This window comes from Astatotilapia calliptera, chromosome 18 (genome assembly GCF_900246225.1).
Source record: "Astatotilapia calliptera chromosome 18, fAstCal1.2, whole genome shotgun sequence".
Lineage (NCBI taxonomy): Eukaryota > Metazoa > Chordata > Actinopteri > Cichliformes > Cichlidae > Astatotilapia > Astatotilapia calliptera.
Window position 1 is genome coordinate 29,622,924 of NC_039319.1, and position 72,089 is coordinate 29,695,012.

Genomic DNA, 72,089 nt, shown 5'->3' on the forward strand with positions numbered 1-72,089 from the left:
GCTTTTGAGGTATCCACAATGAACCTGTGAAAATCAGTACAACAAAGTGTAAGACATGACATTTCCTGTTCCCACTAGGTGGCGCTCTTCATATTCCTGACAATGGGCACATCAATTTGTTCAGGGCGGGTCTGATATCATGCCTGTAAAGTCTGGTACTAATCAGACTGGATTTCATGGAGTTATACTAATTTGTTTCTTCATGGCGAGATATCAAAGTTCGCCATGCTGCTGAGGTCACACCCTTTCGTGAAAAGTCACAGTTTTCACTGTACCCCAAGACCAACTCCTTACGCCTTTCCTGGAGAAATTTGAGGCTGCAGATGTCACCCATCACAATACTGTACCCCAAAGTGTAAAACATGACATTTCCTGTTCCCACTAGGTGGCGCTGTCACTGACGTCAAATATGGCAGTTGAAATATGTTCAGGGCTGGAGCCTTATCATATGTGTGCTCTTTGGTCCAGATCGGACAATGTATGACAGAATGAGAGGCAATAAGATTTTCATGGCGAGTCATCGAAATTCGCCGTGGCGCCACGGCCTCATAGTATTGTGAAAACTCAAAAGCTCCGCAATTTAACATGGCACAAGGGTGTAGTTGGCACTGACCAAATATGAAGCTTATACGACCAATTTCCAAGGAGGAGTTCGTTAAAGTTCGAGGCATGGAAACGACAAAATTAGAGCCAAAATGTCACCTTCACTTCTAAATTGCGGACTTCCTGTTGGGTTTGCATCAATGGGCCCACTGACTTTTTTGTTCGGCTCGTCATGATACACATGTGTGCCAAATTTCATACATGTAGCTCAAACGATGTGGTCGTAGGGCTGCATTTAACAAGGCATAGGTGGCGCTCTAGAGCCATTTCCCAGTGCTCATAAGTAAAACCATTAAAATACAAAATTTTTCACCAGACCTGGCATGTGTGCAAAATTTCATGAGTTTTTGAGCATGTTTAGGCCCTCAAAAAGGCCCTTGTTTGGGGTGAATAATAATAATAATAAGAAACGGAGCAGATACAATAGGGCCTTCGCACTCTCAGTGCTCGGGCCCTAATAATAATAATAAACAGAGCAATTACAATAGGGCCTTCGCACTGTCAGTGCTCGGGCCCTAATAATAATAATAATAATAATAATAATTAAAGCTGCAAGCAGCGTTATGAGGGCCCTCGCACCCCCGGCGCGTCGAGCCACGCCCAACACCTAAAACCAGCACGTCCGATCTGATGTCACATTGATGGAATTCATGCATTTAACCACCAGCTAACATTTCAACTCATTCATTCATGATTTGTTAGTCGTTCCACTAGGTGGCGCTCTAACCCTTATGCACAAATGGCATAACAAACATTTCCGAGCTCGAGTCTCATCACGCCTGCGACCTTTGGGAGAGATTGGACTTTGTGTCTTTGAGTGACAGCAGATTACTGCTTTTTGGCGAGTGATTGAAACTCCACGTGCCGCCATGACCACCCCGTTTCCTTGAACGTAAAAAGCTTCGCAATTTAACATCACAAAGGTCTTTAGATTCCACACACTGGAGAATGGTTCAATATGATGAAATCCCTTGGAGGAGTTCGTCAAAGTATGAAGCCTGAAAAGAGGGGAAAATGTCGCCAAAATTACACATTAATTTTAAAATGGCTGACTTCCTGTTGGATTTGGGATATTGCTCCAAGAGACTTTTTTGTACATCTTGATATCTCCTATAAGCTTACCAGGTTTCAGACTCATACATAAAACACAGAGCTGGGGCTGTGGTTTTGAAATTTTGTAGGGGGCGCTGTGGAGCCATTTCGCGCTATTCAATGAAAATGATCACATGACAACAAAGCCTTCATCCATTTGGAGGGGTGTGCTAAATTTAAAGCCTCTATATACTATCCAAGCCCCTCAAAAGCCACTTCATCTTTCATGTTGGACCGCGTTGCCACCAGGGTGCGCCGTTCAGTTTAAAGTCACAATTTTTGCACTGAAGCATCACGAGGGACTGATGTTGATATTCACCGCTTTTGAGGTGGCCACGATGAACCTGTGAAAATCAGTACAACAAAATTAAAGCCATGACATTTCCTGTTGCCACTAGGTGGCGCTGTACGTATTCCCGACAATGGGCACATCAATCTGTTCAGGGCGGGTCTGACATCATGCCTGTAAAGTCTGGTACTGAACAGACTGGATTTCATTGAGTTATACTAATTTGTTTCTTCATGGCGTGACATCAAAGTTCGCCATGCTGCTGGGGTCACACCCTTTTGCGAAAAGTCACAGTTTTCACTGTAACCCAAGACCAACTCCTTAAGGCTTTCCTGGAGAAATTTGAGGCTGCAGGTGTCACCCATCACTATACTGTACCCCAAAGTGTAAAACATGACATTTCCTGTTCCCACTAGGTGGCGCTGTCCCTGGTGTCAAATATGGCAGTTGAAATATGTTTAGGGGTGGAGCCTTATCATATGTGTTCACTTTGGTCAAGGTCAGAAAATGTATGACAAAATGAGAGGCAATAAGATTTTCATGGCGAGTCATCGAAATTCGCCATGGCGCCACGGCCTCATAGTATTGTGAAAACTCAAAAGCTCCGCAATTTAACATGGCCCAGGTGTGTAGTTGACACTGACCAAAGATGAAGCTTATACAACCAAATCCCAAGGAGGAGTTCGCAAAAGTTCGAGGCATGGAAATGGCAAAATTAGAGCCAAAATGTCACCTTCTCTTCCAAATGGCGGACTTCCTGTTGGGTTTGCATCAATGGGCCCACAGACTTTTTTGTTCGACTCGGCATGATACACATGTGTGCCAAATTTCATACATGTAGCTGAAACGATGTGGTCGTAGGGCTGCATTTAACAAGGCATAGGTGGCGCTGTAGAGCCATTTCCCAGTGCTCATATGTAAAACCATTAAAATACAAAATTTTTCACCAGACCTGGCATGTGTGCAAAATTTCATGAGTTTTTGAGCATGTTTAGGCCCTCAAAAAGGCCCTTGTTTCGCCTGAATAATAATAATAATAATAATAATAATAATAATAATAATAATAATTAAAGCTGCAAGCAGCGTTATGAGGGCCCTCGCACCCCCGGCGCGTCGAGCCACGCCCAACACCTAAAACCAGCACGTCCGATCTGATGTCACATTGATGGAATTCATGCATTTAACCACCAGCTAACATTTCAACTCATTCATTCATGATTAGCTAGTCGTTCCACTAGGTGGCACTCTAACCATTATGTACAAATGGCATAACAAACACTTCTGAACTCGAGTCTCATTATGCCTGCGACCTTTGGGTGAGATTGGACATTGTGTTTTTGAGTAACAGCAGATTACTGCGTTTTGGCGAGTGATTGAGAGCCTACGTGCCGCCATAACCACCCCGTTTCCCTGAACGTAAAAAGCCTCGCAATTTAACAACACAAAGGTCTTTGGATTCCACACACTGAAGAATAGTGCAATCTGATGAAATCCCTTGGAGGAGTTCGTCAAAGAACGATGCCTGAAAAGAGGGGAAAATGTTGCCAAAATTGCACATTAATTTTAAAATGGCTGACTTCCTGTTGGATTTGGGATATTGCTCCAAGAGACTTTTTTGTACATCTTGATATCTCCTATAAGCTTACCAGGTTTCAGACTCATACATAAAACACAGAGCAGGGGCTGTGATTTTGAAATTTTGTAGGGGGCGCTGTGGAGCCATTTTGGGATATTCAATGAAAATGATCACATAACAACAAAGCCTTAACCACATTGGAGGTGTGCGCCAAATTTCAAGCCTCTATAAACTTGCCAAGACCCTCAAAAGCCACTTCATCTTTCATGGTGAACAGCGTTGCCACCAGGGTGCGCCGTTCAGTTTAAAGTCACAATTTTTGCACTGAAGCATCACGAGGGACTGATGGTGATATTCACCGCTTTTGAGGTGGCCACGATGAACCTGTGAAAATCAGTACAACAAAATTAAAGCCATGACATTTCCTGTTGCCACTAGGTGGCGCTGTCCGTATTTCCGACAATGGGCACATCAATCTGTTCAGGGCGCGTCTGACATCATGCCTGTAAAGTCTGGTACTGATCAGACTGGATTTCATTGAGTTATACTAATTTGTTTCTTCATGGCGTGACATCAAAGTTCGCCATGCTGCTGGGGTCACACCCTTTCGCGAAAACTCACAGTTTTCACTGTAACCCAAGACCAACTCCTTAAGGCTTTCCTGGAGAAATTTGAGGCTGCAGATGTCACCCATCACTATACTGTACCCCAAAGTGTAAAACATGACATTTCCTGTTCCCACTAGGTGGCGCTGTCCTTGATGTCAAATATGGCAGTTGAAATATGTTCAGGGGTGGAGCCTTATCATATGTGTGCTCTTTGGTCCAGATTGGAACATGTATGACAGAATGAGAGGCAATAAGATTTTCATGGCGAGTCATCGAAATTCGCCATGGCGCCACGGCCTCATAGTATTGTGAAAACTCAAAAGCTCCGCAATTTAACATGGCACAAGGGTGTAGTTGACACTGTCCAAATTTGGAGCTTATAGGAACAAATGCCAAGGAGGAGTTCGTTAAAGTTCGAGGCATGGAAATGGCAAAATTAGAGACAAAATGTCACCTTCTCTTCCAAATGGCGGACTTCCTGTTGGGTTTGCGTCAATGGGCCCACTGACTTTTTTGTTCGTCTTGGCATGATACACATGTGTGCCAAATTTCATACATGTAGCTCAAACGATGTGGTCGTAGGGCTGCATTTAACAAGGCATAGGTGGCGCCGTAGAGCCATTTCCCAGTGCTCATATGTAAAACCATTAAAATACAAAATTTTTCACCAGACCTGGCATGTGTGCAAAATTTCATGAGTTTTTGAGCATGTTTAGGCCCTCAAAAAGGCCCTTGTTTGGGGTGAATAATAATAATAATAATAATAATTAAAGCTGCAAGCAGCGTTATGAGGGCCCTCGCACCCCCGGCACGTCGAGCCACTGCCAACACCTCAAACCGGCACGTCCGATGTGATGTCACATTGATGGATTTCATGCTTTTAATCACCAGCTAACATTTCATCTTATTCAACCAGGATTATAGTCATGCCACTAGGTGGCGCTCTAACCATTATTGACAAATAGCATAACAAACATTTCCAAGCTCGAGTCTCATCACACCTGCGACCTTTGGGAGAGATTGGACATTGTGTTTTTTAGTGACAGCAGATTACTGCTTTTTGCGAGTGATTGAAACTCTACGTGCCGCCATGACCACCCCGTTTCCCTGAACGGAAAAAGCTTCGCAATTTAACATCACAAAGGTCTTTAGATTCTACACACTGAAGAATGCTTCAATATGATGAAATCCCTTGGAGGAGTTCGTCAAAGTATGAAGCCTGAAAAGAGGGGAAAATGTCATCAAAATTACACATTAATTTTAAAATGGCTGACTTCCTGTTGGATTTGGGATATTGCTCCAAGAGACTTTTTTGTACATCTTGATATCTTACACAAGCTTACCAAGTGTCAGACTCATAGATGAAACACAGAGCAGGGGCTGATGTTTTGAAATATTGTAGGGGGCGCTGTGGAGCCATTTTGCGCTATTCAAGGAAAATGGTTACATAACAACAATGCTTTCATCCATTTGGAGGTGTGCGCCAAATTTCAAGCCTCTATAAACTTTCCAAGCCCCTCAAAAGCCACTTCATCTTTCATGATGAACTGCGTTGCCACCAGGGTGCGCCGTTCAGTTTAAAGTCACAATTTTTGCACTGAAGCATCACGAGGGACTGATGGTGATATTCACCGCTTTTGAGGTGGCCACAATCAACCTGTGAAAATCAGTACAACAAAGTTAAAGCCATGACATTTCCTGTTGCCACTAGGTGGCGCTGTCCGTATTTCCGACAATGGGCATATCAATTTGTTCAGGGCGGGTCTGACATCATGCCTGTAAAGTCTGGTACTGATCAGACTGGATTTCATTGAGTTATACTAATTTGTTTCTTCATGGCGTGACATCAAAGTTCGCCATGCTGCTGGGGTCACACCCTTTTGCGAAAAGTCACAGTTTTCACTGTAACCCAAGACCAACTCCTTAAGGCTTTCCTGGAGAAATTTGAGGCTGCAGATGTCACCCATCACAATACTGTACCCCAAAGTGTAAAACATGACATTTCCTGTTCCCACTAGGTGGCGCTGTCCCTGGTGTCAAATATGGCAGTTGAAATATGTTCAGGGGTGGAGCCTTATCATATGTGTTCACTTTGGTCAAGGTCAGAAAATGTATGACAAAATGAGAGGCAATAAGATTTTCATGGCGAGTCATCGAAATTCGCCATGGCGCCACGGCCTCACCGTATTGTGAAAACTCAAAAGCTCCGCAATTTAACATGGCACAAGGGTGTAGTTGACACTGTCCAAATATGAAGGTTATGAAATCAAACCCCAAGGAGGAGTTCGCAAAAGTTCGAGGCATGGAAATGGCAAAATTAGAGCCAAAATGTCACCTTCTCTTCCAAATGGCGGACTTCCTGTTGGGTTTGCGTCAATGGGCCCACTGACTTTTTTGTTCGTCTTGGCATGATACACATGTGTGCCAAATTTCATACATGTAGCTCAAACCATGTGGTCGTAGGGCTGCATTTAACAAGGCATAGGTGGCGCTCTAGAGCCATTTCCCAGTGCTCATATGTAAAACCATTAAAATACAAAATTTTTCACCAGACCTGGCATGTGTGCAAAATTTCATGAGTTTTTGAGCATGTTTAGGCCCTCAAAAAGGCCCTTGTTTCGCCTGAATAATAATAATAATAATAATAATAAGAAACGGAGCAGATACAATAGGGCCTTCGCACTCTCAGTGCTCGGGCCCTAATAATAATAATAATAATAATAATAATAATAAACAGAGCAATTACAATAGGGCCTTCGCACTGTCAGTGCTCGGGCCCTAATAATAAGAAACGGAGCAGATACAATAGGGCCTTCGCACTCTCAGTGCTCGGGCCCTAATAAGAAACGGAGCAGATACAATAGGGCCTTCGCACTCTCAGTGCTCGGGCCCTAATAATAATAATAATAATAATAATAATAATAATAATAATAATAATAATAAGAAACGGAGCAGATACAATAGGGCCTTCGCACTCTCGGTGCTCGGGCCCTAATAAGAAACGGAGCAGATACAATAGGGCCTTCGCACTATCAGTGCTCGGGCCCTAATAATAATAAACAGAGCAGATACAATAGGGCCTTCACACTGTTAGTGCTCGGGCCCTAATAAGAAGAAACAGAGCAGATACAATAGGGCCTTCGCACAGTCAGTGCTCGGGCCCTAATAATAATAATAATAAGAAACGGAGCAGATACAATAGGGCCTTCGCATGTGATCTCTGGTCTCCTCTTAGTTGGAGTTATTATAACTGACTGTAAAAAGTCAGCACAAGGAAAATAAACTCCACCTAAACTTGGTTCATATCTGACCCAGATAGACTGCAGGTCATAACTTCTTACCTGAAGTTCAGTTCACCTGACACTCGGACCGGCGGCTGCCTCGGGTCTCTGCTCCTCCTGCCTCCCCTTTCCCTCATCCACCTGCTGCCTCTGTGGAAGCTCCGCCATAGCCACCACCAAACAACTGACTCATTTTTACACATTGACCAGCATCCGGCAAATCCACCATCTTTCTTTTTTTTTTTTTTTTTTTTTTTTTTTTTTTTTTTTTCATTTTTTTTTTAAATTATATTTTTATTGAGAAAAAAGAAAAAGAAAGAAAAAACAAAAGACACAAACAACCAAGAAAAAAAAATAAAAATAAAAAAAAATAAAAAAATGATTTAACTCATTGGTTTGACAATGTGTTTCATAATGCAGCATGTTTAACTTATTTTCAAAAACTACATTAGGTACATAATATGAAGTTGAGACTCAACTTGACATGTACTGTACAGTTTCAGGGCTGGTCTTACCTAAATTCAGGGCGGGTAGGGGACACAAAACTAATCCATTTATTCCATATTTTGTAAAATTTGTCTTTCCGAATTTTTGAAAAATATGTCAATTTTTCCATTTTAAATATTTCGAGGACCACATTAAACCAATCCTCATGTGTTGGTGGAGTTGGGTTTAACCACTTTCTAGTTATTGATTTTTTGCTGGCCGCTAATAGCGCTTGTAGGAGTTTTGTGTCCCCTCCCCGGACCGAGCCAGCAACCAGGCCCAAATACAAATTCACAAAGTTAATGTCAAATTTTATCTTAAAAACCTCACACAAAGTTTTATGGATTCCCAGCCAGTAATTTTTTAAGTTAGGGCAATCCCAAAATATATGATAGTGATGTGCCTCTTCTGATCCACATCTTCTCCAACATTCTGCTGTTCCGTTTTTATATTTAGTTTGATGAGGGGTTTTGAAAAATCTAATAATATTCTTCCAACAGTGGTCTCTCCAAGATAAGGAACTTGTTGAGTACCAATTGAAATTACAAATCCTCTCCCAGTTCTCATTTGTTATACCCATCCCCGATTCCAATTCCCATTTAATCTTAACATTTTGAGTAGTATCCTTCCTTGCTTGAAGGAGCACATCATATAGTTTGGAGATTGCCTTTCTCAAAGAACTATCATATGCTAATTTAACTATCTTAAAAATTTCTGGCTCAACCGTATTTGGGTTTAAAATATTGCAGTGTTTATTAAAGTAATCCCTCATTTGAAGAAACCTGAAGAAATCTCCTTGTCTTAGGCCATTTCTTGTTTGTAAGGACTGGAAACTCTGTAGTGTCCCTTTATGTGTGAAGGAATAGAATGTTGATAATCCACTCTCTATCCAAGACTGAAATGTATTATCACTTTCATTTGGTTTAAAGTCTGTGTCATAAGCACACCATCTAAATACTTTTAATATTTGTTCACTACCACATATTTTAGAAACTTTATTCCATATTTTTAAAGTGTGACTAATCCATGGTCCTTTATCTTTTAAACGGTCTGCCAATTTTTTATCCGCAATTGAGGCTTGTAGTTGGAATTTAGGGGTCATATTAAATTCTATGGATTTCCACTTAGCTTTCCAATTTGAATTACACCATTGCAGCAGGGGGATAACCTGAGATGCATAATAGTAGTATTCAAAACATGGGAGCGATGCCCCCCCTTTTGCCTTACTTAACTGTAACGATCTAAATTTAATTCTTGTTTTTTTCCCATGCCAAATAAAGCGCGAAATCCATTTGTCCCATTCCCCAAACTGTGCTTGACTTACTTCAACAGGCAAAGTTCTAAATAAATAGAGGAGTCTTGGGAGTACATTCATTTTCACTGCTGATATCCTTGAGTTTAAGTTTAGGAAAGGCACCAGATTCCACCTATCTAAATCAAATTTTATGGCCTGTGATAAAGGGCCATAATTTACATGTGATAGATTAAGAATATTCTTAGTTAGAATTATTCCCAAGTATTTAAGTGTTTCAGCTTCCCAATTTATATTATAATTATCTCGTAAAGTGTTAGATGCTTTATAGTTAAGTGTCATTACTTGTGTTTTATTTAGGTTTAATTTATAACCTGACAGTTCCCCAAAAACTGATAGGGAGGACATCAACTCCTCAAATGATTCTTCAGGTTCCTTCAAAAAGACCAAGACATCATCTGCAAACATTGCAACTTTTTGTTCTTTCCCAACAACTACAATGCCTTTGATTTTGGTATTGTTTCTTATAAACTGGCCAAGAGGCTCAATATAAAGTGCAAATAAGAGTGGTGAGATTGGACAACCTTGCCTAGTCCCTCTTTCTAAAGTAAATGATTCAGATAAATCTCCATTGACTTTTACACAAGCCCTTGGTTTATCATAAAGGGATTGTATTATTAAAATGAATTTATTGTGAAAACCAAAAGTCTTCAGTACCCTATAAAGAAAAAGCCATCTGACTGAATCAAAAGCTTTCTCGGCATCCAGTCCCACCAACATAGCCTGGACCCCGTCTCTATTTATTTGTTCAATAACATGTAAGGAACGCCTTATATTGTCCAGTGCTTGCCTTTGTTGGATGAATCCACACTGATCCAGGTCTATTATGTCAGGTAAGATTTTTTCTAGTCTCCGTGCCAGGATTGCTGTAAATAGTTTATAGTCCAAGTTTAATACACTAATCGGTCAATAACTACTACATTCTGTCCTATCTTTACCCTCTTTGGGAATGATGGATATAACTGCATCCTTCCATGAAGGGGGTAATTTACCCTTTTGCATAATCCAGTTAAATGTATTCAATAGTATAGGGAGCAAGTCCTCTTTAAGGTTTTTATACCATTCTGCGGTGTACCCATCCGACCCCGGGGTCTTGCCTACTTTTAATTTAGATATTGCCAGATGAAGTTCTTTGATTGTTATGGGTTGGAGTAGACTTTCGTTTTGGGAATTCGTTAAAGTTGGTAGTTTTAATTTATTCAAAAAATTATCAATTTTTATTTCATCCATTGTTTGTGGTTGGGTATACAGTTCTTTATAGAACAACTCTAAGATCTCTTGAATTTTCTCTAATTGATTTTCCATTGTCTTTGTTTGAGGATTTTAAATTTTAAAAATTGTGTTTTCCAATCTCTGTTTACGCAGTTTATAGGCTAAGACTTTAGAGGACTTGCTTCCTATCTCATAATATTTCTGCTTTAAGAAGAGAATTTTCCATCTTTCAATGTTTATACCGTTACAAGAAAAAAAAAAAAACATCATCAGCCCATAAAAACGAAAAATCACCATCAGTATGCCCGATGGCCAGTCCAGCTATGGTTGTGCCATCAGTTAACCCTTTGCTTGCCAGCTGTGACACGCGTGCCCAGGGTTGCCGACCCCTGCTCTAAAGCATCTGATTTGGATTCCTGAGATCAAATATATTTTCCTTTGGCTTTGTTTTCTTCCCATTTGTGGCTTTAATGTAGTGTTACATCCTGTTTGTTTGCTTCCATCTGTATACATGTCCAGATTCACTGTTATGTTTCTATTCTTACATTGCTGTGTGATCACTGTTCCCTCTGCTAACTGATGTGACCTTTTGTATCTTACACTGATACTTGTCATATTTGTATCTGCGCCTAAAAGATAAAAAGTTTTCCATGCTAAAACACAGCTCCACCTCCTGCAGTTCTCCCTCTGAACCACTAGATGTCTCTGTTATCTAAATGAAGACGTGCAGCACAGAAACCACAGCAGCGCTCAGATCACACGTGTCCTGTTATTATGCATAAAAGCATGAAACAGGTGAGACAGGTGGGATCAATATTAATGTTGTGGAAATATATGAAAAAGCAACAGAAGAGTGAAAACATTTCGTGTTTCTAGAAAGATCTTTCAGCTCACAGCTGCTCACAGACTGTATTTACAAGTGACAAACTGCAACTCTACAGTACATCTACAGTATATATCAAATATATTCTGTATTCAAATCTATTGAGTGATGTTTGAAAGTCTTTCCAGGTGAGTTTGATCCAGGAGGGTCTGAAGCCAGAGACTGTGCAGAGACTGTAGAAGGACAGAGCAGCAGCAGAGCAGTCCAGATACACTGATGATCCTCTGTCAGATCCAGAGGGACACACAGGGATGATGCTGGACTCTACATTGTGTCTGACAGTGGAGCTGTTCTCAGAGCAGTTCACTCTGCAGCACTGACAGTCATCTGCACTTCTTCTCATTCCTCTGTCAGTCAATGCTGGATGAAGCTCTCCTCTCCACCTCCCAGTAACATGGCCCAGTCAGAGCGTCTCTACACACAAGCTGCTGCTGCTTCAACCTCTCTGGATCATCAGGACACAGCTCCTCCTCTCTCAGCACACACACCGTCCTGTTTACCATCATCAGCTCCACCTGCAGAGAGAAGAAGAAAGAGCAGAGGAGATAAACAAGTGTTTCCACAGACTCTTCATCAGCTGTCAGTCAGTGATGCAGCACATCCAGTATAAAGAGCAGCAGGGACTTCAGTGCTGGGACTGTACTAGGACTCATTGTTGCTTCACTTTTTCTAATCTTTGGATTTTTATTGAAGTTGATGAAAATGTTTTTCCCTCCTAGTTTGAGTTTGGACTTTCATTCATTAGAAGAACCTTGGTGTGTCCACTCTGAGCTCTGTAGGAACCCCAACAACAAGCCCAACAATCCAGATGGACGGTTCCAGCTGTTAACTGGAGGAATTCCATCCAAACATCTGCTCTCACTAAATTCTTCCTCACCTACAGACTGTGTTCTTCACTGCTTTAAACTTGGAAATGAATGCAGTCATTGGTCTGCGTGCTGCTTTGTTCAGAGAGCTTATTGGCTGTTGACACTGTTTGATCAGAGTGTGGCAGCTGTTACTATTGTCACCATAAAGGTCAGAAACAAGAAGTGTTTGTGTCCAATCCTGAAGCCTGTCACCATTCTCCTCTCACAGCTTCACTGAGAAGCTGCAGCTTTACAGGAAACACTGGATCTTTGTTTCATACTGACTGTGTTTAGTACAATACTGCTGACAGCACCACCCACTCACTCCATCACTCTACTGACCGCAAAGACTCCAGTCTGTAGTCTGGACTCTGAAGATCATACAGCTGCTTCACATCTGGATTCTTCAGGTTGTTTCCCGACAGGACCAGCTCTCTCAGATGGGAGGGGTTGGACTTCAGTGCTGCTGCCAGATAATCACAGCTGATCTCTGACAAACCACACCACCTCAATCTGTATAAAGAATGAAAGATGTAAGTTTATTAGACAAAGTGTGAGCTTGAAATCATTCAGCGTTTCATCATCTGTTCAGAGCTGAAGAAGGTTCAGAATGTAGAAGTTTAGAAAATGGAAACTCCAAACAGCTGAAGCCAACAGGAAGCAGCTTCAAACAGGAAACTGTGCAGAGTTTCAGACTATATGTCCTGATGCAGCCAGTTGGATTTTGGAGATTTGAATCTCTGTTCTGTGACTAAGTCCTTGAATCATTTCTTCCAGTTGGTCCAACAAGACAGACTAAGTATTGGACATGTGTTGTGGCTCCATTAGGGGAGCTTCTAAATGTGACGTGATGGCCCCTCTGGGTCTGTCAGGTGTAAGGATTGTGAGCTTTCTAGTACAGCTTTGATGTTCACAGTCTGCTTCATGAAACTCATTATAACCCTGAATGTCAGAGTGTTCCTCCTTCTCTTTCCCATCATTCATGCTGGCAGTGGAGGAGATTTGGATGTTGGACTGTGTTTTGGATGATGTGTGTATGTTTGTGTTGGACTGCTGTCTGTAAAGCAAACGCACATTTTGCTTTGGATTTCAATGTCAGACAGACTTTAAGGTGGAATGAAGAGTTTGAGAGTTTCACAGTGAATTATCCAGTGGAGGAATTTTCTTCTTCTTTGAAGGTTTGAAATGTGAACATTGTTCTGCTGCAGTCAATGGACTAAACCAGAGAAGAAGAAAACAGACTTTACCATGAAGATCCTCAGTGTGGATCAGTATAATATCAGCCTGATGTCTGCAGTTTAGTGTCAGCACAACTTTCACATCATATTCATCTCAGCACAACTAAAACATGCTGGCTGACCTCAGAGTTTCAAGTCCACATCCTGGTATCTCCAGGAAACCACACAGATGCTTCACTCCTGGATCCTGCAGCTTGTTGTCAGTCAGGTCCAGCTGTCTCAGATGGGAGGGGTTGGACTTCAGTGCTGTTGCCAGATAATCACAGCTGATCTCTGACAAACCACAGCGCCCCAATCTGTATAAAGAATGAAAGATGTAAGTTTATTAGACAAAGTGTGAGCTTGAAATCATTCAGTGTTTCATCATCTGTTCAGAGCTGAAGAAGGTTCAGAATGTAGAAGTTTAGAAAATGGAAACTCCAAACAGCTGAAGCCAACAGGAAGCAGCTTCAAACAAACACAACAAGAGAAAAAACTCTGAATGTTTCACATTAAAGTGGTACATTTCTCATAAAAACAGGACAAAGTAGATAATTCTATAAAGAGGGCATATAAAAGTACATTAAAGCCGGGTCATTTATATGCATAGTAAGCAGGACCCTACAGACCACTGGGCTTCCGGCCTGTGTGCCGAAGAGGGCACTCTTCCACAAGTGGACAGAAGAGTTTCTCCCTCACCAATTACAGCTAATATAGCGTTTATGTTTTTGGAAGTCAACATGATTGTATGTTTTTGTTGTACAATATTTTTATTTTTTTTAATAATGATTTTCTCTTTCTTTCTTTTTTTTCTTCCTCATCAGGGTGTACTTTGCGATTTTTGGCTATGTGCAGAGATTAAAATCATAAGGTCATACAATAATGCCTTGTAAGGTAACTAAATTAGTGTCATTTAATGTAAATGGTTTGGGGAGTCATATTAAAAGAAGTAAAATTATGTCAAAAATAAAAAGAGAAGGAATAGAAGTTGCCTTTCTACAGGAATCTCACCTACTGAAGTTTGAGCATGAAAAACTAAAGAAATGGAAATTTAACCAGTATTCTTCTTCCTGTCCTCAGAGCTCAAAAAGAGGTGTGGTATTTTTAATTTCAAGTAGGTTAAATTTTGAATGCATTCAAGAAATCGGTGATAAGGAGGGGAGGTTTGTGTTAGTTAAGTGGTATCTGGAGGGTACACTGACTACTCTTATAAATGTATATGCGCCCCCAGGATCAGAGTTAAAAAAAATTTAAACAGGTTTTTGAAATGATTGTTCTAGAGGCACAAGGTGCTCTGATTTTGGGAGGAGATTGGAATGTTTGACTCAATCCGTCTTTGGACTCATCAAACCCACAGTCCCCGGGATTAAATAAAAGAACCAAAAATATTAAATTAATTTTAAAGGATTTAGGGCTTATAGATGTATGGAGAGAATTAAACCCCATCAAGAAGGACTATACCTTTTTTTCTCACCCACATTCATTTTATTCTAGATTGGATTATTTCTTTATCTGTCAAAAAGACTTTAACAGTGTGATCAATTGCAGGATAGGAGTGATGGATTTATCGGATCATGCCCATTGTATCTGGAAGTAGTGCTTGGATACGAAAGAAGAGTTACATCTTGGAGATTAAATACAAGTACTCTATGTTCGTTGAAAGAGCAAATTAGCCAAGATATAATAGATTATGTAGCGGAAAATGACAATGAAGAAGTCTCTCCGAGTATTTTATGGGATGCCCTAAAAGCGGTTATACGAGGAAAACTTATAGGTTACAGTACTAACTTAACCCTTTAAGACCTACCATAGAACCAAGTCCGCCAGAGCTTATATTATATTTTTACATGCTGTGGAGCCATTTTTTGGAGCATTTCAAGTTGCAATACATCAATACAACCATTATAGCCCAAATTGTAATAATATGTCTGCATTAAGTGCATAGTAATTACATAAATTGCAAAAAAGTGCAATAAACTACAAAAAAATTGAAAATCGTTTTTGTTTTTTTAACATATATTTGTAGTTAGAGAAATTTAAGAGGCTTATCCCTCAAAACTGTAAATACAAAAAAGTTGCACAAACTAGTTTCCCACCAAAGGAAATTTATTTTGAGTGTTTTCATAGTTTTATTTTTGAGATACACCAATTTTCATATACTACAGGAAAAACGAAAAAAATATATTATAGTGCAAATTTGCAAAATAACAGCATATGCATCAAAATAAACTATTTCCAGCAGTGCAATATGAGTCCTAAGCATCCCAGAAACGACACAGAAAGTCATGAAGTCAAACATAACTTTTAAAAACACAAGTATAAGCTCATGAGGCACGATGGTAAAAAAAAACTACATTTCCGCAAAATGACGTCACTTCCGCTTTCGGGCAGGTCATGCGGTCATGTGATAGTTCGCGCTGATGGACGTAGGAAGTGTTACAAACAGCTGATCGGATCGGCAAAGCGTGTTTCTGGAATATTATGTTTTTGTTGCTACAAGCGTTTTATGCAGTTTTTGCAAAGCTATATGTGGAAGGAAACTGTGACCGAGGACAAGCTGATGGCATAAGATGTAAGTACAATTCATCCGGTTTCATATGCAAAAAAAAATATTGTGCTAGCTCACGTGGTTGCAGTGCTACCGGGATTTAAAAATAGTTACTCAAAATGGAGCGTGTCCGCTCCGATCGGTTCTAAAGGGTTAAAAAAGAAGAGAAATGAGCATTTAAGAAAACTCCAGGCGCAACTACAATATCTTGAAGACGCCCATAAAATAAGCGCAGATATAATTTTGAAATTAGAAATACAAAAGAAGAAAAATGAAATTGATGAAATTTTTTCAAGTGAAATACAAAAAAATGTGGCTTTTTTACAACAAAGATACTATGAGGTAGGAGGCAAATCTGCAAAATTACTGGCCTATAAATTAAAAAAAAAACAACAATCAGAAAATATAATACATAAAATAAAGGATCCTCAAACAAATAACGTTGTGTATAAATTGGAAGACATTCAGTTAGCTTTTTTAAAATTTTACAAAGAACTATACACACAACCTAGAGTGGATGTTAAAGGTATGATATCTTTCTTGGACTCACTTTGCTTACCAAAGCTGAATGAAAACCAGAATATAACCTTAATCAAGGACATATCTGAAATTGAAATTAAAAAAGCTATTTCAAAATTAAAACCTAATAAATCCCCAGGCCCGGATGGATTCCCATCAGATTGGTATAAGGAAATGAAAGAGTTATTGATTCCCTTGATGAGAACATCATTCAATTATATTTTAAAGACGGGAGTAATCCCCCCATCTTGGAATGAGGCTTCTATTTCCTTAATAGCTAAAGAAGGAAAGGACAGACTTGATTGTGGAAATTACCGCCCTATTAGTGTTCTTAACCTGGACTATAAGATATTCACATACATCCTTGCCAAAAGAATTGAAAATATTCTTGTTCATATAATTAGCTTGGATCAGACTGGTTTTATTAAGCAGAGACAAACGCAAGATAATGTTCGCCGAACATTACATGTTATTGATTATGTTGGGAAAAATAAAATTCAGATTGTCCTTATGAGCTTAGATGCTGAAAAGGCCTTCGATCGGGTTAATTGGGAATTTCTATACAAAGTCATGGGCAAGTTTGGATTTCATCAATCGTTTATCAGGATTATACAAGCACTATATAAATCACCAAGGGCAAGAATTAAAGTTAACAGGGCGCTTTCTAATGTTTTTAATTTACAGAGAGGGACACGTCAGGGTTGCCCTTTAAGTCCCTCACTCTTTGCTCTTTTCATAGAGGCCCTGACTCAAAGTGTTATACAAAGCAATAATATTACTGGAGTCAAGATCATGGGTCGAGAGCATAAGATTTCCTTGTTTGCTGATGATATTTTGCATTACTTGACAAATCCAAACATTACTTTCCCCAAGCTGTTGTCACTTCTGGAGACCTTTAGCTCAATATCAGGTTAGAAGCTAGATATATCGAAGACTCAGGTATTAACTTTTAATTATAAGCCAAATCAGGAAATTAAGTCTAAAGTCAATTTGAACTGGGAGTCGGAGCAGATGAAGTATCTTGGAGTAAATATTACTAAAGATCTCTCTAAGATATATAATGCAAATTTTAATCCTTTGTGTTATAAAATAAATGAGGATAGTAAAAGATGGAACTTATTACCATTTTTAAATTTTGAATCACGTATTGATACAGTTAAAATGAATATCTTGCCCAAGATGCTTTATCTGTTCCAAACACTCCCAGTTGAAATAACTGATAAACAATTTCAGGAATGGGACAAAATAATCTCTAGGTTCATATGGCAGGGGAAAAAACCACGGATTAAGTATCAAACTATTCAGTTGGCTAAAGACAAAGGGGGGTTGGGGTTCCCATGTTTGAAAGATTATTATATTTCAGCTCAATTGAGGATATTAGTGTGTTGGTGTAATGTAGACTACCAAGCGAGATGGAAAGAAATAGAAATATAAACAGTGGCCTTAAGAGATTTTCCAATTCAGGTAATCTTAGGCGATGTGACACTCATTAAAAAAACAAATTCATCAAGGAAACCAATGGATTAACCTGCCTTTAAAACTTTGGTTACAATTTCTTAATAAGAATGATTGGAATGAAGAGGTTAGGATTTTAAGATGGTGCGCTTTTGATTTTGATTTTTTACCCAATAAGTTAGATGTAAGATATAAAAAATGGGCAGGACAAGGCTTAATGGCATATTGTATGTTTTACGATAAGGGAATTCTTAGGGACTTCCATTGAGTAAAAGATCAATACCAGTTAAGCAAAATGGATATTTTTAGGTTTCTTCAAATTAGGCATCACCTACATAACTTTATACCTAAGAGAACAGATCTTTTCTCTTTACCTGTTTTGAATATATTTGTCAAGGCTTACCAGGCAGATCCCAGCCTCAAGGTGATTTCTAGACTGTATAAGGGTATACAAGAGGTTAAGAAGCGGAATACTACCTACATTTAAAAAAATGGGAAAGGGAAACAAATACAGCAATTTCAAATGACATTTGGTATCAGCAGTGTGCTTTTCAGTGGAGAATTTCTAGTTCTAATATATGGAGATGTTTTGGTTGGAAGAGTCTCTGTAGGTTTTTTATTACTCCTGCACAAAGTAAACATTATTGTAATCACTCTAGCTGCTGGAGAAACTGTGGGGCCCAAGGAATAAAACATTTCCACTTGTTTTGGTCTTGCCCAATGATCAACATTTTTTGGGTATCGATTCATTCTGAGTTACAGATCATTTTTAGTATGCAACTTCCCTTTAATTGGGATGAACTTTTGTTTGGATATTTATACTCAGTGAATGTATCAGGAAAGGTGGGCAGGCCGCATGTGGGCCGCGGGCCATACGTTGAGTCTCACTGTTTGAAATGTGAACATTGTTCTGCTGCAGTCAATGGACTAAACCAGAGAAGAAGAAAACAGACTTTACCATGAAGATCCTCAGTGTGGATCAGTATAATATCAGCCTGATGTCTGCAGTTTAGTGTCAGCACAACTTTCACATCATATTCATCTCAGCACAACTAAAACATGCTGACTGACCTCAGAGTTTCAAGTCCACATCCTGGACTCTCCAGGAAACCACACAGATGCTTCACTCCTGAATCCTGCAGGTAGTTGTAGCTCAGTTTCAGCTGTCTCAGATGGGAGGGGTTGGACTTCAGTGCTGCTGCCAGATAATCACAGCTGATCTCTGACAAACCACAGTCCTTCAATCTGTATAAAGAATGAAAGATGTAAGTTTATTAGACAAAGTGTGAGCTTGAAATCATTCAGTGTTTCATCATCTGTTCAGAGCTGAAGAAGGTTCAGAATGTAGAAGTTTAAAAAATGGAAACTCCAAACAGCTGAAGCCAACAAGAAGCAGCTTCAAACAGGAAACTGTGCAGAGTTTCAGACTATATGTCCTGATGCAGCCAGTTGGATTTTGGAGATTTGAATCTCTGTTCTGTGACTAAGTCCTTGAATCATTTCTTCCAGTTGGTCCAACAAGACAGACTAAGTATTGGACATGTGTTGTGGCTCCATTAGGGGAGCTTCTAAATGTGATGTGATGGCCCCTCTGGGTCTGTCAGGTCACAGGACTGAAGAGAGCTCAAACTGGGCACACAGTTGTTCCAGTCTGGACCAAAGACTCTATACTGGGACTGAGGGACTGCTTTGACTGCACCCACTGGGACGTTTTAAAGGCTCATGTTCCCACTTAGATCATTGATTTCTATTTACATTTCTTTCTGGGAAAAATGGGGATTACTTTGAAAACAGGAAGTATTTTCCCCAATAAGCAGCCCTGGATGAGTAAATCACTCCAACATGTTCTCAGGCAGAAGAAGCTGTCTTGTTATGAGGGAGAGAAGAAAAAGATTGAGGCACAGAAACTTGTTGAAAGAGAGATAAAGCAGCTAAAATCAGGTGTAAAAGTAAAGCAGAGGATGAGCTGAATAAAGGACACTCAAGCCTGGCTTGGAAAGGAATGAAGTCCATGGTGGGGATGCAGAACAAGGAGCAAAGATGAATGCGATGCTGAATCAGCAGAAGACTTGGACTCATTTGATTCCAGCTTTGATATCATTGATTTCAATGAAGAGCTTTGTGATTGTAGCAAAGGGCTGGTAGCTCTGAGAGTCCCACTGATGAGGTGTTTGTGTGGAAATCTCTTAGTTTGATCAAAGAGAGAAAAAGCCCTGGTCCTGATGCTGTGGGAGGGAAATGATTGAAGTGTGCTGTGAGGAACTGACTGGGAAATTTCCACACATTTTCCAGTCCTCCTTGGAACAACAGGAAGTTCCCAGCATATGGAAACAAAGGATAAGTGTCCTATGGCACTCAGTAGGTATGGGTACCGGTATCCGGTGCCATTATGGCACCAGTTCTGACATAAACGGTAGTAACCAAACCGAAAAGCAGTGCACATTTCGGTGCTTTTTTTTCCCGACATGTCATACACTTTGGATTCTTGCCAATCATTTTACCTTTCCAAGTACAGTAGGCAGGCCCAGGTACCTACGTTCTTTTAGAGCAGAGCTACAGATTAAAATTGACCAAGGCGAAGCAGTCAAAGGTCTGGCTGTACTTCTCAGCAAAAGATTCAAACTCAGCAGCCTGCAACAAGTGCTTTAAGGCAGCGGTCCCCAACCCCCGGGCCTCGGACCGGTACCAGTCCGTGAGTCGTTTGGTACTGGGCCGCGAGAGTTGAGGCTCAGGTGTGAAATGTATCGTTTTCAGGGTTTTTATCGGTTTTCAGCGTTATTTTGTTATCGTTTTTATCATTTACTCGGTTTTCCTTGGTCTTTTCACGTGTGTTATGAAAAAATTTTCTTTTTTCGGTACCGGTACTAGTTTTATTTAGTTGTATTTATCTGCGACACCTTAAAGGCCGGTCCATGAAAATATTGTCGGGCATAAACCGGTCCGTGGCGCAAAAAAGGTTGGGGACCGCTGCTTTAAGGTGATACTGTGCAAAGGAGGTAACACCCAGTGTTGAGGAGTAACGGAATTAAAAGTAACGTATTTAAAATACAAAATATGAGTAACTGTATTCCGTTACAGTTACCGTTTAAAAAGGTGGTATTCAGAATACAGTTACTTTGTTGAAATAAATGGATTACATGGCGGTATTTTCCTGATTCATATTGTCGCGGGTACGTTCTGTTGTTCCAGGCGGCAGCGTTACTGTTGCCATGGTTACAGGGTGTTGCTCTCTCTGCGAATGTGTGTTTCCTGGGTGAGAGAGCGCCTTTTTGTTGTTGTTGTTGTTGTGCTAAGCTAATAGGCGGAATGCTACAAGCATAGCCCTAAAGAATGTAGCCTCATGGACAGTGTAGTCCGTGCTGCAGGGAGAATGGACTGCCATACACGTTATTTTTCTGTGAGCGTGAGGAGGGAGAAAAAGCAAAAGTATGAGTTGTCATCGAGCATAAACGGGAGCTGGAAGCATGTTAATATAACAATAACCACTGTAGCCAAAAAGAGTGCCTGATAAGTCCAGTTGTAAGTACGCTATTAAGACTCGACTGTTCGCTGTGTTTGTGTTTTCCTCTGAAACAATAAGTTCCGTTGGAGCAGCCTTTCTCTTTCTCTCGCTAGCAAACTTGACCCAGACAACAAAGTAAAGCTAATTTTTGGGTACGAGCCGCGGACCTCCAGCAATAGCAGTAAATCACATTCATGTAGTTGTAAACAGCATGATAATATATTTACGATGGCCCTGAGAGGTCAATAGGACTGCAACTTCAGAAAACACTTGCAAAAAGAAAAATGCTGCAAAAAGGAAAATGCTGCAAAAGCACACAAAACACAATGGAAATGTTTCTGGAGAGAAAATAACCCGAAGGACCCGGTTATTTTCTCTCCCGACGGAACTACATTCATTTAGTCAAAGGAGCTTGCAAATAAAAGCGTCTGGACTTCTTTAACCCTTTAAGACCGCCAGAGCTTATATTATATTTTTACATGCTGTGGAGCCATTTTTTGGAGCATTTCAAGTTGCTATACATCAATACAACCATTATAGCCCAAACTTTAATAATATGCATGCATTAGATGCATAGTAATTACATAAATTGCAAAAAAGTGCAATAAACTACAAAAAAATTGAAAATCGTTTTTGTTTTTTTAACATATATTTCTTGTTAGAGAAATTTAAGAGGTTTATCCGTCAAAACTGTAAATACAAAAAAGTTGCACAAACTAGTTTCCCACCACAGGAAATTTATTTTAAGTGTCTTCATAGTTTTATTTTTGAAATACACCAATTTCTATATACTGCAGGAAAAACGGAAATAAATATTATAGTGCAAATTTGCAAAATAACAGCATATGCATCAAAATAAACTATTTCCAGCAGTGCAATATGAGTCTTAAGCATCCCAGAAACGACACAGAAAGTCATGAAGTCAAACATAACTTTTAAAAACACAAGTATAAGCTCATGAGGCCACGATGGTAAAAGAAACTACATTTCCGCAAAATGACGTCACTTCCGGTTTCGGGCAGGTCATGCGGTCATGTGATAGTTCGCGCTGATGGACGTAGGAAGTGTTACAAACAGCTGATCGGATCGGCAAAGCGTGTTTCTGGAATATCATGTTTTTGTTGCTGCAAGTGATTTTTATGCAGTTTTTGCAAAGCTATATGTGGAAGGAAACTGTGACCGAGGACAAGCTGATGGCATAAGATGTAAGTACAACTCCTCCAGTTTCATATGCAAAAAAAATGATTGCGCTAGCTTACGTGGTTGCAGAGCTACCAGGCTTTAAAAATAGTTACGCAAAAAAGAGCGTGCCCGCTCCGATCGGCTGTAAAGGGTTAAGTTACTTGAAGACGTTTCACCTCTCATCCGAGAAGCTTCTTCAGTTCTAAGGTCAAATGGTGGAGAGTCCCAGATATAAACCTAGTGGGAGTGACCCCCCACAGAGGGACAAAAGGACCCCCTGATGATCCTCTAATCGCCTGAGACAAGGTGTGAAACTGGGTGTGGGTCCCAATCAGCCAGAGTTTCGGGTGAGCTCATTGTGAAACCTGGCCCCACCTTATCATGCGAATTCCTGAGATCAGATGGCCCAGGATGTGAGTGGGCGTTAAGGCGTCTGGGAAGGGATCTCAAAACTGGATTATAGATGGCAGAGAGTTGGTGTCGTAAACCCCCGCCTCTGTTCAAAGATGGTCGCTCACAGTGGACATAGATGCCTTCTTTCACTCCTCTTTCAAACCATCTGTCCTCTCTGTCCAAAATGTGAACATTGGCATCCTCGAAAGAGTGTCCTTTGACCTTAAGATGCAGATGGACTGCTGAGTCTTGTCCTGTGGAGGTGGCTCTTCTGTGTTGTGCCATACGCTTGTGAAGTGGCTGTTTGGTCTCTCCAATGTAGAGGTCTGGGCATTCCTCGCTGCACTGTACAGCATACACCACATTGTTAAGTCTGTGTTTTGGCGTTTTGTCTTTCGGGTGAACCAGTTTTTGTCTGAGCGTGTTGCTGGGTCTGAAATGCACCGGGATGTCATGCTTGGAGAAAACTCTCCTGAGTTTTTCTGATACACCGGCTACATAGGGGATGACAATGTTATTGCATCTGTCCTTCTTATCCTCCCTCGCTGGTGTCTGGTCTTCTTTTCTGTGCCTCTTTGCTGACTTTAAGAACGCCCATTTAGGATAGCCGCACGTTTTGAGTGCTTCCTTTACATGTGTGTTCCTTCTTTTTTCCTTCAGGCTTAGAGGGAACATGTTCTGCCCGGTGGTGTAGGGTCCTAATTACTCCAAGTTTGTGTTCCAGAGGGTGATGGGAGTCAAAGAGGAGGTACTGGTCCGTGTGTGTGGGCTTCCGGTAAACTTCGATGTTGAGGTTGCCGTTCTCTTCAATGTGCACAGCGCAGTCCAGGAAAGGCAAACAGTTGTCCTTTGTGTCTTCCCTGGTGAACTTGATGTTTTTATCCACAGCGTTAATGTGCGCAGTGAAGGATTCCACTTCTTGTGTCTTGATTTTGACCCATGTGTCGTCTACATATCTGTACCAGTGGCTGGGTTATATCTGGGACTCTCCACCATTTGACCTTAGAACTGAAGAAGCTTCTCGGATAAGAGGTGAAACGTCTTCAAGTAACTTAAAGAAGTCCAGATGCTTTTCTTTGCAAGCTCCTTTGACTACGATGACCTGGATAACTGAGAACCTTCACAGACATACATTCATGTAGTTGTAAACAGCATGATAATATATTTACGGTGGCCCTGAGAGGCCAATACAACTGCAACTTCAGAAAACACTTGCAAAAAGAAAATTGCTGCAAAAAGAAAAACACTTGCACTTATTTATGTGCAAATGTTTAATAATGAAGAACATTAAAACATTACTGTTGGCCACATGCCGGCCAAGTTATGTGACATTAGCGAAATTTGTACTTTCAGCATTTACTTTGTTTTAAAGCCTTTACTTTATGCGCCGTTTGATAGTCGACCTTAATCTTACAGAGATTGTGATGATTTTGTGGATAATTAAACTCAGTCATATATCCACAAACACAACAAGCTGAAAGTCAGTGATGCTGCTCGGTTTGCAGTCCTGAATATCACGGCACAAGCAGGATTCACTGCACTGTTAATGTTAGCTATGTTATATTGCTGCCTCCGTTCGGTGGTTTCGAGCCAAACAGACTTTAACGTGTGTTTGAACGAGCTGACGGTTCACTCGTTAAGCTGAAAGAAAGATGCTTTAATCACAGGAGTCACACATGTGTCCGCTGTACCATCTGGGAACTTTTCTTGTTTAGCACTCGTAATAACACAAGCACTAAATCCTCCTTCTCTTGTGCTGTTGTGTAGCAGTGTGTACACCTGAGACTGTCACCTGTCTGTCTGTCCTGCACTCTCTCCCTGTTTCTTTCTCTCTGACTGTGTAATAAAAGTATGAACATGTGTTTATAAGTTACACTTGTGTTTGAATCCTGCAGCTTATCACACATTTGATTTCTATGTGTGACAACTGCAAGTGTCCAGAGTGAGGACAGACTGAGGGACACACTGCTGCACATCATCTGTGAGGCTTTGCACCCCTGATGATCCACCAGGACAAACTCAGCAGTGTGTGAGGAAGAGGAGGAGGAAGAGCCAGCAGCAGCTGACAGATGGAGAGAATAGACAGACTGTTCCCTGTTTTTTCAAGGACTGATAGAAAAGTTTAAAATAACTAATTGTCTGTCCTGAATCAGTCTTATTAGGTAATGTCCAAATAATGTGATCATCCCAGTGTTTTCAGTGTGGGAGAAAGTACTCAGGGCCTTCAGGTTACACACTATGAAAGGCAGCAACAAGTTTAACATTCAGAAACCTAAAGTATGTATCAGCAGCAGGATGGAGCTAAAAATAAATGTTTGTTTCAGTTCTATGAAGCTTTGAGTATTTTGGATTAGTAGCACTGCTGTGTTTGTTGCATCATATTATTGTAATTGTTTATATGTGTTCTGCCTTTTATAACTTAAACTGGATATTATAGTTGTAAACTGCCGTAGAGCTCCCTCTAGTGGCTGCTTTTTAATATGGCTTTGGTTACGTTGGGAAGGGAAAAATGAGAACATGAAAAAGAAATAAAAGATGGTGGAAAGTGATACCGTAATGTTATCGTTCTAAGCTGATACGGACCTTAAAATGTTGTTGCCTTGGACAAGATATGTCTGTAGGTATGAGTGTCGATAAAATAATTATTATCTTTTGTTTTGTGTAAAAATTGTACGTTAATTTGTACATTTGAAAGTTTTATTTTGTTAGCTTGCAGTAATAGTGTAACAAGCTAGTTTACAATATTAGTTAGCTAATACAGTATTTTGTACTTTCAGTTTTACGATGGTCAAAGAGAAGGCAATGGTCAGAGGCCATTCTTCAATAAAACAGCGCAAAAAGGAAAATAAGTCTGGTTATTGGAGCATCGTTATCTCGCTGTCTAGCTGGTGAAACTAAGAGACTCAGGGCGAGGACAGCATAATATGCTTTATATATTCTGAGGTAAGTTGATCTATAGTGTTAAATCATATTCTATAAGGATGTTATGTGTTTGTGTACTTTCTACCCAGTTTGACCCATTTAGCAGAAGTCAGCCTGTTTAAGGCTCTGATGTCTATTCTGTATGACTTAAAGCAGTTATGACATGGTCTGATTTTCTCACCCAATAAAGGAATATTTAATATATCAGTCTACTCTTCATTCTATCAGAAACAGTTATTACAGCTCGTACATTTTCTTTTTACACATATATGTAAGCATTGAGCCAAATTTAGTAATGCCAACATACTAAAAGAACAATATTTGTCTCATATATAATACATCTATAGATACACTGTCAAAGATACTTGTCTTTGAGTGAAGATTTAAGGTGATAGGAAATATAAATGAATGCAACTTGAATCTTTACTGAAGCTCAGTATTTGACACTGAGTTCAAACTCACTGCTGTAATAACTAATAACGATTAATATAACTATAATATTGGCCATATTATATTTACATTACCAAAGTGAGATGACTTTAGTCTCATGAACAACATTAGCTACTTGTTATTTAGTAGCTAATCTTTAAATGACTGTTCAGTACAGAAATGAAGCCCAACAATCATGTTTTACAGTCCTGTGGTCTCAGCCTCAGATACTTATCAAATCACAAAAAGCTCATGTAGAAACAAATGTACAAAATATGTTCTCCTTCATTTCTGTCAAACAAAGCTGTATGAAAAGTTTCTAGCTGTTAGTTTCATGGTTGCTAAGCAACCTGGGCAGCGCCATGGAGGCCAGACCATCCCATTTCACAAGCCTACAAGCCTCGCACTTCCGGCCTCAGCGGTCTTTGAGTACGCGGCCCTTGAGGACCATTAAGGCTGCGTACTTTATGGCTGCAGAGCCTGAATTGGGATACAGCTGTACATACATGTTTTGGTTCGTGCAACTGGTCCGTCGGGTTATTGTCTCCCCAGAAACATTTCCGTTGTGTTTTGTGTGCTTTTGCAGCATTTTTCTTTTTGCAGCACTTTTCTTTTTGCAAGTGTTTTCTGAAGTTGCAGTCCACTTGGCCTCCCAGGGCCACCGTATATATAAGTAATCCAAAGTATTCAGAATATGTTACTCTCATTGAGTAACGTAACGGAATACGTTACAAAATACATTTTGGGGCATGTATTCTGTAATCTGTAGTGGAATACATTTTAAAAGTAACCTTCCCAACACTGGTAACATCTAATGAAACACCCGGCGACGCATAGCATTTTTTTTAAAAGCCAAGAAATGCACCATATTTGATAGCTTGCTGCAAGACCTCACACTGAGCACATGTGGGTGTGGTGCCTGTTATCGTACCCGGAGTTAGCAACATCCCCCAAGAACCCAAAGAGGAGAGTCCTGGCCCCTAGCCCTGCCAGTGTAGCAGAAATGATGAGGGATGATGATGGCAGCAGCAGCCGTTCTTCTCTGCGTGAGTAGCTTAATGTTGTTTGTGTGTAATTTACGTTGAGTGGCTAACCACGTTATTACATTAATGCATGTAAGGTGAACTAGCAAACACCGTCATAGTTACATGCGGCTGTCTTCTTATTTGATGGCAGGTACTCCCTTAACCCTGGCCAAAAAGGCTAAAATGACCAAAGAAAAAGTGGAAAACAGCTAAACATGAGAGGTTTTTGGACAAAGTTTGTGTTCTCCATTCTTTAAGCACCGGTTCGAGCACCGTTTAAGCACGGGCACCGTTTCAAAAGTACCGGATTGGCACCGGTATCGCATAAGACCTAAACGATACCCATCCCTAGCACTCAGTGATGATGGTCCTGTGGCCCCACCACCTCCACCTCTTTGTAAAGGAACTAACTGTAATCTGAAGCTTCAAGTGGAACTAAGACTTCCCTAACTAGGTGGCAGTGTCTGATGAGAAAGCGTTAGTGGAGCTGGCCTGGAGTCAGAAACAGGAAGATGCAGGATTTGGGCTGAAATGGGGAAAAGTGGTTCGCACTAGTGCCTTAAAGCAAGAAGATTGTAGGTTGAAGCTTGTTGGCCTTTCTGTGGAGGTTGGATGTTCTCCCACAGTCCAATGAAATGCTGCTTAGGTTCATTGGTGCTTCTAAATTGGCTGTAGGTGTGGATGTGAGAGAGTGCTTCTCTGTCTCTCTCTGCTGGCCCTGTGATGGACTGCTCACCTGTGCAGGTGGACCACGCCTCTTGCCCTATGACAGCTAGGGCACAGGCTGCAGCCCTGTGAGCCTAAGCTGAATAAACAGTTAGCAAAAATGATCCATAGATGGCCTGAAATCCCCCAGTTAGCAGTTTGGTAGATAGCTATGACATGCTAATCCCATCCAGCAGCTGTATTCTACCTGTAAGCTGATCCCTGCTGAGCCAAAGCACTTTTTCATATACAAATTACAACCTTTAATAGAAACCTATTGGTCAGCATCTTATTAGCCTGCTGTTAGCTTCATTCCACAGAAAACTGAGAGAAACTAACAGGGTTGATAAAGAATAAAGAGAAATGTGCTGATTTAAAGCCTTTGAAGTGCTTCAGATGATCTCTGTCCACTTCTGTCCACTCATTCATTCATGTAAGCTTTCTAATGCAGCTTTGATCTTCACAGTCTGCTTCATGAAACTCATTCTAACCCTGAATGTCAGAGTGTTCCTCCTTCTCTTTCCCATCATTCATGCTGGCAGTGGAGGAGATTTGGATGTTGGACTGTGTTTTGGATGATGCGTGTATGTTTGTGTTGGACTGCTGTCTGTAAAGCAAACGCACATTTTGCTTTGGATTTCAGTGTCAGACAGACTTTAAGGTGGAATGAAGAGTTTGAGAGTTTCACAGTGAATTATCCAGTGGAGGATTTTTTTTCTTCTTTGAAGGTTTGAAATGTGAACATTGTTCTGCTGCAGTCAATGGACTAAACCAGAGAAGAAGAAAACAGACTTTACCATGAAGATCCTCAGTGTGGATCAGTATAATATCAGCCGGATGTCTGCAGTTTAGTGTCAGCACAACTTTCACATCATATTCATCTCAGCACAACTAAAACAGTGTCTATCAGTGCGCCCCGGTGTAACTGTGGCTACAATGTAGATGCCATCACCAGCGTGTGAATGTGGGTGTGAATGGGTGGATGACTGAATGTAGTGTAAAGCGCTATACAAATACAGGCCATTTAAAACATGTTGACTGACCTCAGAGTTTCAAGTCCACATCCTGGACTCTCCAGGAAACCACACAGATGCTTCACTCCTGAATCCTGCAAGTTGTTGTCGTACAGGTCCAGCTCTCTCAGATGGGAGGGGTTGGACTTCAGTGCTGCTGCCAGATAATCACAGCTGATCTCTGACAAACCACAGAAACTCAATCTGTATAAAGAATGAAAGATGTAAGTTTATTAGACAACGTGTGAGCTTGAAATCATTCAGTGTTTCATCATCTGTTCAGAGCTGAAGAAGGTTCAGAATGTAGAAGTTTAGAAAATGGAAACTCCAAACAGCTGAAGCCAACAGGAAGCAGCTTCAAACAAACACAACAAGAGAAAAAACTCTGAATGTTTCACATTAAAGTCGTACATTTATCATAAAAACAGGACAAAGACTTGAAAAAGTTGTGTTTTTCCTTCCAGGAACCACAAGGCTTCACTTTTAACCCTTTACAGCCGATCGGAGCGGGCATGCTCTGTTTTGTGTAACTATTTTTAAATCCCGGCAGCTCTGCAACCACGTAAGCTGGCGCAATAATTTTTTTTGCATATGAAACCGGAGGAGTTGTACTTACATCTGATGCCATCAGCTTGTCCTAGGTCACGGTTTCCTTCCACATATAGCTTTGCAAAAACTGCATAAAAAGCGCTTGCAGGAACAAAAACATAATATTCCAGAAACACGCTGTGCCGATCCAATCAGCTGTTCATAACACTTCCTATGTTGGAATAGACGTCAGCGTGAACTTTTGCATTTCCGCCATTACCTGCCCGAAACCGGAAGTGACGTCATTTTCGCGGAAATGTAGTCTTTTTTATGATCAGGGCTTCAGTGCCCTTAGGACTCATATTGCACTGCTGGAAATAGTTTATTTTGATGCATATGCTGCTTTTTTGCAAATTTGCAGTATAATATTTATTTTCTTTTTTCCTGCAGTGTATAAAAATTGGTGTATTTCAAAAATAAAACTATGAAGGCACTCAAAATAAATTTCCTGTGGTGGGAAACTATTTTGTGCAACTTTTTTGTATTTACAGTTTTGAGGGATAAGCCTCTTAAATTTCTCTAACTAGAAATATATGTTAAAAAAGCAAAAACGATTTTCAATTTTTTTGTAGTTTATTGATCTTTTTTGCAATTTATGTAATTACTATGCACTTAATGAATACATATTATTAAAATCTGGGCTATAATGGTTGTATTGATGTATAGCAACTTGAAATGCTCCCAAAAATGGCTCCACAGCAGGTAAAAATATAATATAAGCTCTGGCGGACTTGGTTCTATGGTAGGTCTTAAAGGGTTGAAGGTGAAGTGTGAAAGAAATGGACATATTTGAAGTCCAACACCTTTTTCCAGTCACATTATTAAAGCAGACAAACTACAAGCTCATTTTCATTCCAACAAGTCATCTTCTGACCTGGACTAACAACACTGGTCTCTATGTGCAGCTGGCTGTGAGACCAGTGCTCAGGGAGCGTCTACAAAGTGCAACACTGAAAGAACATCACACACTCATTTGCTTCCAGCACTTTCACACAAACATCTACTGTCATTATTGTCACCAAACTCTGTGGATCCTTTATTGCAAATTCAAATGGGATCAAATGGTCAGACAAAAGAGGGTTATGAGGAAATATGATGTGTATTAGCAGCAAGTTATTGAATCACTTTGCACATTGTAGACGCTCCCTGAGCCTCACAGCCAGCTGCACATGGACCAGCTGACATTACCCAGCATTAGAGGCGGGTGTAAAAAAATGGATTTTCCTATTTAAATGGTTTTAATTTGAATAAAGCGATGTTGATTCATTCAATCCTGAATCGATTTTTAATATAAATGTATTTTGCCAGAATCTCAGGTTAAAGCTCCCAAAAGTATTTCAACAACAAGCAAACAGATAAAACAGTAAATGAGAGCAGCTAAACACACAAAGATGGAAACACAGAGCGTGGATCGTTCACTCGACGGCACGTACACGGACACGCCGTCGGGGCTGAAAGTGGACAGCTCACAGATCCTGAAGCTGCAGGTTTCATCTGTCTCCAACCAAAACTGACTGAACCAGCAGCAGAAGAAGATCCAAACTACGCTTTACGTTTGATGAACATCGTCATGAATTCTCTCTGACTTTGACGTTTACTTCCTGCACAGCTCTCTCTCTCTCAGTGTACTTCAAGAACAGTTTACCTTCAAAAATCTGTTTCCTGCATTATTCACTGCTTATTACGCACCAGTCTGCTGTTGTGTTCACTGCTGTCGGCCTCTGAAAACAAAGCCTCATTTCTGCTGTTCAATACTGAAGAAATTTAAACCTTTTAAAATGATGACAGATTACAAACTCTCAGCTGTGTCTGTAATCAAACCTCTGTAACTTTGCTTCACTTCAGCAGCATCAGCTCATGTTCACATGTTGATTCATGGTTTGCTTCAGTTTTTGATGGACTGCAGAATATTTTGAAGGTTATCTGCTATAAAAAGCCAGAAGAGGAAAATCTGCTTCATGTGTTTCTGTTTGATCCTCAGTGACTTTGACACAAAGGCCTCTGCTGTGATGATCACACCTCTGATCAAGTCTCACAGTGTCAGCTTTGTTTTTATACATATGGATATGTGCTGATAAATGATCAGAGTTATAATATTTCCCACTGTCTGCTGTGTGCCGTGACCTTTGACCTGCTAAAGACAGTCAGCTGTGGATTATTCATTGTTGTGTCTGATACTTAGAACTGTGAGGAAGAACACTACACAGTTAATCAGGGTCCCCTCTCTCTGAATCAGGGAAGGTGGGCAGGCCGCATGTGGGCCACGGGCCATACGTTGAGTCTCACTGTTTGAAATGTGAACATTGTTCTGCTGCAGTCAATGGACTAAACCAGAGAAGAAGAAAACAGACTTTACCATGAAGATCCTCAGTGTGGATCAGTATAATATCAGCCTGATGTCTGCAGTTTAGTGTCAGCACAACTTTCACATCATATTCATCTCAGCACAACTAAAACATGCTGACTGACCTCAGAGTTTCAAGTCCACATCCTGGACTCTCCAGGAAACCACACAGATGCTTCACTCCTGAATCCTGCAGCTTGTAGTTGTAGCTCAGGTCCAGCTCTCTCAGATGGGAGGGGTTGGACTTCAGTGCTGCTGCCAGATAATCACAGCTGATTTCTGACAAACCACAGCCCCTCAATCTGTATAAAGAATGAAAGATGTAAGTTTATTAGACAAAGTGTGAGCTTGAAATCATTCAGTGTTTCATCATCTGTTCAGAGCTGAAGAAGGTTCAGAATGTAGAAGTTTAGAAAATGGAAACTCCAAACAGCTGAAGCCAACAGGAAGCAGCTTCAAACAAACACAACAAGAGAAAAAACTCTGAATGTTTCACATTAAAGTCGTACATTTCTCATAAAAACAGGACAAAGACTTGAAAAAGTCGTGTTTTTCCTTCCAGGAACCACAAGGCTTCACTTTTAAAGGTGAAGTGTGAAAGAAATGGACATATTTGAAGTCCAACACCTTTTTCCAGTCACATTATTAAAGCAGACAAACTACAAGCTCATTTTCATTCCAACAAGTCATCTTCTGACCTGGACTAACAACACTGGTCTCTATGTGCAGCTGGCTGTGAGACCAGTGCTCAGGGAGCGTCTACAAAGTGCAACACTGAAAGAACATCACACACTCATTTGCTTCCAGCACTTTCACACAAACATCTACTGTCATTATTGTCACCAAACTCTGTGGATCCTTTATTGCAAATTCAAATGGGATCAAATGGTCAGACAAAAGAGGGTTATGAGGAAATATGATGAAATGTTGTGTATTAGCAGCAAGTTATTGAATCATTTTCCTCAGAAACCAAACAAAATGATTGACAAACATGTTTTTACAAACTCAGTGTTGGACTTGGATCAGCAGGATAAGCTGATGTTTAAAGGCATTTGAGTCTCGCTGTATGAGAGTCCAGTTATTACTCAGTATTTATGGATGATGTTCTTTCAGTGTTGCACTTTGTAGACGCTCCCTGAGCCTCACAGCCAGCTGCACATGGACCAGCTGACATTACCCAGCATTAGAGGCGGGTGTAAAAAAATGGATTTTCCTATTTAAATGGTTTTAATTTGAATAAAGCGATGTTGATTCATTCAATCCTGAATCGATTTTTAATATAAATGTATTTTGCCAGAATCTCAGGTTAAAGCTCCCAAAAGTATTTCAACAACAAGCAAACAGATAAAACAGTAAATGAGAGCAGCTAAACACACAAAGATGGAAACACAGAGCGTGGATCGTTCACTCGACGGCACGTACACGGACACGCCGTCGGGGCTGAAAGTGGACAGCTCACAGATCCTGAAGCTGCAGGTTTCATCTGTCTCCAACCAAAACTGAGTGAACCAGCAGCAGAAGAAGATCCAAACTACGCTTTACGTTTGATGAACATCGTCATGAATTCTCTCTGACTTTGACGTTTACTTCCTGCACAGCTCTCTCTCTCTCAGTGTACTTCAAGAACAGTTTACCTTCAAAAATCTGTTTCCTGCATTATTCACTGCTTATTACGCACCAGTCTGCTGTTGTGTTCACTGCTGTCGGCCTCCGAAAACAAAGCCTCATTTCTGCTGTTCAATACTGAAGAAATTTAAACCTTTTAAAATGATGACAGATTACAAACTCTCAGCTGTGTCTGTAATCAAACCTCTGTAACTTTGCTTCCCTTCAGCAGCATCAGCTCATGTTCACATGTTGATTCATGGTTTGCTTCAGTTTTTGATGGACTGCAGAATATTTTGAAGGTTATCTGCTATAAAAAGCCAGAAGAGGAAAATCTGCTTCATGTGTTTCTGTTTGATCCTCAGTGACTTTGACACAAAGGCCTCTGCTGTGATGATCACACCTCTGATCAAGTCTCACAGTGTCAGCTTTGTTTTATACATATGGATATGTGCTGATAAATGATCAGAGTTATAATATTTCCCACTGTCTGCTGTGTGCCGTGACCTTTGACCTGCTAAAGACAGTCAGCTGTGGATTATTCATTGTTGTGTCTGATACTTAGAACTGTGAGGAAGAACACTACACAGTTAATCAGGGTTCCCTCTCTCTGAATCAGGGAAGGTGGGCAGGCCGCGTGTGGGCCGCGGGCCATACGTTGAGTCTCACTGTTCTGTTTGAAATGTGAACATTGTTTTGCTGCAGTCAATGGACTAAACCAGAGAAGAAGAAAACAGACTTTGCCATGAAGATCCTCAGTGTGGATCAGTATAATATCAGCCTGATGTCTGCAGTTTAGTGTCAGCACAACTTTCACATCATATTCATCTCAGCACAACTAAAACATGCTGACTGACCTCAGAGTTTCAAGTCCACATCCTGGACTCTCCAGGAAACCACACAGATGCTTCACTCCTGAATCCTGCAGGTTGTTCTTAATTGAAGACCAGGACTCACTATTCAGGTCCAGCTCTCTCAGATGGGAGGGGCTGGACTTCAGTGCTGCTGCCAGATAATCACAGCTGATCTCTGACAAATCACAGCCCCTCAATCTGTATAAAGAATGAAAGATGTAAGTTTATTAGACAAAGTGTGAGCTTGAAATCATTCAGTGTTTCATCATCTGTTCAGAGCTGAAGAAGGTTCAGAATGTAGAAGTTTAGAAAATGGAAACTCCAAACAGCTGAAGCCAACAGGAAGCAGCTTCAAACAAACACAACAAGAGAAAAAACTCTGAATGTTTCACATTAAAGTCGTACATTTATCATAAAAACAGGACAAAGACTTGAAAAAGTTGTGTTTTTCCTTCCAGGAACCACAAGGCTTCACTTTTAAAGGTGAAGTGTGAAAGAAATGGACATATTTGAAGTCCAACACCTTTTTCCAGTCACATTATTAAAGCAGACAAACTACACGCTCATTTTCATTCCAACAAGTCATCTTCTGACCAGGGGCCCGTTCTTCGTACCTCGCTAAGTAAGTTAGCTGGATTAGATTGTTGACGATTTCGCGTGATCCTGGATCAGTCGGTTCCCCGAAGCTCATCCGGGACTTGCTGTCATAGCAACAGAGCCGTAAGCGTAAACCTGCTCGGGAGCAGGTTTACTTTATGTAAACAGGATTAGATCGCGGCCACTCAGGTATGTCCGCTTCATTTACACGAAAGCAACAGCGATATTCCACCACTGTTTCACCATAAATAAATAACATCAATGTAACTAAAGATAATGCAGCACTTGATCCTGTTATTGATGTCACACAGATACATACAGGTCATTTCCTAAAAAAGGGAAATGTACTATTAACATTCTATTACATGTATGTGATTATTACAGATGTAATTCATATTTCAGAGTAGTAATTGTAAATCACTCCGTGTAATCAAGATGAGAGACCACGGCTATAAAAGCGAAGGTGGATTTGGGAAGTCTGTAGCAGCCATGTCCTGTCCGTATACGCGAGCCACCCATTGCGGAAGGTGCAAGATTGATAAGGAGAGTCCTCAGAATTCAGCGTATATTGCGGGACAGACAGGATCCTTTAGCTCAGCGCGACAGTGTGCTCATTGAGAGATATCGATATTCCCGTGAGGGTATTAGTCACTTAACCAACTTGTTGACGAGGGGGTGCAGGACCACCACCTGTCTTTTTCTGCTCTGCCCTTTTCTTGGTTGCTGTTATGAACAAACAAACAGATTATTCCAGGGTCTCTTTCCAAGAGACGGAAAGCAATATAAGTGATAAATATTACCATTCTGTAGAATATTCTTATATTTCACTTTTACTTGTTCCCATGTTCTAGTGGGTCCTGTTGTGGCTCTAATGTGAAAGGGGATATAATATAACATATTATAATATAATATAATGTATGTCTGTGAAGGTTCTCAGTCAATAATATAATGTAATATAATATTGGATAATATAGTGTGATATGAAATTACTTACGAGTTTAATTTGTCAGCAACTTTCTGCCAGCCCTCTCTCCTTGCTTTTGCAGCCTTTGCAGTGTTCCCTTGCGTTCTGATTAAACTCTGAAACTCCTGAAATCCCTCACTCAAGAGTTCTTGCTCTGCTGCCGAAACATACCGAACGCGCTACTTCGACATTTTCGCCGACCAATCAGAGGGTTGCCGATCAATGTTTCTACTATCGATGCGTAGCCCCTTTTACGACACCCAGTGATCGCGCATTACTTCATCCAGCTGTAGTAATCGTCAACAGCAGGTGTGTTCGGGGAACCGGATTAGCCAGCTCACGGTTAGCGCGATGATTTGATCTTGGATGTGTCATTTGATCTTGGATGTAGTAAGCGACGTACGAAGAACGGGCCCCTGGACTAACAACACTGGTCTCTATGTGCAGCTGGCTGTGAGACCAGTGCTCAGGGAGCGTCTACAAAGTGCAACACTGAAAGAACATCACACACTCATTTGCTTCCATCATCCAACCTGAAGAGGAAACAGAGACGCCTCCCCTTCAAAGTAAAAGCTGCTCCTTTTGGACACAGTATCAAAGAAAGTCTACAGTATAACATAGAAAAGACAGAACAAAGTTTTGGTTGTTTTAAATTGTGCAGAAATGAAACTACACTAAGCTCAATTATGTGACAGACATTTCATCCCATGTCAGTTTGGCCTCATCCTGGGCCGGATTATCCAGCACACACTCTGACCACAGGCCCAGGGGCCACGCACAGCTGGGCTCCATCCAAGAGACAGGAAACAAACCAACACAATAATAAAAAGCACCATGTGATCTTCTTACATCTTCAAGACAAACATAGTAAAAACATGAGCATATTTGTTTCCGGATAAAATGATGTGACAGGTAGAACAGAGTAAAGTGGTGGTGTTACAGCCTTTCTCCCCTCTGCTGCCGAGGCTGTTAGTCTCTCCCAAACTCAGCTACAGGACTTCCAAATGAATGAAAGCAGCAGAAGTGGCTTTACAAATGAAAGAGGAAGAGGAGAAGAAGAGGAGAGGGAGGCCACCCTGACCATCACTCCAGCTGAAAACATCACACTTCCATTAAAGTTGGTGAGAAAATGTTGAGCAGGATGAGCTGCTGGCTAATCTGGAGGCTGTAGCAGCAGCTCACAGTCACAGTGGATTTCCACTCATGAAAAAGCTCTGGCTGCTTCATTTCTCATCTCATATCAGAGACTTTAAAGCTTCACTGAAGCTGTACTGTGATGCTTCCATATCCCAGTGAGGCCTCCATAATGATTTCAGCTGTTCTGTACACACACTGTGTGCCCTGTATGGCTCAAAGTCTCTGCAGTCTGTTTTTATTGATTGATTGATTGATTGATTGATTGATTGATTGATTGATTGATTGATTGATTGGTTGGTTGATTGATTGATTGATTGATTGATTGATTGATCATACTTTATTCATCCCGAGGGAAATCGGGTTAAGGCTGCCAACCGTGCCAGCGCCAACTTACTCTTCCGACCATACATACATTACACAAACATCAAATGGGGAAGACAGGTCAGAGAGGTATAACATGGAAAATCACAACATGAGGAAAGATAAGGAGAAAAAAATAACTCCCCCCAGACTGAGCTCTAACAGGGAGATCAGTTTGAGAACAGAAAAAAACACCTCTGCACATAGCACATGAAAAAACTCTTAATACACCAAAGAAACACATGACAAGCAACAGGGATGGGTAAAGGGTGAGAGACAGGCGATTTAGACAGTACATCCGGGGCTGCAGCCTGTGCGCTGGTCTCGTTGATCCACCGTCAGCATAGGAAGGGAATAAGCGTCAAAGGCGTTTGGAGGGGAGGGGGGATGAGTGTATATCTGCAAATGTATATGTCTGTGTGTGTGTGTGTGTGTGTGTGTGTGTGTGTGTGTGTGTGTGTGTGTGTGTGTGTGTGTGTGTCCAGAGTTCAGCTGAGACAGTGTCCTTCGCCCTGCTAGGCTAAGTAAACAGTCTTCCAGCCAACCCAGGTGGCCTTGTGTAGAATGGGAAGAACAGTCTCAACACAGTCGTTATCAGGGTGTTTTGTTCAGCTCCAGCCTTGAGACCACAGCTGGCGCCGAAGGGGTCTCCGCATGAAGTGATGATGGTTTTAACTTTACTGCGAACAACTCATATGAATTTCAGAGCTGTTCTAACAGTCCAACACTGGTCTCTCAATCTCCCGTTGGAGAGCCGTGAGCATCTCCATGATGTTATCAACCTTACATTCCGTGATGTTGTCATTCTTGTGCTCAAAGAGCAGATTCTGAGAACTCACGACGGCAGTGCGCTTCACAAGATGTGATCCAATTTGCGCTCAGAGGTGTTATTCCGAGCGAGCCCTTCAAAAGTAATCCAGTTTGCACTCAGAGGTCTTGTTCTGAGTATTCACGACAGCCGTGCGGTTCTTGAAGATCTTCTCCGTGCTGCACTCAATGAGCCTATTTTGAGAAACTCACGCCTCGTCCCATCATTTCAATCACAGCGGGCAGCCTTGTGGGGGTTTGAACAGCCGGTTCCGCTTCCTTAATTCTTTGATAAGCCAGGGCCAAGCCAGCTCCGATCAGCTGGAACCCTGTTGTCATGGTTCCGAATAGGTAGATATCTTCAGTACTCAGGCTCACCCGAGCCCAAACTTCTCATTGAGAAAAGGGTGTCAATTGCATTCAGAGACCAGTTGATCAAATCCATAATTCCTCTTTTAGGTTTTAGAGAACAGCCTGTGAGAGAGTGTTCCAGGGAAAAGTAATACAAAAAACACGAGACTAGACAAGGACAAAAGAGGCTAAGCAGGGAAGCTAAGGGAGAGGAGGAGGAAAAAAAGTGTGACCGCCTTCGCCGAGAGCAAGAGAAGAGGCATTTTATCTGCTATCATCAGATCTTCATCATCCTCATTCACATCCCTCACACACTCTACAGCCTCATCAGCACTGACTTCATCTTCACTGACTGATGGAGCACAACATGAACCTGTGGAGGCTGAAACACTGTCCTGTCAAACATCTCCCCGTCACCACTCCACTTCTGTCAGCCTTTAAATGAACCCTGCTCAAGTCTGTCACTTCTATTTGGAGCCAAAAGGAAAAACTGTTGTTCAGTCGTTTGGAAAGACAACATTTCTGAAAGCACTCAAACTTCTTCACATTTGTCTTCAGACAAATCCTGAACATTTAGGAACTAAAGAAAGTTTCAAACATCAATCAAAGACCTGAAATATAGAAAAACTACAACAGCCGCAGTCAGTGAACTCACCTGAGAGTCTCCAGTCGACAGTTTGGACTCTCCAGTCCAGCACACAGAAGCTTCACTGATGAATCCCGCAGCTTGTTCTCACTCATGTCCAGCTCTGTCAGATGGGAGAGGTTGGACTTCAGAGCTGAGGCCACAACTTCACAGTGAGACTCTGAGAGTCGACACTCAGTCAGTCTGTTATGATAGAAAACATAAAATGTGTTATTATAAAAGCAGAAAATCTGCATTATAAACACAGACTGAATGTATATGAAGACAAAGCAGAGTGAGGTCATAATCTGATGAATCTGCTCTTCACATCTGTGCTTCAGCTCCTCTTACTGTGTTTGACATGACACAACGATTGAGTCTCTCTCAGACCTGCAGACTTTTAATGAGAATCTTTGTTTGGCTTTAATCTGCAGATGAAGGAGGAAGATGGTGTTACATTTAGTCTTCCATAATGTCCACAGTCTGTCACTGAGATCTGATCCAGAGTCAGAGTGAAGACACACATTTGGACTGTTTCATGTTTTGAATCTGACTCTAGAACAGGGGTGCCCAATCCCGGTCCTCGAGAGCTACTATCCTGCAGCTTTTAGATGCATCCCTACTCCAACACAGCTGAATCAAATGGGTTGATCTCTTCAGCATGCCATCATGTTTGGCAAAGGCCTGATAACAAGCCATTCATTTGATTCAGGTGTGTGGGAACAAGGATGCATCTAAAAGCTGCAGGACGGTAGCTCTCGAGGACCGGGATTGGGCACCCCTGCTCTAGAACATTTTGAATGAGTTCAGCTCAGTGAAGAGTTCCAGCTGGAAAGATGATCTCTGTTTGCTACCTGCTGTCAGGTACGACTGCTCACGTCCACACGCAGGAAAAACCTGCTGACTGTTACCAAACGGAGCAGAAATCTCATCACTGGACAATAATGATGAATGAACTCAGAGCTGCTGATATCAGATCTGATTTCAGGGGAACTAAACACAGAAATGATTGGCTCATTTGAGCTTTCTGAGCCATTATCTGCTGGTGTGTCGCTAGTTGGCAGAAAATGATTTGTATTCCTGTTCAGGGCTTCAGTGTTTATGAGTCCAGATCCAGGTGACAGCAAGTCAAAATGATGTTACCTGTCTGTGTCCAGCAGCAGCCTGTATTCACTTTGAATATTGTTATAACCTGACATGGATCAGTTTGTCTTTGATTGGTTTGTAAATGTCACTGTTTCCATTGGACCTGAGTGATGTACAAAGACAGAGAGGGAGAGAAAGGAGAGAGAGGATGGAGACAGCAAAGAGAGAGCAAACACAAACAGGTGAGAGTGGACAGGTGACCAAGGTCAGCAACCAATCAGAGAGCTTCTGTTTGACCCGCAGTCACTGATGATGACTGCACATAACCAAGCAGTGTGTTACTCTGATATCAAATATGGATCCTGCTCTTATAATAATGATCATCAGATGATGTTATTGTGTTATTTTGTAGCTGAATACGATGTTTGTGTGATTATCAGTGAAAGAAGCAGTGAGGAGGATGGAGAGAGAGAGAGGACAGAGGGTGAAGTTAGAAACATTAAAAGGATTTTTTATGGATTTCATGGATGATTTGAGTGATTTCCAGCAGGACACTTAAACATGTCAGTGGACGTCCTAAAGAACATATTCACTGATATGAAACGTGTCATTGAACAGGATTAATATCAGTGGAAACATGGTGGAAACAGCTGTGACTGCATGGATGTGACACACTTCAAATCTGTTCTCCACTCTTGGATTTGGGATCCATGGAGCTGCTGCTGAGACTGTACAATAAAGGAATGGTGTGGAAGGTTGCAGCGTAGGGACACAAACACTTTGTGGTTACAATCTGATTTTATTTTCAAATTTAAAATACTAACCTACACTGATCAGAGATGTTAATGACCACATCTGGACTCACCGAGCCTTTCTGCAGTTCCTCACAGCTGGAATCAGTCTCAGTCGTCCCTGCCGTGATGTTTTGTACTTCAGCAGGTCCAACTCATCCAGAACCTCCTCTGACATCTGCAGCACGAAGGCCAGAGCTGAGCACTGGATCTCAGAGAGCTCCTTCTCTGATCTGTTCTCTGACTTCAGGAACTCTTGGATTTCCTGATGTACTGAGAGGTCGTTAATTTCCATCAGACAGTGGAAGATGTTGATGCTTCTGTCAGGAGAGATTTTATCACAGTTCATCTCCTTCAGGTTGTTGATGACTCTCTGGATGGTTCCTGGACTGATCTCTGTCTGACCCAGCAGACCTACTAAGAGTCTCTGGTTGGACTCCAGACAGAGGCCATGAAGGAAGCGAACAAACAGGTCCAGGTGGCCATTTTTACTCTGGAGGGATTTCTCCACGGCTCTCCTCAGAAATACATCAAGTGATTGGAGATCTGTGTTATCAAAAACACTGAAAATCCTCTTGGTCAATGATTTTGGTTTAAGGAAGTTCTCCAGCACCTCTGTCTTCCTGTTGGTGTGACAGTGGAACATGTAGACTGCAGCCAGAAACTCCTGAATGCTCAGATGAACAAAGCAGTAGACTGGTTTCTGGAAGATCACACACTCTCTTTTGAAGATCTCTGTACAAACTCCTGAGTACACCGAGGCCTCTGTCACATCCAGACCACACTGCTCCAGGTCTTCTTGGTAGAACATGATGTTTCCTTTCTCCAGATGGTCAAACGCCAGCCTCCCCAGCTTCAGAAGAACTTCCCTGTCAGCCTCCGTCAGCTCGTGTGGACTCGTCTCATGTTCCTTATGGTACTTGTTCTTCTTCCTCTTTGTCTGAACCAGCAGGAAGTGTGAGTACATGTCAGTCAGGGTCTTGGGCAGCTCTCCTCTCTGCCCTGTAGTCAACATGTGCTCCAGAACTGTAGCAGTGATCCAGCAGAAGACTGGGATACTACACATGATGTGGAGGCTCCTGGATGTCTTCATGTGGCAGATGATTCTGCTGGACAGCTCTTCATCACTGAATCTCCTCCTGAAGTACTCCTCCTTCTGGGCGTCGGTGAAGCCTCGTACTTCTGTTAGCCTGTCAACACATGTAGGAGGGATCTGATTGGCTGCTGCGGGTCGGGAAGTTATCCAGACGAGAGCCGAGGGAAGCAGATTCCCCTGGATGAGGTTTGTCAGCAGCTGGCTGACTGATGACTTCTGTGTGACATCAGAGAGCAGCTTCCTGTTGGTGAAATCCAATGAAAGTCTGCTTTCATCCAGGCCATCAAAGATGAACAAAAGCTGAGAGACAGCCAGCTTCTCTGCTGTGACCTTCTGTAATGTTGGATGGAAAACATGGAGCAGCTCCAGAAGACTGTACTGCTCATCTCTGATCAGGTTCAGCTCCCTGAATGAAAGCAGAACCACCACACTGACATGTTGGTTCTCCAAGCCCTCTGCCCAGTCCAGAGTGAACTTCTGCACTGAGAAGGTTTTTCCAACACCAGCCACGCCGTTGGTCAGAACCACTCTGATGGGTCTCTGTTGGTCAGGTAAGGCTTTAAAGATGTCCTGGCACCTGATTGGAGTGTCATGGAGGGCGTCCATCTTGGAAGCTGTCTCCAGCTGCCTCACCTCATGTTGGGTATGAACCTCTTCACTCTGTCCCTCTGTGATGTACAGCTCAGTGTAGATGGTGTTGAGGAGGGTTCTACTTCCTGTTTCATCACTTCCTTCAGTCACACGTTCACATCTCCTCCCCAGACTGATCTTATGTTCATCTAAAACCTGCTGCAGACCAACATCTGCTGAAAGAAAGAAAAACAATGAGACTAAAGAGAAAGAAAACTCTTCAATGTCTGAACAACAGAAGAAGTCCAGTTTTCAGAAATGAGTCCATCAGCAGACAGATGTTCAGTCTTACTTTGTACACAGCTGCTCTGACTGGCTGTCTGCAGTCCAGCTCTGCTTCTGGATCTTTCTCCACACTGTGCAGAAGCTCTGATGGTGACACAGAAAAGTCAAAGTGGAGATACTTCTGTCCACCTTTGATTAGACTCATTATAAAAAGGAAAACAAAGTTTGAACACAGTCATGTTTCCAGTTCACTGACTTACATTTATTCCATGGACACTCACTCTAACCTGAACCACAGCTACAACCCAACATTGTTGAGGCCTCATCTCCTCCTTTCCTGACTGTAGAGGTTAAATATGCAACAACCAACAAATACAAGAATTTGGTTCATTTCAAAGAAATTCACACGGTGACCAAGTAAAGTAACCATAGTAAAGGAGACAACATCCCGTTGATGGTGGGATTATTTGAAAGATTTGCTTTAGTCACGTCACCAAATGCAGTTGAACCACCTGTGGATCCATGTTTGACCATTCTACCACTCTGAGCTCTGCTTTTTAATCATTTTATTATTATCATCATTCATTTATTCATTCTTTGGAGGGGGGCTATTTCCTAATGCCGCCCTAATAAGCTGATGTTCAAGGGGAAATATAAGAGAAACTCTTTCAGTGTTATTCATTAATAAATTAACAGATAAACTGTGAAGAAGAAAAAAACTGAGATTTAAAGGAGAGAGTGAGAAACTTGATCATCCATCCTCATAATACATATTTATCAGTATCTGTTGTGACCATACTGCAGTAATAACTACAAGTCTACATTTCTGTGACTGTTGATCAATCACACCAGGAATCTGAGCTCATCTCTGCACACAGAGCAGCTTCAGCTCTGGGATAAACTGCTCGCTTCACGTCCTTCTCAGCTCACAGACACTCATCCTGATATTTTCCTTTAACATTTGATGGTATAATTCATCTGAGTTTACACTTTATCTGCGTAAACACAGAAAAACAGACCCAAACACCATAAACCATCAGTTTCACCATGTAGAATATATTGTTGTTTCCTTGCTTTTAATTCAGAGAAAAACTCTGATTTGGATTTTCTCTGTTCTCTTTGCCACAGCCCATCCCAGCAGCAGCTGAAGCAGCTGACTGTCACAACACTGAATAACACTTTAGGAGGAACGTCTTGATGCATTCTCAATCATCCAGGAGAGTAAATCTCCAAAAGTGGATTCTGTTCATCTGGACGTAGCATAAGTGTGTCCCAGCTGGACTTTTGTCAAAGCTGGAAAGGCGCCTAAAGAAAGCTCCAGCCGATCCAGGTGAGAAGGACAACCGCTGCCTAAGAGAAAACCTGTAGTGATCCCGTACGTGTCAGGAGTATCGGAGCAGTTGAGATGCATTTTTTCTAAACACCGGGTCTCTGTGGCTTTTAAACCCAAAAACACGCTGCACCAAAAACTGGTCTACCCCAAGGATCGGGTCCCCCGACACAAACAGAGTAACATAGTGTACGCTGTTAAGTGCAGGAGGATTGCCAGGATTTATACATCGGGGAAACCAAACAACCTCTGGCTACAACACAGAAGAGCCACCTCGTCAGGCCAGGACTCTGCAGTCTATTTACACCTACAGACCAGTGGACACTCTTTCAATGATGAAAATGTACACATCCCGGACAGGGAGGAACGTTGGTTTGAGGGCGGAGTCAAGGAGGCCATTTACGTGAAAAGGGAAAGACTATCTTTGAGTCGAGGAGGGGGCCTAAGGGTACATCTGTCACCATCTTACATGCTGTGATTGCAACCATTCCCCAACTCTCTATGAATGGGACTCATGGCCATCATTCAATGGGCTTTGATTAGTGGTCATGAGAATTGCATAATTAAAATCAATGGACTGACCTCCCAGCCCATTGTTCCTCAGTGGGCTGGTTTCAGTTATGCATCATCACCTGGATGATGATGAAACATTTTTCCCACAAAACACTATGAACAGATGAACAGAATCAAGCTATTATAATTTAAGCTTTAAGAGGGTATTTTAACACAAACATCAGTCCTTCTACTTAAGTATGTTTGACACTTTGTTTACGCCTAAATTAACTTTACTGTTAATGAGTTTTCATGTTTCTGTAATCCACCAGTGTGCTCATGCTTTTTTTAAGTGAAAACATATTTTTAATGATCAAATATAATTATGTTTGTTATTTGTGGATTTTAAATGTCCTTGACAGAGACAGATGATAATCATTATCCTGCACTGTGGTCTCAGGTTTGGTCGAGCTAGCACAAAGAATGGCTATGTTGAACTTCCTCCTGGGATCTACACTAAGAAGTGAGTCCAACATTAGCAGGGTCTCGTTCCTTTATCTGGATTCACTTTAGCATTCACAGTCACGTGAAGCTTGTTATTAACTCGATAAGTCAACCCAGGGTTTCAGCTGAGCGCTCACATGAAACACATGGTGTTGGCAGCATCTGATCAATCATATTGATGGAGACGTGTATCAGCAACAGAGCAGCTGAGTTTGCAGAAGGAAGTCAAACTAAACCACAGGAACAATATGAGGAGATTACACACATAATAAAATACTAGCAGTAACACAGCTGCTGCAGACAAATCAGTCGTGTGATCGTGTGTGAGAGGAGAAGGACTGTAAAGGAGTTTGGTGTTAAAAGCTCTGTATGAATGTGGGAGACTTTGAAGGACTTTAAAAAGACCAATATAAAATAAAAGGCAGCAAAATTGCTGAGTGTGAAAGTCACCAGACTTATCAGACCTCTGTGATTAAGACCTGTAAGAACACCTATTTGTACTTGTTGGCATTATATCAAACACACACGTATATTAAGCCTTTGTTTGAACTCTGGTTGAATTTGTTACTTTCAGACTGTGAAACATCACAGAGGCTGCAGCTGCAGATCTTTTATTCACCTGGAAATTTACTTTAAATGTTAGATGGAAAATGTATTGCTCAGTTTAACCAAAGTAAGAACAAGAATCCATAAACCTTCATAAAGACAAACATCTCCCAGAACATTGAGCTGCTGAAGTGTCACTGAAGGGAAAAACTATTTGTCCTCCTCCATCCAGCAACACCTGAAACACCTGAGTGGAAGCTCCTCCCTACACTGTGTTTGAAGCAAAGCACAAAGGAGACACCTGCTGGAGCAGCTGGAGTCCTACAGACACTCAGCCTCTTCACTACACAAACACCTCCTACAACATCCACTCTTTCCACTCTGACTGCTGTGTTTGTGGAAACACTCCAACACACACCGCTTCACACACCAACATAGAAATGTGTGAAAAAGAGCTGAGCTGATATCAAACATGATATACCAACATAGAAATGTGTGTGAAAAAGAGCTGAGCTGATATCAAACATGATATTTGAAAAGGGAGTTCTGTGTTGGATTTGGTTTTTTGATTATCTCGCCTTGTCACCTTTTGGAGATCCATAACTTCCCAGTTAAGGTAGGTGAGTGTCCAGCTGAGCTTTTTAAGTTCCTCCTTTGGGCACTCTTTTGTTATTTGGCCTTTATTATTTTTGGAGTAATCCTGGGTGGGGATTAATTCTCTGTTGGGGGTAGGCAATTCAGGGCTCCGGTCGCTGAAGTTCTGCCTTTAAAGTTGCCTCGAGCCCAGCACGCTCCAGAAGATAGGTAGGGCAAGGTTGTTGTGTTTAGGAACACAATTGCTCGGTAGCACCCCGTAATCAGTGTACGAGGCCAACTAACCCTGAGCTGCCGCTGGTTGATCCTTTCTCCGGTTCATGTTTAAAACCACCATTCAGACCTGCACCCCTTGCTAACAATCATGTCTGTGTTTCAGTGAAGCCTGCTAGCTGCCTGCTGGGTTCTCCACACGTGATGGTTCGAAGCCCTGGCTATCCCATGGGACACTGTTTCGAGGGTCTGGGGCCACTCTCGGGCAATGTTGTGAACCCACTGAGATGGGATTGGCAGCTTCCGCAGGCAATGCCTAACCGTTGCTATGGGGTTTGGTAGGTGGAAAGCCTGCAATTTCTTCATGAAACGGCTATGGACTCACTTTTGGTTATCGTAATTTGACAAACCATTTGCATTTATGGGAGGGGGTGTTATGGCCCTAGCAGGGTCTCTCTCTCTCCTGAGGGTGCCTGTGTGGGCGTGTCCCACTACGTCCTCTGCCTGAGGTGCCACCTTACCCTCCTGTACAGCTAACTCCCATCAGACATTAAAGGTATTTAAGCCCAGAGAAAGGTGAGCTCTGGGCCAGAGTGCCATTTGTGTGGGTACAGCTAGGGAGCTGAGTGTTTTGCGGTGTTTCCAGCTAGTGAGCTGCGCTTTCCTTTTGACTTTGAGCTTTATTGACCAACGCCTGAGTTTTGTTTGTTTCTTATATGGTGATAGCGGCTTGTCCGTCTCTTTTAGTTGAACTACTTCAATAAAACTGTTTTATTTAACTGTTTCGCCTCCCTGACTCCTTTTTCGGACCTGGTCACTTTTGTTACTTCCCCCTCCCCGCCTAGACGACCCCCCCCCCCCCCCCCCCCCCCCCCCCCCCCAGGGGAACGTAACAGGTTTTATTCAAAAATACAGAGTCAGGAACAACATCTGGACACACATTACCTCTCAGAGGCAGAAGAACAGCCTTTAAAGTCTTGACCAATTTCCTTCGACCCGTTGCTCTTTAAGGAAACACAGCTGGGTTCAGGTCCAGGAGATTCTGGCCTCTTATTGATCCTAAAAGAAAAACAATAAATGTAACAGCTTCATGAGACAGGAAGGAAAAACTGGAAATATTAAATTAAAGACATGATGAACAATCTCATAAAAATAATGTACTTACTCTTTGTCACATAACAGTCTTTTGTTAAAGTTTACACCGCTACCCTTCGACATGTTGCTCTTTAAGGAAACACAGCTGGGTTCAGGTCCAGGCTCTGGATTAGTTTCAGGGTTATGTCCAGCTGAGCCTGGTACGCCCCACAGCTCTGGGCTTTAAAACAACACACACAGAGGTATGAGTGTGAACAATGATGGAGCAGTGATGTGAGTGCTGAGCTGTGACATGGAGAAGAGTCATGGACAGTTAGAGATGGTCATCTCACCTCTGAGCTTTGGTCTGGCTCTCATGTTCCCCACACAGAGTGCTTTTAGAGGGAGGGACTCCCTCCTCTCTGTCCTCACACTGATCCATGCTGCTCAATTCACATCAGCTCACACACACTTTCTACCTTCACCTGCAGAGGAAACACAAATCATTCATGTGCACATAAACCAAAATCCTCCTTTCCATCATGTGTGCTGTCCAAATATCAGCTGAATGCAGTCAGACAGCAGTGTGAGGCACAGGAAGCTGCCATCAGCTGCTCTACCCCCCATCTCCTACCCCCATCAACCACCTGGGGCCAGGAATGACTGGAACTGAATTGGAAACGGGCGTAATCAAACATAAATCTGTTATTCTTATCCAACCTGTCTGCCTGGACACAGTTTGCTGACCAATCATGGAGCCTATGATTCGCTTGGACAACAACTTCATGAATGTGGAAATGAAACTGAGTGTCAGCTGAGTGTCGAGCAGAAGAGGAGTCAGAGAAAAGTGACAGAGCTGCTGACTTTACAAAGAAAGCTAAAACCATGTTGAAGAGATTAAACAGATAATACAATCTAACAACAACACAGCTGCTGCAGACAAAACACATGTATGAGTGTGTGACAGGAAAAGCACTGAACAGAAGTTTACTATTAAAAATGCAGCATGTTGTAAAAAGTTTGGTCAGTGCGACTGAAAAATGGCTGCATGAGTTACTATTGTGAACAAACCCCTATAAGAACCCTGATATTACCTGAATAAGATCAAATCCTGACACGTAGTGCAGACCTTGGTAAGAGATACAGTCCAACTGGAATATAAACCTTTGGTGTGTTTAATCCAGTCACTCTCTGAGTAACTCCACTCCTCTGCTTTCTGTTGGAAGAGAAACAAAAGTTTGTAGCACGATCCTTTTCCTCAGAGGCCTGCGTTGAATTTATATTATATCTCTGATAAAAAATAATTCACAAAGTCTGCTCTGTCCTCCTGTCCTCCCTGCAGTCTCTGTGAGCTCCGCAGAGTGATTATAAAGACCCGGAGCTCAGAGTTTCTCCAGCACCGTGGTCAAGTGTGAGCCACGCCTGCCACCCGTTATCTGCCAAACTTGAGCTTCAACGCTAAGTTTTACGGTAGTGCTGCTTCTTATCCCTTTTTGCTGATCACACACATAACAACACACATGATTTTCAGGAAGCTAACAGAAATAAAGCCACAGTGTCATTTGTTTTTCACTCAAGTTGTCTTTTCTTCTTAATTTTTCTGGTAATGCTTCTTCATTCATGATTCATTCAAATCTAAAATAACTTCAACAAATGTAAAATATTTCTGAAAATCATCTTTTATAGTTGAAATTCAGTTGTCATTTGGCTCAGCTGCTCTTTCATGCATCCATAGTTTCACCTCAAACTGCTGCTTGAGACACGAGAAATTAAAGAACAACTCTGTTCAAACGGAGAAACTTTGAAGGAACTCAATAATGTCATTTAAATGGTTTCAGGTAGGTGTATGAAGGTTCTGTATTCAATCATATATGATAGTTGACATGAAATTCTGAATTCATCTTCTTGGACACCCACACTGCATAATTCTGTAGAAATGAAATTAGTCGTTTCTAATCAATTTCAACATCAAATATCATAACATTGCATCAAAATGCGTAAAAATGATTCTTGATAGCTGACCTTAAAGTCTCTGTGCATTCTTCCTCTGGGTTACCTTCTCTATATATTTGCAGTTTAACCACCAAAAGCTGCAAGGTTTCAGAGAAATAAAAGGAACGTTCTACTCAAATTTAATAAGATTCATTTAATAAACAATAGAAAAAAAACTTTGACAGTTGTCATAAAATTCTTAACAAACTCCTCTTCTGTCTGTAGCTCAGGAGTTAGAGCAGGTCACGAAGTAACTGGAAGGTTGGTTGTTTGATACGAGATACTAACCCCAAGATAGAAAACTCTTCTGCACAGGAAAAGTCCTTGAATGAGTCATTTGTATGAAGCACTTTGAATGCTCAGAGTAGAAAAGCACCATATCAGAACCAGCCTCACCCACTTGTGATGGGTGGGTGGCTGTGGCTCAGGTGGTAGAGCAGATCAGCTGCTGATTGGAAGGTTGGTGGCTCGAACCTTGGCTTCCCCAGCCTGCATGCCAAATATCCTTGGGCAAGATACTAACCCCAAGTTGCCCTCTGATGATTAGTTTGCACTTGTGTTTAGAAGTGCTTGTGTGAATGAGGCCTGTTGTATAGAGCACTTTGAAAACTCCAGGAGAGTAGAAAAGCACTATATAAGAATCAGTCCATTTACTACATGTCCGCAAAGTTTCATCTCCAACCACTGCAATATTATTTGTTAGGATCGCTGTTCTCTCCGGGTACTCCGGCTTCCTCCCACCGTCCAAAGACATGCAGCTTGTGGGGATATTTAGTTGGATAATCCAAATTGCCACTAGGAGTGAATGTGAGTGCGAATCGTTGTCTGTCCCTGTGTGTTGGCCCTGCGACAGACTGGCGACCTGTCCAGGGTGTACCCCGCCTCTCGCCCTATGACAGCTGGGATAGGCTCCAGCGCCCCCGCGACCCTGAAAAGGAGAAGCGGAAGCTGATGGAGGATCGCTGTTTTTTTCCTCAGGGTTTTGTGATGCCTTTTTGTTTTTGAGAGTCTTTTGTGTTTTAGTTTGGCTCTTTGTATATAAGGATGGTTAATAGTTTGCTTTAGGATTTACTATATCCCATGTACCCTGTTTTCATATTGTAGTTTGTCTTCTTGGTTTTGTAACACTAAATATCTGCTTTTGTGATCCCTTTCTGTACTTCAGTTATGTCCCTTTGTCTGTCTTGTCTCTCTGTTTGTCTGTCATTGTCTGATTTCCCCATCTGTCATGTTTCCCATTCACTTATATTTTCCTTTCTGTTTTCTACATGTCTGCGTATGTCTCTGTGTATCATTTCCTCTTTTTTTATCGTCTCGTGTCTTGTGAACTTAGCTTTGAGTTTTACTTCCCCCATTTGGTTAATGATTTGTTCCCATCAGGGTCTCAGTCTCGTCTGCATTTATCTATCTCATGTTCCCCTGTCCAGTCTGTTCTCCTCTATGTAATTTAAGCCTTGTTCTCCATGTTTTCCTGTTTTATTGTTTTAACTGTTGCTTCCTGTGACTATTGTAGTTTTCTCCTGCATCATGTCTCTCACCCGTTGCCTCTCGTCTCATTATCCAGTGTGTATTTATTGTCCCCGTCTTCTTGTGTACTTTGTGCTTTCCTTGCTCTGTGTTCCCATGGTTTTGGGGGCGGTGGTGTGGGATTGATTAAGGAAATGGCTGAGTTAATAGGAATGACCAAAATGAGAAAAATAAATCGATCTTCAATAAGAGAAAGGATTATTCTAAGAAGGAATATTTTTGATGGATCAGAATTATATAATGAAATATGAACAAAATCTTTTGCTAATCATTGTTTATTAACTGAACCTTGTTGAAGTTGAGTAGAACTGTTTTTTAATTTGGCAGAAACACGGCAGCAGTTTGAAATGAAACTATCCAGGCTGTAGAGTAGACGAGCAAAATCAAGAATCCACTGAGATTTTCATGACAATAACTAAGAAGGATTTCTTAAATGAATTGTTGATACACTGTTATAATAATCCACTGAGCTTATTGAATTTGGGGAGAAATGTCCTTTAATGTGCAATCACACAGTGGGCTGAGATGAAACTGCACACAGTGTGGGTGTCCCAGAAGAGAAATCAGTTAGAAATGTTGTGTCAGCTAGTAAGCAAGAATTTAAAAAATATTTTTACAGATATCAAATTTGTTCTGTTATATAAAACTGTAATTTATACTAGAAATAATTTTCCAGTCCAATCAGGTGGATCAACAACGATCATCAATCAGTGCAGTACCAGCAAAATTCAGACACAGACACACACACACACATGCAACAATTTTACTAGAACAGTATCATAAATCTAATTAGAATATGCTATAGTCCTTTAAATACCAATTTAAATATATTTCAAAAATATATTACAGCTTTTTTCAGTCTGTTGAACAAAAATCCCCAAAGAAGAAGATGTACTACCATAAAACTTTGTGTAAAAGTGCAAGAAAGTTTAAGAGGCTTACAAATGACGGCTCACATAACTGCGGTGTTACAAGTCAACCTCGTTCATATCTGTCATCATGAACAATGCTATGGTTTGTGCTGGAGCGAAGCTGCACACAGCTGATATTATCAGAAAAAATACATACTGATTCAATTACCTTCACACGCAGATTCACACAAAGACGACCAGCTGCATCAGCGAAGTTTAGAAGACAGACAGTGAAACTTAAAAAAAGGAAACAGACAGATTTGTGGGAATGCTGGGGCTGGGTAACTTTAGTAATTAGAAACACAAAATGTTTCTAAGCATTTGTAAATGTTTGTTGGAGGGTTTAGAGGAGCTGAATCATTTTGTGTGTAAGTTAAAGTCAAACACACTCTTAGTAGAGAGAGACTGTGTCTGCAGATCAAACAGGTCTCACTGAGATGTCCCTTTAGTCAGACTCTGTCTCTGCTACATTAATGACTGAAAGTTGTCACATTCTTATTTAGTTAATACTCCTTAAACCAGGTATACACTTTTAGTTTAATACATTATAGATTCTCTGATGAAGAAATACGGTATATATATGCAACCTGATGAAGCGGTATCTAAAATGTTTTTATGTTTGACATACCAAGACTGTTTCACACAGCAGGAGTTGCAGATGATAAAACAAAGACTGTAAAGCTAAGAGGTTTGTTTGAAGGCTGTTTATCTCTGCCTGTCCATTAGTCAAATTAATATTATCATCCATCTTCATCCGCTTTATCCGAGGCCGGGTCGCGGGGGCAGCAGCCTAAGCAAAGAGGCCCAGACCTCCCTCTCCCCAGCCACCTCCTCCAGCTTATCCGGGGGAACACCAAGGCGTTCCCAGGCCAGCCGAGAGATATAATCTCTCCAGCGTGTCCTGGGTCTGCCCCGGGGCCTCCTCCTGGTGGGACATGCCTGGAACACCTCACCCAGGAGGCGCCCAGGGGGCATCCTTGTCAGATGCCCGAACCACCTCAGCTGGCTCCTTTTGATGTGGAGCAGCAGCGGCTCTACTCTGAGCCCCTCCCGGATGGCCGAACTTCTCACCCTATCTCTAAGGGAGAGGCCAGCCACCCTTCGGAGGAAGCTCATTTCTGCCAATTGTATCCGTGATCTCGTTCTTTTGGTCACTACCCACAGCTCGTGGCCATAGGTGAGGGTAGGGACATAGATCGACCGGTAAATTGAGAGCTTCGCTTTTACACTCAGCTCCCTCTTCACCACAACGGAATAGTGCAGCGTCCGCATTACTGCAGCTGCAGCCCCAATCCGTCTGTCGATCTCCGGCTCCCTTGTCCCATCACTCGCGAACAAGACCCCGAGATACTTGAACTCCTCCACTTGGGGCAGGAACTCATCCCCGACCCGGAGTGGGCACTTCACCCTTTTCCGGCTGAGAACCATGGCCTCAGATTTGGAGGTGCTGATCCTCATTCCCGCTGCTTCACACTCGGCTGCGAACCGTTCCAGTGCGAGCTGGAGGCCCTCACTCGATGAAGCCAACCGAAGCACATCATCCGCAAAAATCAGAGATGAGATTCTGAGGCCACCAAAGCGAAAGCCCTCCGCCACTTGGCTGCGCCTAGAAATCCTGTCCATAAAAATTATGAACAGAACCGGAGACAAAGGGCAGCCCTGGCGGAGCCCATCGCCCACCGGGAATGAGTCCGACTTATTGCCGGCAATGCGAACCAAGCTCTTGCAACGGTTGTATAGGGATCGAATGGCCCGTAGCAATGGGCCAGACACCCCATACTCCCGCAACACCTCCCACAGGACACCCCGAGGGACACGGTTGAATGCCTTCTCCAAGTCCACAAAACACATGTAGACTGGTTGGGCAAACTCCCATGCACCCTCAAGTATCCTCGAGAGGATAAAGAGCTGGTCCAGTGTTCCGCGACCAGGACGAAAACCGCATTGTTCCTCCTGTATCCGAGGTTCGACTAGCGGAAGAACTCTCCTTTCCAGCACCTTGGCATAGACTTTCCCAGGGAGGCTGAGGAGTGTGATCCCCCTGTAGTTGGAACACACCCTCCGGTCCCCCTTCTTAAAGATGGGGACCACCACCCCGGTCTGCCAGTCCACAGGTACTGCCCCTGATCTCCACGCAACATTGCAGAGGCGTGTCAACCAGGACAGCCCTACAATGTCCAGAGCCTTCAGAAACTCGGGGCGGACCTCATCAACACCAGGGGCTCTGCCACCAAGGAGTTGTTTAACTGCCTCAGTGACCTCGCCCCCGGAAATTGGCGGGTCATTCCCCTCATCCCCAGACTCTGCTTCCTCCTTGGAAGACGTGTCAGTGGGATTAAGGAGGTCCTCAAAGTATTCCTTCCACCGCCTTACAATTTTCTCAGTCGACGTCAGCAGCGCTCCGCCAGCACTATACACAGTGCAGGTAGAGCACCGCTTTCCCCTCCTGACACGCCTGACGGTTTGCCAGAATCTCTTCGAGGCAGTCCAAAGTCTTTTTCCATGGCCTCTCCGAACTCCTCCCACACCCGAGTTTTTGCTTCAGCCACTGCCCAAGCCACATTCCGCTTGGCCTGTCGATACCTGTCGGCTGCCTCCAGAGTCCCACAGGCCAACCAAGCCTGATAGGACTCCTTCTTCAGCCTGGTGGCTCCCTTCACCTCTGGTGTCCACCATTTGGTTCGGGGATTACCACCACGGCAGGCACCAACCACCTTGCGGCCGCAGCTCAATGCAGCAGCTTCGGCAATGGAGACGCTGAACATGGTCCATTTGGACTCAATGTCCCCAGTCTCCCTCGGAATGCTGTTGAAGCTCTGCCGGAGGTGTGCGTTGAAGATCTCGCGGACTGGGGCCTCTTCTAGACGTTCCCAGCACACCCTCACTACGCGTTTAGGTGCACCAGGTCTGTCCAGCGTCCTCCCCCGCCACCTGATCCAACTCACCACCAGGTGGTGATCAGTTGACAGCTCAGCCCCTCTCTTTACCCGAGTGTCCAGAACATATGGTCGCAGGTCTGGTGATACGATTACAAAATCGATCATCGACCTACGGCCTAGAGCGTCCTGGTGCCACGTGCACTTATGGACACTCTTATGTTCGAACAGGGTGTTCGTTATGGCCAAACTGTGATTAGCACAGAAGTCCAATAACAAAGCACCGCTCGGGTTCAGATCAGGGAGGCCGTTCCTCCCAATCACGCCCCTCCAGGTCTCACTGTCGTTACCCACGTGAGGATTGAAGTCTCCCAGCAGGACAACAGAGTCTCCAGGTAGAGCACCTTCCAGCACCCCGGGGGTCAGTCCGCCAGGGTCTCCGCTCCTGGCCGCCACCCGGCACACAATGCACCCGACCCCTATGGCGCCTCCTGCGGGTGGTGGGCCTGCGGGAGGATGGGCCCATGTCTCCTCTTCGGGCTGTGCCCAGCCGGGCCCCATGGACTAAGGCCCGGCCACCAGACGCTCGCCCTCGGGCACCCTCCCCGGGCCTGGCTCCAGGACGGGGCCCCGGTAACCCTATCCCGGGCAGGTTAAACTTTTCCCTCGATATCCTTTTCATAAGGGTCTTCTGAATCGCTCTTTGTCTGGTCCCTCACCCAGGACCAATTTGCCATGGAAGACCCTACCAGGGGGCAAAAGCCCCCAGACAACATAGCCCCTGGGATCCCTGGGACACACAAACCCCTCCACCACGATAAGGTAGCGATTCAAGGAGGAGCAAATTAATGAACAGAAGTAAATTAATATTACTTTTATCAAAAATAATTTCCCTGTCTGTATTTGGTCTTTCTCCGTAGTCGCGATAGTCACATCATTGTGTTTTGTTGATGTTTCCGCTCCTTGTGATTCATTCAGTGTTCCCATGTCTGTTTCGCCCCCGGTCTCTGTGTGTCGAGCCGTGTCTCTTAGTTTGTATCCTGTTTTATTTGGACAGACTCGCGTCCTGTGTTCAATGTGTTCAGTTTTGCTTTCTCCTGTCTCATCACATCTAATTTGTTCCTGCTATGTCCCCATGTGTTTCCATTTCCCTTATCATCCCTCTGTGTATATTTTGTGTGACTTTCCTTTTGTTCATTGTCAGGTTGTCTGTTTATTATGCGTTACAGTATGTGTCGGGGGCTGGATCTGTGACCCAGTATTTTGAGTTCACTGTGTGTGTTTTTGGAGGTCTTATATTATATTGAATATATGCTTAGTTCTTGTGTTGCCATTATTAGTTAGGATTTAGTTGGGTGTTATTCTAGCTTAGGTTTCCATCTATGTCCCCTTCTGTGAGTCTGTTCTTGTCTTCTGTGGTAATTGTCATGTCTACATCTCTCAGTTTTTTTCTTGGTTTATTTTGAAAGAGTCTTGTTTCTTTGTTCATTGTGTTTAGTTTCAGTTTAGCCATGGCATCATTATGTTCATTTCAGTCAGCTGTTCCCCTGTGTGTTTCCACTTCCCCTGATCATCTCCTGTCTGTATTTAAGCCCTCTGTCTTTCTTTATTCAGTGTCAGGTCGTCTGCGTTGCCTCCCTTCAAAGATTCAAAGTTATCACAGTTTTGTCACAGTCAGTTAGGTTTCCTAGTTTAGGTTTCAGTTTAGTGTTCGCCACTGCTTATACTGCTTTCATTTTGTATTCATGTTTATAGCTTAAATAAATGGCTTGCCTTTTTTTTTCAAAACTTAGTTCTGCCTCCTTCCCTGTCTGCACGTGGTTCCCCTTCATCATCACACCAGTGTACCCCACCATGACAGTTATGTCCAAGTTTTCCCTGTTCCAGTGTTTAGTTTCTCCACTTCAGTCTTGGTTAGTTTTCCTTTAGTTTATTCCTGCCTTTTGTTTTGTTTTGCTCACCAGCCTTGAATAAACGGTTTGCTTTTGGTTAAAGTTAACTTTTGTTTCCACACGTCTGCTTCTGGGTCCACACTTCAACCTCCACATAGTCCACAGACCACACTGTGGCTGGGGTCATGTAACAGAGTTTTGGACTTTAACTGGCATTTTATGCAAGGTTTCATTTTTTTCCTGGAATTTATTTCCCACGTTTTGCTGGCTATGCTTTATGACTCTGGAAATTATTGTAAAAAAAATATTAATTTGTGATTGTTTCGTGACCAGATCCTACAGACTCCTTACAGTCATTATGGGATGGTTTTACAGGTGGACTGACATTTTTCCTCCTCATCTTTTCTGACAGCTTTTTCACTTTGCATTTGGCTAGGGTCAGTGTCACTACTGGTATGAGAAGAGACCAGGACCCTGTACATGCATCTGAGAAAACAATCAGAAACAGATTTTATAAGGGTGGCCTGAGGGCCTGATGTCCTCTTGCAGGCCCTGTACTCACTGTCTGGAACCATGCATGATTGACATTTGCCATAGAATACCAGAATTATCAAGCCACCACTGGCAGACTGTGTTTTTCACCCTGAACACATATGACAGATATGAAAGGGTCCGGAGAAGTTGTAACATTGTTTTGCATGGCCAGTTTGATAGTGGGCCAGTAATGACCCAAGAGGCATATCAATGGAGGGAGGCACAGACATCTATGGGCTGGCAGCATCACCCTGACTGCAATTAGGCATCAGCATGCAGTTTCTGGACATCTGGACTGATTACCAAACCCTACGCTGGTGCGGTGGGTTGCTCCTCCTGCTGCAGGACAATGACACCAAACACACCTCCACACCTGTGAGGGCTGTTTGACCAAGAAGGAGCGTGATGGAGTGCTGAACAGATGGCCTGGCTTTCACCGTCACCTGACCCAAACCCAGTGGAGATGGTTTGGGATGAGATGGAGCGCAGAGTGAAGGCAAAGGACCAACAAGTGCTCAGCATCTGTGGGAACTCCTTCAAGACTGTTGGAAACAATTTCAGGTGACGACCTCATGAAGCTCATGGAGAGAACGCCAAGAGTGAGCAAAGCAGGAATCAAAGCAAACATTAAATTTTAGTAAGCTCTTTGGGATCCACTAAGGTTTTTGAAATTCCGTCATATTTTGTTTGAGATGTCTTTTTTCTCTGCTGATCAAACTGGAGAGTCTCACTGTAATGTGCCGGCGAGTCACACTCAATTTTATTTTTAGTTTGGAAACTGAACAGACTTTCAGTAAAAATAATGATTCAGCAATGTACAAATTTGGGAACTAATACATTTATAACTATTTTCTAAAGGATCATTTAATGCCACTACAGGCAAGCTAAAGTCTAGCTATCATTTCATAATTCCCACAGCAAAAGTGAGGTGACAAGTGACCACAATGTGGCAACAAGACTGAATTAAGACTGGAAACCTGCACCATTATCTCATCCATCCTCTCAGTTTGCAAAGTAGACCTACACCATTGTCTCAAAGGTATACTCTTCTGTTGGACAATTTGTTAGTTTGTTAAAAACCGACAGAGGAAGCTGTACAAACACGTATGTTTATATCATATTAAGTCTTTCAAAATTAGAAAAGGCAGAATTTGTGTTGTTCAAACACACTGATTCCACAAAAAGACACAAATGTGAAATTGCCTAGCAAGCAGTTACAGAGCAACAGCATGATAATTATATGTGAAAATTTTAAAATATCGCTTCATGCTTGCATTTACATCTGTGACCATCAGAGGGCAGTAAGCACTCATTAGTCACTTCCTCTTTACTGATGTCCGCGTTTCTGTCAGTTTAATAATATCTGTGTTCAAATATGTTTCAAATAAGTTCAGTATTCCAACATTGAAATGAACTTCATCATCTCAGCTGAACCGAGCTTCAGAGAAACACTGCATACTGATCTCTGTGAAGGTTCTCAGTCATCCAGGTCATCGTAGTCAAAGGAGCTTGGAAAGAAAGGCGTCTGGACTTCTTTAAGTTACTTGAAGACGTTTCACCTCTCATCCGAGAAGCTTCTTCAGTTCTAAGGTCAAATGGTGGAGAGTCCCAGATATAAACCCAGTGGGAGTTTCCCCCCACAGAGGGACAAAAGGACCCCCTGATGATCCTCTAATCACCTGAGCCAAGGTTTGAAAATGGGTGTGGGTCCCAATCAGCCAGAGTTTCAGGTGAGCTCATTGTGAAACATGGCCCCACTTTATTATGCGAATTCCTGAGATCAGATAGCCCAGGATGTGAGTGGGCGTTAAGGCTTCTGGGGAGGGAACTCAAAACTGGATTATAGATGGCAGACAGTTGGTGTCGTAAACCCCTGCCTCTGTTCAAAGATGGTCGCTCACAGTGGACATAGATGGCTTTTTTCACTCCTCTTTCAAACCATCTGCCCTCTCTGTCCAAAATGTGAACATTGGCATCCTCGAAAGAGTGACCTTTGACCTTAAGATGCAGATGGCCTGAGTCTTGTCCTGTGGAGGTGGCTCTTCTATGTTGTGCCATGCGCTTGTGAAGTGGCTGTTTGGTCTCTCCAATGTAGAGATCTGGGCATTCCTCGCTGCACTGTACAGCATACACCACGTTGTTAAGTCTGTGTTTTGGCGTTTTGTCTTTTGGGTGAACCAGTTTGTGTCTGAGCGTGTTGATGGGTCTGAAATGCACCGGGATGTCGTGCATGGAGAAAACTCTCCTGAGTTTCTCTTATACACCGGCTACATAGGGGATGACAATGTTGTTGCGTCTGTCCTTCTTATCCTCCCTCGCTGGTGTCTGGTCTTCTTTTCTGTTCCTCATTGCATACTGATATTAACTGTGAAGCTTTGACAGGAAAATAGTTTAAAACATCAAGTGATTGAATCCATGAATCTAAAAATGTGTTTCTGAGTGAAAGAGACAGACGTGTACAGACTGAACTATCTGTTCAACAATCAGAGTCTTAAAGGACACTAACATGACACTCTTTAAACTAAACTACACACAGAGGAACCACATGAGACTGTAAATCCAGGAAAAAGAGGTTCATGAATGTGGTGTGGAAGGTGTGGAGGTGGATCAGAGAGTCAGAGGAGACTCTGTAGAAGGACAGAGTGCCAGCAGGACAGTCCACATACACTGCTACTCTGTTAGAGACAGAGGAGGAGGAGGAGGAGGAGGAGATGGGTGTTTCTCTGTTATTGTGCCACACAGAGGAATAATGATCAGAGCAGAAAAGACTCCAGGACTAATCATTTCCACCAAACACACACTCATCACTCCTTCCTTTCCTTTTGATTCCTCTGTAACTCACTGATATCCAAGCCCTCCTCGTCCACTCGACCTCCCAGTAACAGTGACCAGTCAGACCATTTCTACACAGCAGCTGTTCACAAACATCAAATCTGTCTGGATGATCAGGATATGACTGAACCTCCTCCACATGTGTCACCTTCCTGTTGTTGTCAGACAGTTGGAGCTTTGTGTTCACTGTGTTTGTGTCGATTGTGAGTTGACAGGAATCTGATGGAGAGAACAAACACAATCCAGCTGCGGTTATTGATCCATCATCTGTTCATTGATTGACACTTTGATGATGACTCCTGACATGATGAAGATGGTTGAATGTGTGTTGCTTTATTTTCATGAATCCCATTAAAAACACACTTACACTTCCTCAGACCTGGTCTCAACCATCGGACTCCAGCAGGCTCCACCCTGAAAGGAGGAGGGGGGTCAGAGCAGCACAGTCAGCATGCACACATGGACATTACATGGCTCTCACACACACACTGTTACACACTGATAAAGGAACAGTCCAACATTTTGACCAGTGGCGGCTCCTGAAAAAAATCTCAGGGGGGGCAATTTTTATGATATCGACTAAAATGACCCATTTAATGAGTACATCAAACAACACAATTTTAATTTAAATTTAAAATGAACAACCATATTCTGGCCATTTGTATAGATTTGTAAAAATGAACATGAACAGATTTTTTTTTTTTTTTTTGAATGAATGAAAAATAACTATTGAAAACAACAACTGTAAACTGATTGGGGGGGTGGGCTAAAGAGAGAAAGAGAGAGGGATGGAGAAAGAGAGTAAATATGGTTAAGGGTTCTTATTTGTACAAGAACTTTGCTCGTCTGTCTTTCTGAGTGGCAAATTTCTCGATGACCCTGGTGTTGAAATCAGGAAGTTCTTGTGTGAGTTTTTTCTCTATGGACAGCATAGCCAGAGCGTTGAGCCGATCCTGAGCCATATTGTTTCTCAGGAAAGTTTTTATCCTCTTTAAAGTAGAGAAACACCTCTCCGATTCTGATGTTGTCATTGGTGTGGTGATGAGGATGTTAAGAAGACTTACAGTTTCGGTGAATGTGTCTTGAAGGTTGTTTTCCATCAGAACCTGATAGAGCGCCAGCGCACCACTACAACTCTGAAACTCCTCGTTGTCGTAGATCAGGGACAGTTCTGTTTTAAGTCTGGCTTTGTCCAATGAGGGATAGGCTTCCACTGTGGTTTGTAGTGCTGCATCTGGAAAATTTTTGCTGTGTTGTTGGAACAAGTCTCCTTGCAACAGAGTGGCGCTGACAAGGTGCTTGGTGAAAGAAAACCTCTCCTTGGCATGAGATAGGTGTCGCACACCTATCCAATAATATATAATTGGTAAGAGTTAGATTCAGTGGTAAGACTTTGGCACATGTCTCATGTTAATCATTATTCTGAAAAAAAAAATCTGTCCATAACAAAACAAAACAGTCATGACCACTATATCAAATGACATCTGACAGCATCGTCATTAGATTTTATCTGATGATCCGATTTAAATCAGACCAAGCAGCTAGTGCTTACCTCCAGTGCCAAATGGTGTTGCCTGTCTTCCCCCAATGTTCTCCGTCTCTTTGTGGGTGGGTCTTGAACAGGTCCCCTGTACTCCTCATCCACAACCAGATTAGGAAGTGCCTCCCTGATCCAATACATAAGTTTCATTAATGGCTTCTGAAAACTGAATAGGGATATATTAACCAAACACAAACCAAACAAAGGTTGTGTTCTAATTACCGGGAATTACCGGATTTAATTAATAACCGGACCTGGTTTAATGGCTGGGGGAAAACCAGTGCAAGTAAATAAAGGCCCTGGCCATAATTTCAGGAAATAGCCTATGGTATAGGCTACATCAAATCATTACTGGGAATATACTTCATCAAATATACTTAATCAAATATTTTTCATAAAATTACTTCAAAGGCTGATATAAATCAAAATTATCTGAATTCCATTAAACATTTAAGTCACAGAACACAGAATATATGCAGAGAATTTGATAGAATCTATGCATAGATAATTAACATTTATTCTAGGTTACATATTTATGCTTTTATGCCTACCTGATAGCCTGCATGCGGCTGATGAATGTCTGGGTGATCCCTGCGATGGTGACAGAATCGATGTTTCTCTTCTGTAGGTGGTTATACAGCATGTCTACATGTGGCATTATCTTGTGAAACAAGGCCAGGAAAAAACAGAAAGCTTCGTCTTCCAGCATTCTCACGAAACCACCGGCATCTCTCTTTGTAGGGGCATCAAATCCTTCACTGTTACGGATGGTCTGAAAACACCTCACCAGATCGTCTTTATGTTCATACACTGTATTCACAGCACGACTGTTGAAGTTCCAACGGGTTGCCGATGCACTTGGAAGTCGGTGCGCCACCACCTCGTCAAGCACTGCAGTCCTCTTGCTCGATTTAGTAAAAAAAGAAGCGAATCCTGCTATGTCGGAAAAAAAGTGACTGATTTGAGGGATGTGGGAGGTTGCTTGTTGCATTACCAGGTTTAACTGATGGGCATAACAATGTACGTAGTGAGCGTTAGCATAAATGTCCTGTATCTTACGCTGCACTCCTCCAGTGGTACCCCTCATTACAGCGGCCCCATCGTAGGCCTGGGCGATCAACTTTCTCTCTTGTCCCTGGGGGAGGATGAAGCGCAGCCTCTCCGATAAGGCACTGGCTATTGCATCTGCACAAGCATTGGGTAGCTTGATGAATTCAAAAAAACGCTCTTGAATACGGTTTCGTTGGTCAATGTATCTTAGCACCATGACTAACTGACAGTGTGTAGAAATGTCAGTGGTTTCATCAGCTTGAATGGCTAAAAACTTCGCTGCCTTTACTTCTTCCACGATCCTTTCTCTCAGAACTGCCAACATGCAATCCAGGATCTCGTTCTGGACTGTTTTCGAGGTGCCTTTAAATACAGTAGCATTTTCAAGGTGTTGCCTCAAGTCGTGATCAATTGATGCCATCAAGTCGACTAAACCTCTAAAAATCCCTGGATTGTCTGAGGAATCACTTTCATCATGTCCCCGCATTGCTAGCTCAAAAGCACCACAAAACTTAATACAATCGATGATTTTAGATAAAATATGACGGTTTTTATCTACCTCTTCGTTGTGCCTTCTTAAAGCAATCCGATGTCCATCATCTAGCTGCGCCGCTATGCTAGTTTTCCCTAGCACAGCTAGCTTTACACTGTTGTCCATATGAACTCGTGAGCTTTCATGTTTCTTGATTCGTTCGGAGAGGTGCTTTAAGTCGGTTTGTCCAGATTGTGTCCACGTCAAATCACACTTGTCACTTTTGAACAGTATGCACGGGAAACAAAAAAGTGCATTAGCTGTTCCACAGCCTGTCAGCCACGACTTGCGCTGGAACCAACTCCGACAAAAAGTCCTGTTGTATGCTTTTGACTTCTCCTTCGTTGCCTGGGTTAGTTGAATTTCGGGCTTGTCAGGTCCCAACTCTTTAACTTGCAGTTTTTCTGCCATTGTCCTTCTGGCAAAAGGGTAGGTTAGAAGCGATCTAACCGAATTTGGGGGAGGCTGTGCCTCAACCGTTAACAATACCGCTGCCATCGTCTCTCTCTGACCTTATAGCTCACTTAGGCTACTGACTGAGGTAAAATTCTAGAACAGCAAATCTTCGCGCGTTTTCTGCAGGGGCGCAATTTTAAGCGCCCCCAAACCATTTAATTCAGCGACGCTGATAGGTCAAATATTTATTATTTTCCCCTGGCAACCATTTAATGATAGGCTATTTCGCTGCATATCAAGGGCGCTTTGACGAGCGCCCCAGAAGAAGAAAAACACCGTTTGTTGGTTGAACTTTAATGAGTCAGCTGGTGAAAATGTTAAAATACGCCTGGCTGTATATGGGCACACACATAGTAAAACTATCATTGATGAATTTTTTAAAAATATATATTTTTACTCCTCCACATTTGGGGGGGCGGAGCCCGAGCGCCCCCTATGGGCCAGCCGCCACTGATTTTGACACATAAATGTGTAAACTTCAAAAGAGCAAAACTCATAATCACATCACATTTAATCTCCTTTATTAAGCACGATGTCCAGGGAGCATTGACATGTGCCACAGTCAAGGTCCAACACACTGTGACATTCATGCTGTCAGGGAGTGGCTGCATATTAAATGTAAAGACTGGGACTGGCTACAAAAACTGATTCAGTACAGGTAGAGTGCAGCAGCCAGTGCATCACATATTTTGAGCTAATGCAGCGGTCATCACACCACATACTGCTTTCTATGTAAAGGAGCCTTCATTCTCAGATTAGGGCTGTTTTTCACCATAAAGTCAGAAAATTAGACACATTCACAGAGCTTTACCACACCATCACTAGACAACAATGGAATTTTTTTAAATTAAAAACAAATAATCAGAAAGTCTTCTGCCTGGTCTCGTACCTCTGTGTTTCTGTAACAGAAATAATGAGCTGAAACTTTCCTCACGACACCACCGACAGCGCTGTAAATACTTATTTTCCACCCTAATTTACGAATAAATTCTTTACAAATCCTACCATGTGAATTCATGGATTTTTTTTCACATTCTGTCTCTCACAGTTGAAGTGTACCTCTGGTGCAAATTACTGACCTCTGTCATCATTTTAAGTGGGGGAACTTGCACAATCGGTGGCTGACTAAATACTTTTTTGCCCCACTGTATGCTGTGTCTTTACGCTGCACAGCTGCCCCTTCTTCTCTCATTCTCTCCATCTCCTGTTGCTACTTCAATCATGAAACTGATCAATGATCAGCTGATCGCTTTTGGTGTCTTTAGTCTGTTTATCGTCGCGCTAAACAACAGCAGCACGTTTAAGCTTGATAAGTTGTTGTTGTAATTTATTACTTTCTAGTATCAACTGACGTTTGCTGGCGCCACAGCCGTAAAGGTGCTGCTTAACACACAGTCAACACACAGTTTCTCATTTAAAATGTCTAGGTTTTAATAAATACAACCGAATCTTACAACCAAAGTGGTCATCTGATGTAAAATATAAATATTCATTATTGTATATAGTAAATATTAAGTCTAATATAAGCCCTAATAAGCTATAGTACTTTTTCTTTTGGGAAGGTACCATGTGTGCAGTCTGCAATTCTGTTGCGGAAAGATGTTGAATTTATTTAATTACTGTAGAAAAATAATTGGATTCTGTGCATTTGTTTTACCCTGGCAATAAATTAAAGTCGATTACGTTGATTAAGCATCATTAGGCGAAGGGTGGGGGGCGGTTCCCTATTTTTTTTACTGGGAGTTGGCAACCCTGCAAGTTAGGTATATGTAATTATTGATTAGGTTATGGCATGGTGATTTATAGAATATGCTGTGAATTTAACTAGGATTACACAGCAGTAGCAGTAATGCGAGTTACTTCCCTCAAGTGAAAGCTTTAAACGTTAGCCCGATGCTTAACTAGCCAACATAAGGCTTTCTGATTGAAGGCTACAAGTGGCCATGTCACCAAGTAAACAGAATATTGATTATATTTTTGTGTATTGCTGCAGCTTCTTCAAGTATTAACTTGGTGCTTTTGGCAACCTTGGGGGGAAATAATGGTATTATGACTGATCCATATGGACACAAAGAATAGCCACTTTTTTGTGCTACCAAAGTTCACCACTTCCCCTGCCAGTGGCAGACGCCCTCAGACATTGATGCGTTGGTGGTTCTTTGTGTCCAGGGATGGGCGCCCAGGTACACACCAGCTCACTCCTTGGTGGCTGCTTGTTGGGACCTGGAGCCTGGGGCTCGCTCGGGCCACTTCGGGGGTGGGGTGCCCTCGGCCTCTCGGCCTGGGGCTCGGTCACTCTGGTCGAGCTGGCTGCCGGCGGAGCTCACTGGCACATCACTGCAACTCCCCCTGGCTTCTGCTCCGCGGCTGCTGAGTGAGCCCTCATCTGGGACTCTCCTCAGCTCTTTCTGGGACAGTGGCACGGCTGCCTCTCTGTTGGTCTTCCTTGGTCTCCTGTGTTCTGGGGGCCTCTGGATGTCTGGAGTCTTGATCTCCTCCATACCTGCTTCATGCCCTGGAGGACGGAGCTGAAGCACACCCTCTAGCAGATCATTACATGAAGGAACCTTTCAAAAACAAGCGCATTCATGCTCACAGGTGTACAGGGGATGTGTCTGTAGGTTTTGTAATTTTACTGAACAATGAATAGAGGGACCTGGAGTTACCTTCATTAGAACTACAGTAATTAAACCAGAGTAGTAAGCAGATTTGGCTGAGGCAGTGCAGTCCTTATAGAACAAAACATGATCTTTGTGCATTTCTTTATGTACAGTAAGTCCGGTTTTCTTGAATAGACGTTCAAGTTGGCGTCCTTTAGCTTTAAGCTAAACTGGTTGAATTTTTTGTATTATTCTTGTGATTTTTTTTTTTTTATTGGCCCTGTTTATTTACAGGCCAGGTGACCCTTTAGGGGTTTAAAATGCCGAGCCAATGAACGGCTGGGAGCAGGAATCTTTCTTCACTGAAGCTTCCACTTCCACGGGTCTGGTAGGAAGTTGTCCAAGCCAACAAAACAAACAGACAAAAAATCCATATATCAATCACCTGGATCACCTGTTGAGAAAGAAAAAAGAGAAAAAGAGAAAGTAAAAATAGCTTCAAATACAATCAAGACAATAAAAGAATATCACTTTAAGGACTTAACAACATTACTTCAGTTATAGTACACCAACATCTCTGATACATTAGCACTAAGGGAACACTGAATGATCTGGTGGGTTTTGTCCATAAAACTACTCATCTAAGATTACCACAAAGTAAATGATCTCTCAGCAACATTATGCAACATTTTAGGCACTACTGCCGTCTATCAGATCAGTGAGCTGGGATGTTTAATTCTAAACATGAACTACTGTTACAGCAACAGACATGGACTACATGCCCACACAACAAACACATGCCTGCTCCTCTCGTTAGCTGAAATGAACTGCTGGCATATTTGTTTTACATCTATTCTGTCCAGTCTCTCCTGGTGGACATGGAATCACATTATTCGTGGTTACATACAATTTTAGACTGATGTGGACCAAGCCTAGCACCTACTTGCCAACCTTGAGACCTCAGAATTAGGGAGACATTGGTTGTGTCCAAATTCATGGGCTGCATCCTCCTGAGGACCCGGCCTTCACCGTCACACTTCTGTTTAACCCTTTAATACCGGTCAGAGCGGGCACGCTCCGTTTTGCGCAACTATTTTTAAATCCCGGTAGCACTGCAACCACGTGAGCTAGCGCAATAATTTTTTTTGCATATGAAACCGGAGGAGTTGTACTTACATCTTATGCCATTAGCTTGTCCTAGGTCACAGTTTCCTTCTACATATAGCTTTGCAAAAACTGCATAAAAAGCACTTGCAGCAACAAAAACATAATATTCCAGAAACACGCTTTGCCGATCCGATCAGCTGTTCATAACACTTCCTACGTCCATCAGCACGAACTATCGCATGTCCGCCATGACCTGCCAGACACCGGACGTGACGTCATTTTCGCGGAAATGTAGTTTTTTTTTTTTTTTTACCATTAAGGCCTCATGAGCTTATGCTGGTGTTTTTAAAAGTTATGTTTGACTTTCTGTGGACGTTTCTGGGATGCTTAGGACTCATATTGCACTGCTGGAAATAGTTTATTTTGATGCATATGCTGCTTTTTTGCAAATTTGCAGTATAATATTTATTTTCGTTTTTTCCTGCAGTGTATAGAAATTGGTGTATTTCAAAAATAAAACCATGAAGACACTCAAAATAAATTTCCTGTGGTGGGAAACTATTTTGTGCAACTTTTTTGTATTTACAGTTTTGAGGGATAAGCCTCTTAAATTTCTCTAACTAGAAATATATGTTAAAAAACAAAAACAATTTTCAATTTTTTTGTAGTTTATTGCACTTTTTTGCAATTTATGTAATTATTATGCACTTAATGCATGCATATTATTAAAATTTAGGCTGTAGTGGTTGTATTGATGTATAGCAACTTGAAATGCTCCCAAAAATGGCTCTACAACATATAATATAAGCTCTGGCGGACTTGGTTCTATGGTCGGTCTTAAAGGGTTAATCAGTTTTCTGTTTGACATTTATTCAGCTGTGTGAAAAACCAAGGAGGAACCCACCCGGGGGATTAATAAAGTTTTATTTTATCTACCGGTAATCTAATAACTTTAATCTCAGCCAAACCGATTTACTCACGAACAAACAAAACACTGAAATGTGCCAGGAGTTGTGCGGTTCTCGGCCGCATCAGTAACCCTCGAGCTCCCGGCTAGCTATCAAGCTGGTGGGTAGCAGACGTCTCCGAAAACGTCGAAGAACTTTTGCAAATACGCGATGTCTTGATAAACCGAGCAGATATTTGATGTTTACACAGCTACTTTCTCACCTGAAAATATGGTAAAAGTTTATTTTGTGACCCAGAAAGATTAGTATGAGTAATTTTAAAACTTAGTAGCGGCCGCCGGTCCGTGTACTTTTCGGTATTTGAAGTTTTGTTTCAGAAACCAAAACGAAAAAACGATATTTAAAAGAATTTTCATTTTTTAAATTTTTGATAAAGAATAAAATGGGCGAAAATAACTTGTTTTTTCATTCGGTGGTAACAAATAGCCGTCATACACTTAAAATTAGACGTGCTTTTTTGGATTTCTTCGTGATTCAAATAATGAAAGTGTACTAGCGCAAAAACAAAAAAATAGACGCATTTTCAATGTCTGAAACGGGAAGTACTTCTTCTGCGCGTTTTTTTATGGCGCGCGCACACCGTCCCCCACACAAGAGATCGACGGCCTTAAAGTTACACTGGAATAAACAGAGGATGGACCATTAAAATCCTCTCACTTCCCCGTGTTCATATGACAGACGCTCTGATATAATTTCCGATGACAGGCCTTGTTTTGCCATCTCCATGATCACGTCTGAGTATTTTTCCAACGTCATGATGTCCACACTACAGTGTTTGCCATAAGTTTGCGCATCACTTGTACAGGTTGTTGACCTACTAAAACTTCCGGTTCAGACAAAATAAATAAAGGGCCCTTTCTCGTTCTTTTTTCTTGGGTTTTTCGTTTCTGATGTGCGAAAGGACAAAATGAAAAAAACAATTGTTTTACGTTTTTCATTTTATCTTTTTAAGTTGAGAATTAAATAAGTGTCTCATTTTCTTTTTTTAAATTATACTTTCTGAAACAAAACTTCAAATACCGAAAAGTACACGGACCGGCCGCCATTGTTGGAAGCTGGAGTTTGGCTGGGCCACGCTATGAATTCTGGGATATGGTAGGCCACGAAGGACACACCCGACCCATCCTTCAAATTCGAGGAAAAGGAGGACGCATTGGTCGGCTGCATTCGGAGGAGTCTACGAATTTGGACAGCCTTTGGCGCTTCGCTGTAATGTAATCTGTCTACAAATGCGGCCTCAGGAGGATGCAGCCCATGAATTTGGACACGACCATTCACAGGGGCTGGGGGGGGGGGGATACATGTACATATATATACAAAAAACTGGAAACTTACAGTGTTTATTTATCGGATAAAATAAGTTAAATGTCACTATTATTATTGTCCAGCCGGAAACAGGCCGAGGGTCCTCAGGTGGACGCAGATGCGTCCACCTGAGGACGTGGCCTTAGTGGTCTAAGTGGGCCGGGTCCTCTGAAAGCTGGGTAGACCGGAAATGAGGGACTGTGAAATTGGACGGTCTAGCCTTCGGAATTACGTCACCTGCCGTCTGTTCCTTGCTGTCTAAAATATAACCGGACGCTGGCGTAGATGGTCGAATAAACTGCTGTTTTCACACAGCAGTTTATTCAGCTGTGTGAGAACCCCGGCATAGCCTGTAACGTTATTGTGACGGACACATTATATGAGTGAACTTGACTTTAAGTGACTTACAGGTTTCTTTGAAAAACAATTTCTTATATCCAGGTTCTTCCTTTGCGCTGCCATCCTCCTCTCCTCCTCCTCGTTGTCGTTTGCTGCTGCTGAAACTAAACAGAGCTCCCTGAAAGGCTCAGCCAATCACATTGGCCATATTTGTAACATGACGTAGGACTCCAGTAGAGAATGTAATTTAACTTTTTCTGCTCCGCTCGCTGAATGAGACGCTGACAGATCGTTTTTTTCTTACTATCGGGTTTGTTTTTCTTTACTCGAAGAGATCAAATTATTGGTGGGGACATGTCCCTTCCGTCCATGCGAAATCTACGCCCTTGGTGAGTGGAGTTCAGGGTGACATTATGAAACTGTGATGTTTGAGCCACTTCCTCTTCTCAGTCCAAGCGTCCTGATCACCGAGGTTTCTGTTGCTCTGATATCTGATATTGATTATATTGGTAAACAGGCTGTAGCATGAACATCAGGTCTGTTCTGAAAACTGTCTTTATTTTTTCAAAGTAAGCGAATATCTGTGGTCTGATACCGCGGGCTCATGGGCTAAGGACTTGGATTGACAAGTCAAGCGCAGATGATTGTGTTGTTTCTTATAAAGGCTTGTGTGTGTGTGCCTTCCTGTGTGTGTCCTTGTGTCAGTGGAACTGAATCAGTGTGTTAGAGAAAGTGCTCCTCTGCTGTGCCGTCATCGTGTGGATGCTTCTTTTAAAGTTGGAACTCGTGTTTTTATGATCTGCTTCATTTCATTGAACCTTTATTTTTAACCATGAAGTCCCTTTGAGGTTACAGCCTCCTGGTTAGGTTTAGGCTGTTATTGTGCTTCAGGCTGAAATATGAGGAGTAAGGAGTGGGGCTGGTTAGCCCTCATGACCCTCACCATAACACATACGTCACAGGACAGTGTTTACCACAGAAACTCCATGAAATGATCAATGAGAACTTTAGAAACCCGTCAGTGTGATGCTTCCAGTACAACAGCACCTCTGAGTGTCTGTGTTTACCTCTCAGACTAACTCCACCCTGACATCAAGAAGATGGAGGAAGAGGATGGAGCAGGATCTGCAGCATCCAGCTGTGTGTCTGTGAGGAGTGACCGGTCCAAAGGAGAACCTCCATCGTTCAGGAATGAACCTGCAGCAACAATGTAAGAGAGCTGCTGACTCATTTATTCAGTGTAAATAATGATTTTTGATGCAATGGGAGAAGAAAAATGACAAAAACAGTTTTAAAAATAAGGATTAAAATATTAAAAACTATGTTTTTGAGTTTCCTGATTTAGTACAAAAATATATGAACAGAACTGTATATAGGACAGATATTTCACAGTTCTTTTAGGCAGCACCAAAAAACAAAAAGACTATTTTTAAGCTGTCTGAGGTAGTGAGTCAACATGTCACACTGGGTCAAAGGTCAGGGAGTAAAAGTGTGTTTTAAAGGAGGTTTAAAAGCAGCGAGTGAAGGAGCCTGTCGAGGTAAATCGTTCCATAACTGATCAAATTCAGTTGGTGGACCTCTGTGTGAAATCAAGCATCTGGTTCACAGAGAGGATAACCCTCACATGGGCTGTACAACATTATATAGGGAGACAAAAACAGAGATTATCGTAGCCATCGCTCTCTCGCATGGACGTGGCAGTCTTGCTGTCTGCT

At 42.2% G+C, this 72,089-nt stretch overlaps 3 protein-coding genes across 5 annotated transcripts in view; 1 reads left to right on the plus strand and 2 right to left on the minus strand.

Moving 5' to 3' along the window:
• Positions 1-11,831: 11,831 nt before the first annotated feature.
• On the minus strand, positions 11,832-43,324 carry LOC113010916 (NACHT, LRR and PYD domains-containing protein 12-like; the record flags this gene model as incomplete). The annotated part of the gene is made up of 9 exons (XM_026150197.1): positions 11,832-11,857; positions 12,533-12,703; positions 13,551-13,724; positions 19,001-19,174; positions 29,131-29,304; positions 32,158-32,334; positions 39,363-39,536; positions 41,284-43,111; positions 43,228-43,324. Coding segments are annotated over 9 exons (2,979 nt in total), but the record flags the coding sequence as incomplete, so codon positions are not given.
• Positions 43,325-61,825: 18,501 nt separating this feature from the next.
• On the minus strand, positions 61,826-64,502 carry LOC113011413 (zinc finger MYM-type protein 1-like). The gene is made up of 2 exons (XM_026150984.1): positions 62,569-64,502; positions 61,826-62,144 (listed from the first exon to the last, which is right to left on the minus strand). Exons 1-2 carry the CDS (start codon positions 64,095-64,097, stop codon positions 62,006-62,008), a joined length of 1,668 nt encoding a protein of 555 aa, XP_026006769.1. The 5' UTR covers positions 64,098-64,502; the 3' UTR covers positions 61,826-62,005.
• A 6,947-nt stretch (positions 64,503-71,449) lies between these two features.
• The window catches only part of LOC113010996 (protein NLRC3-like), a 309,661-nt gene continuing 309,021 nt past the window's right edge, over positions 71,450-72,089 (plus strand). For all 3 annotated transcript variants that reach the window (XM_026150352.1, XM_026150353.1, XM_026150354.1), the window contains exon 1: positions 71,450-71,584. In XM_026150352.1, the coding sequence (XP_026006137.1) occupies positions 71,475-71,584 (110 nt within the window). In that variant the 5' untranslated portion in view covers positions 71,450-71,474. The remainder of the gene's footprint in view (positions 71,585-72,089) is intronic.

Excerpts from the sequence above, each read along its gene's own strand:
- LOC113011413 (XM_026150984.1), bottom strand. The coding sequence starts at position 64,097 with ATGGCAGCGGTATTGTTAACGGTTGAGGCACAGCCTCCCCCAAATTCG. Across the intron at positions 62,145-62,568 it reads AGCCGCATGCAGGCTATCAG|GGAGGCACTTCCTAATCTGG; the intron begins GTAGGCATAAAA and ends GTATTGGATCAG.